General features: G+C 38.4%; 5 protein-coding genes across 10 annotated transcripts; 2 read left to right on the forward strand and 3 right to left on the reverse strand.

Annotated features, from left to right (window-relative positions):
* Nucleotides 1-14,998: 14,998 nt before the first annotated feature.
* On the reverse strand, nucleotides 14,999-19,464 carry ndufa8 (NADH:ubiquinone oxidoreductase subunit A8). Its single transcript, XM_033976183.2, has 4 exons — nucleotides 19,285-19,464; nucleotides 18,498-18,661; nucleotides 17,468-17,633; nucleotides 14,999-17,326 (listed from the first exon to the last, which is right to left on the reverse strand). Exons 1-4 carry the CDS (start codon nucleotides 19,330-19,332, stop codon nucleotides 17,189-17,191), a joined length of 516 nt encoding a protein of 171 aa, XP_033832074.1. The 5' UTR covers nucleotides 19,333-19,464; the 3' UTR covers nucleotides 14,999-17,188.
* A 24-nt stretch (nucleotides 19,465-19,488) lies between these two features.
* On the forward strand, nucleotides 19,489-27,664 carry morn5 (MORN repeat containing 5). Its single transcript, XM_033976393.2, has 5 exons — nucleotides 19,489-19,790; nucleotides 19,994-20,141; nucleotides 20,773-20,884; nucleotides 20,984-21,115; nucleotides 27,385-27,664. Exons 1-5 carry the CDS (start codon nucleotides 19,744-19,746, stop codon nucleotides 27,480-27,482), a joined length of 537 nt encoding a protein of 178 aa, XP_033832284.1. The 5' UTR covers nucleotides 19,489-19,743; the 3' UTR covers nucleotides 27,483-27,664.
* A 221-nt stretch (nucleotides 27,665-27,885) lies between these two features.
* On the reverse strand, nucleotides 27,886-38,607 carry lhx6a (LIM homeobox 6a). 2 transcript variants are annotated; one of them, XM_033976156.2, is made up of 9 exons: nucleotides 38,190-38,607; nucleotides 37,214-37,285; nucleotides 36,491-36,673; nucleotides 35,635-35,756; nucleotides 30,073-30,293; nucleotides 29,669-29,769; nucleotides 29,493-29,588; nucleotides 29,121-29,295; nucleotides 27,886-29,045 (listed from the first exon to the last, which is right to left on the reverse strand). In XM_033976156.2, exons 1-9 carry the CDS (start codon nucleotides 38,265-38,267, stop codon nucleotides 28,966-28,968), a joined length of 1,128 nt encoding a protein of 375 aa, XP_033832047.1. In that variant the 5' UTR covers nucleotides 38,268-38,607; the 3' UTR covers nucleotides 27,886-28,965. The 2 variants fall into 2 exon arrangements, with proteins under 2 accessions (XP_033832047.1, XP_055081713.1); XM_055225738.1 differs by having other exon boundaries at nucleotides 28,365-29,045; nucleotides 30,073-30,290.
* A 966-nt stretch (nucleotides 38,608-39,573) lies between these two features.
* Nucleotides 39,574-48,095, reverse strand: rbm18 (RNA binding motif protein 18). 5 transcript variants are annotated; one of them, XM_033976176.2, is made up of 6 exons: nucleotides 47,888-48,095; nucleotides 47,466-47,579; nucleotides 43,868-43,994; nucleotides 43,153-43,239; nucleotides 40,686-40,780; nucleotides 39,574-40,215 (listed from the first exon to the last, which is right to left on the reverse strand). In XM_033976176.2, exons 2-6 carry the CDS (start codon nucleotides 47,570-47,572, stop codon nucleotides 40,044-40,046), a joined length of 588 nt encoding a protein of 195 aa, XP_033832067.1. In that variant the 5' UTR covers nucleotides 47,573-47,579; nucleotides 47,888-48,095; the 3' UTR covers nucleotides 39,574-40,043. The 5 variants fall into 5 exon arrangements, with proteins under 5 accessions (XP_033832067.1, XP_055081725.1, XP_033832068.1 ...); XM_055225750.1 differs by having other exon boundaries at nucleotides 43,159-43,239; nucleotides 47,466-47,583; XM_033976177.2 differs by having other exon boundaries at nucleotides 47,466-47,583.
* A 181-nt stretch (nucleotides 48,096-48,276) lies between these two features.
* Nucleotides 48,277-60,288, forward strand: mrrf (mitochondrial ribosome recycling factor). Its single transcript, XM_033976172.2, has 7 exons — nucleotides 48,277-48,373; nucleotides 49,606-49,776; nucleotides 49,899-50,051; nucleotides 53,905-54,023; nucleotides 57,107-57,198; nucleotides 59,328-59,487; nucleotides 59,566-60,288. Exons 2-7 carry the CDS (start codon nucleotides 49,608-49,610, stop codon nucleotides 59,641-59,643), a joined length of 771 nt encoding a protein of 256 aa, XP_033832063.1. The 5' UTR covers nucleotides 48,277-48,373; nucleotides 49,606-49,607; the 3' UTR covers nucleotides 59,644-60,288.
* Nucleotides 60,289-64,105: the final 3,817 nt, after the last annotated feature.

The following is a 64,105-nucleotide window of genomic DNA, read 5'->3' on the forward strand; positions in this document are numbered from 1 at the left end:
AATACATGGATTTATCAGAATCAAATGAAAAACATAATTTGAATGAACAGAACATATTAGCAAATCGCAAAGGCTGCAATTTTTGAAGTGCTATCCACAAACAGCAAAATATCTTGTGTTATCCTGCATAAAAACTGCTAAACCTGTAGTTTGGTTCTGTACAAACATGTTCTAAAATGTGATTCTTGTATTAGTTTGTCAGTTCATATTTCAGTCTTCTTGTCAGTTCTCCTGGACACGAAATGTGAACATAAATTGCAAATCTAATCGCAATCGCAATGGTTGTCAGAAAAAATGCAATTAGATATTTTTCTCAAATCATGCAGCTCTAAAATGAATGTACTTTTTCAACATTCTATCCTCCTCATAATTACTATAATGAACAAGCTAACCAATAACAATAAATCAAACCAACCTACAAACACTGGCACTGTAGAAAATGTTCTCCTAAATTATCTGCTCATTTAATCAATCTCTCAAATATATAACATAATACAAATTAATCATTCATATTTTTGAGAAACAAACCTGTGTCTGAAACATGCTTTTCCAAATGAGCCCCTTCAAGACTGCACAGTACATAGTAGTATCTGAACAGCAATAATGTTACCTTATCTATACTAGATGTTTAATGACCAAGCTCTTTAAAACTACATGACTGCTTTCATTTCTCACGCTGCCAACATCAAAAGTTTACATCAGAGGTGGAATTGTGCACATAAATGCAGCCTCGGGCCTGATTGATGTCATTTGGGGCTCAGTCTGGTGTATGAGAGCCTGACTACAGTACCACCGCTTTCTGATGAGGCGATAGTGATCAGCAGTGGAGAAATTACACACATATATATGAACATATGTGAACGGCTGTAGAGGTCAGGCACCTGCACCGCTCTGCTTCTTAAGCCCTTTCCTTCTGGTGTTCCCGGCCCCGGTGCTGTGTCTGTTGTCTTTGTATGAGGGGAAACACGTCAGGCAGCTTGGCATGTACAGTGCGATTGCTATCACCAGGCTTGGTAATATTTAAGATATAGATCTATAAGCATAGTGAGTGGATGAAAAGTTGAAAGGGAATGTGTGTGTGTGGGGTGTGGGGGTGTGTGTGTGTGTGGGTGTGTGTGGTGTGTGTGTGTGTGTGGGGGGGGGGTGTATAGTCAACCTTGTTTTTCGGGGGGGGGGGTTTGTTGTTTTTTTTTAAGAAATCAGTCCAGGAACATGATTTATTTCAATCCTGTTCCGTAGTGTAAAAATTATGGCAAAATTCTCTGCTACTTATAATCATAGGTTTCAGCTTTCTATTTATAGGCACCAGTTTGAGTTCTTTTTATCATTCAAAAGACAGAATATTTTAAGTGTTAATGGCCATGACAACAGTGATCCTAATTTGATCAATAGAGCATTGTTTTACTGATGTTGTAGATAGAGAGAGGGTAGGGTGGCTGATTTTAAAAACATTATAGTTTAAGTACAGTGCCCTGATGAAGAGATGTTCTTATACATGAAGGACTTAGATCTCTCTTTCAACAGTTTAACAAAATGTAGTAAGCCCACATAAAAAAATAGGATTATTGCTATTCCATCTACACATAGTGTAACACAGTCCTGACAATTCCAATTCCCTCAACACAGTTGTGTTTATACAGACATTAGTGAGTAGCTGCAAACTCCCACTGGCCCAATTTGGCTTGATTTAAATATTTTGTCGCAACTTGTAACCCTTTACAATCAAAATAATGTCAAAATAATGTTGTTATCCTTACTATGCATTAATCTCATCAAAACAAAGGTACAATTTTCTTTCTATTTAACAGTATTATCTTAGCTAATAAAGTAATATTTAGGAACAAGGATTTTTGCTTCCATATATCTAAATCTGGAAATCGTTTTAGAGCATGTTTTTTTCAGTATCATTAATTAGTTGGAATAGTTACATGTTTTTTAGCTTTTTATATATATATATATATATAAAGTTCAAAATGTAATTTGAAAAGACATGGATATTGGGGAAAATCTGCTTTGAGCACCAATTTCTTGTTTGAGTGTCTGCCAGGTCCTTAATACTTGGTATGTTAAATATCAAATCCACTGGGCATTACTGGCTGGATCAGTTCTGGCAGATTACTTGGAGCCAAAATCAAAGCTTGACAAATAGTGATGAAAAAGTCCACCCTCTGGAAAGGAAGTATTTATTGTTTCCAAACTTAGTCCAGAAGTGCAAACTCTGCTTCTCCTTAAGCAGACACAGCAGACAATAATGATAGATGTGTGTTATCCACTAATGTGATCATTGTATGTTTGTTTTGGGGGAAGAGATCTCAAAATCCGATGTTGCTCAGCTTTTCTTCATTTGGTCCCATCAGCAGCTGGCAGCACTCTTGTTTTTCCGTTGTTGCTGAAAGCAGCTCTTCCATATTCATATGCCACGGACTGGAGTCGATACTGCAGTGTGTTTGAGTGAGGTCCCGGGATGGCTCCCATAATCAGGCTAATCCTCACAATATGACACAAGTCATACAAGCGAGGTTAGAGCATTCATCTGTCTGCTTGTCCAAATGGCAGCATAAATTACTGCATTTTAAGATTTAGAGTCATCTTTATTATTACTATTATACAAAAAATACCATCAAAAACCATACTACAGACTTTATTGAATAGTTGTCCATTAGTGAAGATGGTAGACTTAACTGTAGAAAAAATGCATAACAAAGTGCATAACAGCTTTTCTATATATTTTTTGAGGGATGACTAAGAATAAGAGTCAACATGAATGAATATTACCTGGGACACTTGTACTTGAGCTGAAACATGATTCCCTGTTGCTTATTTTTATCCTTCCTTATGAATTACTGTTCCTGGCGTTGACTTTTTTTTTATTTTTTTTATTGTGCATTTAAGTAAATGTAGTTGTGCCAGTTGTTCCAAAATGTACTTGATTAAGTAATTAACCTGAAATACCAAATTTGTCTAATGACCTAAAAATAATCTTGGACAATGCTGTGTTTAATATGGCAATTAATGAAAAATCTGTGATCAACTAGTATTAGTGCCAATTAACACACAATAGTAAAATAAAGGTCACTATTGCGTCCAGCAACTTTAATGAACATGGAAATTACAACTCTATGCTGAATGACATGTGTTGTCACTTCCCCTTTAATATGACATAGTAGTAATTAGACTACCTGTACTGCTGATGGTGTAGCAGTGAAAGGACCAGTACTGATATGGCTTGTACTACTGTCACTATGTGTCTAAGCTTAGATATACATGACACATTTAAGCGCTTCTTGCCACAAGTAAGTTGTTGATCAATATGCCCAGCGGGAGCGATGAATATGCACGAGGCGTCCGCCGCACAGGCCCGGTAATTGCCGGTCGTCAGGGGTGGCAGGCGTGTAATTTGCATCTCGGGGATCCTGCAATCAGCCATCTATTCATTAGTGCGCCAGCCGCTTCATCTGCTGGCCACTCAGAGCTGCCAATCTCCCCTCGGCAGCCAAAGCATTCGAAGAAAAAACAGAATGGAAAAGTTTCAATTACAAGCCATGCTGGCGGGTAGTGGTGTAACAAGTCTTCCACCCTATATTTAGGTGGCTTTATGCAGGTGATTGACTGTTAGCTCTTTGTGAAAGGGGTGAGAAAAAAGCTCAATGAAACGTCCATAATCTCATGTATTTTCAATCACCTTTATCCCGAGGGGCCGCGGTGGTGAGCGCAGCAGGGACGAGGACAGACTGCTACATCTTCGGTTGTCTCAAGTGGGACTTAAAGACTTGCTTTGATAGCCGAGGGGAGATTTAAAAAAAAAAAAGTGCATTATGGCTTTAAGTGAACAAATCTTCTACTCAAGCCGATTGTCTCATGGCAATTACCCACACGGTGTTTAAGGGCAGAATTTAGGGTAACGTGAGAGAGCGACAATCACTGAGCAACAATGATGCACTGATTTTGGTATTTACACAATTAAATAACATCTATAAAATACTCTGAAAAAAATCTGAACAAAATCTGCCTCAATTTTAAATACTGCATCCTGTCTTCACTGTCCTCTCTGCTTTATTGTTTTGGATGCACATGCCATCCACTTCACATGTTACACTTAGGTGTGTGTGCACGTGTGTGTGGGGGGGCGTCTGCGTGTGTGTGTGCGTGTGTGCGCGTCGGTGTGTTGGGGTGTGTGCGTGTGTGTGTGTGTGTGTGTGGGGGGGGGGGGGGGGGGGGGGTGTAAGTGTGTGTATGTGTAAGTGCTAGCACAGGAAGGGAGTTCCAGCAGCAGCAGAAGTCTCAGGAGAGAGAACACGTGTGCTGGCTTCAGAGCTGTGAATCTTCTATTGTTCTACAGTGACACAGTTGCTATTTCCTTCATCATAAATCCACCGCTCACTCTCACACACAAAAAATGAAGAGAAAAACAGCTAGATGTAGCTCAAATAACATGCACGCCATGTAAATATATCATCAATTACTCAGCAGTTGTCAATAAAATAAGATGATATTATTTTGGTTTGCACCTAAATGTGTCCAAATGCCTGTGCGTCAGTACAGAGCCTAAACAATGTACTCAGTTCAAGCAATAAATAAATGGATACATGCACATGCATGATTTAATGTTTGTTTTATGTTTTGGTAAGACAGGCAGTAATTGGATCTCCTTTGTGGGGTAATGCATCCCATTGCCTTTATATTCTGGGAGATAAAGAATCCAGAAAATACTTTTTTAGAAGATCTGGCAAATACCTGACCTGATGTTGGGCCTGATTCTCCAGTTCATGACATTGAGTGCTCCATTAACTGATTTGAAAAATGTAACTCCGGCAGACACAGAGGGTCACAGTGGAACATCTACAACTAGAGCAGGAGTGTCAAACACATTTTCACTGAGGGCCACATCAGCAAAATGGCTGCCCTCAAAGAGCCAGATGTAAAATAAATCTTGTTAATTAACTGTTTCTGTATTTATTGCTTATTCAAGTTACAAATATTGCATATGCATTTGCCTAGATGTAAAGATATGGCTGTAACTGCGTATTTCCTGATAAAATGATATTTTAAGACCATCATACCTTTTAACTTACCTTGTCGAGGGCCACATAAAATGATGTGGAGGGCCACATTAGGTCTTGGGTTTGACACATGTGAACTAGAGAGTCAACTTTCTAAAAATAACTAAGCCTACTGTGTTTATTATTTTAGTATTTGTGCAGAGTATAGATTCATAACACTGCTTTGTTAGTAAAGAATAAACAATGAGTCATATACTGAAATGCAATAATCACAAAGTGATGTTATCTCCTTACAGTGTTATGAGAAGAGACTGATACATGCCACAGCGGCAGTATTAAGAAAATGAAAACTGATGTTATTGCTTCAAATAAAGGCCCCTACTGGCTGGGAGCTCAAGGTCACATGTGTATGCACAGTTGATAAATTGTATCTAAACTGTCTTTCTTACCAACTTGAAATGTTAGTTTAAATTAATTGATCAAAAAGTGAAAATGAAAATGAGGCAAAGAGAGGAAACTAAACAAAGTGTGTGTGATGGCTTTATAATGTCCGCTGCTCTGCTACAGTGCTGAGAGCTGATTAAAGCCACCACATCACATGGCTGAGTACATGAGTGTGAGTGATTGATTTATTACTTGTCAGTTCATTGAGAGCTGATAGCTTCCATATTGGTGCAAAGTGAAGATTTGCACACTAAATACAGCAGTGTAACATACACAACACATGTAGGACCACCACAAACACATTTATTTTTTTCTCCATTTGTATCTTACATGCTAATTCCTTTAAATAATAACAGATGATTCAAAATTTGTGTATAAAATAGATTGGAAGAATATTATCTGTATTTATTGCTGGTCTTCATAGTTCATCCTCATATTTTCATTGTGTCTTTAGCAGTGGCATTAATTGAACAACAAATGATTTTAAGTATTATTGCCTGGCATATTTCTGTATGTTAAAGATGAGTAGTGCAATTTGTGGTGACATTTGGCCTTTGAATTGGACATTGCTATAACACAATTTGTACAATGCATGGAACATGTGAACATCTAGCATACACAATACTGCATGTATTATGGATACATAAGTGCTTCTAATTGTGTAATCCACAATTAACATATGACCATTAAGTGTGTCTAAGTAACTCATCCCTGCTATTAACCTGACATTGCCACTTTGCCTCTAGCTGCAGAGGTAACCGGATGAGGCCTGAACATTGCTCCATGATGGGCTCTGAACTTTCTATTTTTATTGCATTGCCGTAATAGCTTCATTCATAATATTACTTTTCACATTCTTTAGACAACTGTAACAACACTATTGATTTGACATAGAACTCTCATACCCTCTGAATACATTCCTAAAATTCACTGTGAATGAATATTTTCCCTGTGCATCCAAATGGCCTTTCTCCCCCTGCACATACCATTCCTCCCGTTTTCCAAATGACTAGAATAACACTATTACCCTCGCCATCATTGTGTCAAAACCCTTTTCAGTGTCAGTATGTCTCACCAGCATGGACTACCTGACCTGCAGCTGTCAAAATCTTTTTAAAAAACAGCAAAGAAACATGAGGCAGTTATGAAAAGATTGAAAGCTAAGGTGGATTCCATGGAAGTTGAGAATTCACGTCTCCCCCTTTTCCCCTTGTAGAACAACAATGTACTTTTCTTTATCTGGCTTCAGAGGTGTGAGCGCTACACTAGCACCGTCGCGGCTCTGTAGACATGAAAAGACTGAACAAACCTTGGTTGGTCTGGTCTGGTGGGTAGAGAGGGAGTGGGGTGTTTGGTAGTGACTCACAGTCCGACTAGACACGCACCTGTCAGGGAGGCTCGTGCTCTAAGTGTGCATGTGAACACGGAGGTAGCAGAAAGGCAGTCAGTCAAGTGTGCGGTATGTGTAGCGCAGCTCGGTGGGTGGCTCTGAGCAGGGATCACTGGATGTGACAGCACCTATTTGACTAATCCAAAACAACAGCTGGAAAAGGTAGATGTGAAGATGCGAAGGCGGGGTGCAAGAGGTAAGCTGTAGGTAGGGAAGAAAAAGAAGCAACTATAAGGAATATGACTTTCAAAGACTATTAAAGGGCCCATATTAGGCTATTTTCTGAACTCTGTTATAACGGCGGAGTTTTATTTCATTCACATATGTTTAACACACAAACCCTGCATATTTGGGCTTAGTTCTTCTCTTAAAACTGGAAACTCTCTTTCACCTTCTGCCTTGTGATGTCATTTGGTAATACATGAAGTGGCGCTCCACTATGTTTTTAAACTCCATACACCTTCACTTGAATCATGTGATTAATTTCAGCCCTGGAATTATCATTATCAATTTCAACCCTCTTTACTGAACAAAAGGTAAAATGTAGCTTTTGACTTGAAAAGTACCACTTCATGACAGCACAAACTGAAACTGAACATTTTAAGCTTTGGAGATGTAGAGAGACTAATAATAAAGGACTACTTGAACGTGTGAGAGTAAAACAAAACACAGTTCCAGTTATGTTTTTGAAGAGGTAACAACATTATAACATGCCTTAAAGCTCACAAGAATCCATCATGTGTAATATAGGACTTTTACCACCCTATAATTGGGATGCGTAATATGGAAAAAGTAATAATACTAATAATTAATTTTTTTTTTTTTTTAATCACAATTGATTTTATTTTATTTTGCCTTTTAAAAACCTTTCAGTAATCATTTCCTGATCATTATCAATATAGAATTTTGAATCTATAGCATTTAAAACAAAAATAGATGTTTTTTACTGACAGAGGATTGGCTATGGACCTCTCAAGGCATACTAATGATTAGAAATGACTGAATTGTGATTTTGATTGTAGTGATACATTTATTGATCAATCTAGCAATACTGTTGTGACCATACTTTGGTGTTTTCTAGAAAGGATCCAGTTCGCCTCTACTTTCCCAAAATTATGTGTACGTGCCTTGTCATTTGAAGCCACTGGGGCAATTACGTGTATGCTCCCTTCCGCAGATCTTATTAGTCTGTACGGACTAGCCTGCATGATTTAACTCCACCATAAGGATCAGACACAGGGAGAACATGTAGCATTGTGACAGACAGATGAGAGTAGAGTTGTTGGGATGTATATTATCAGGCTCCATACAAAGAGTTGTTTCAGCACCCATTGTGCGGCAGGTGAGAATGATTATGCACAAGTTCACTGTCCTGCGCACACTAACCTTCAGTTCACATCTGGTTAAGTTTTGCAGAGGGAAGCTGCATTGGGGTGGTCTATGCTCCTCTAACACGTCTGTCCTGTTAACACAACGGGCTATGGCGAGGCCAGTACCCTGCAGGCTGCACATTAGCATGTTAACTTGGCCCTCACCTTGCTCCGCGCTGAGCCAGACAACACAGGGACCAACCAGATACAATCTGCTACCATTGCAGCAACAAATGAGTTAAATCTGTCAATTTGTCTATCTAGTCAGTCTGCAAACTAAATTCTTCAAAACATGTCTATGAAGAAATCTGTGTAGCGTTTATGCATTTACACCATCAATCTCACATACACCCAAATACATACAGTGTCTGGATACCAATTGGTGGCACACTCATCTGCACCTGCTGAGACTGTTTGCTGGCATGTTCTAAGATACGCTCCATTTACTCATGCTAATAATAATGTTTAGTAACTGTGTTTGCTCCTATACTGCTCCTAGAGGTGGGCAATAAGGCTTTATTGTTTGAACAATGACTAAAATAAAATAAAAAATTAATAAAAAAAAACAATTAATTATTATTTTTTTCATAAAAGGGAGAAACACATGCATAAAGTGATATTTTTGCATATGTATAGTTAGTCTTACAGTCCTCCCATTTATCTAACATTGACAACTAATTAACTTCAAACTAATATCCTTCAACTGTTACATTCAAAGACAAGTTTTAGCTAGTTTATCTTGCATTGCCAAAATACACAATTACCATTATTGGGATACTCTCAGAAATATAGATATATTAGTTTGCCAGTATCACTCATCCCCATATTCACTCAGCCTATAGAGGGTGCATTTCTTCATATAGGGTGAGCACAGACTCTTCTCCAGCAGTAGCTCTTGTAGTGTTCGTGTGTTCTGGGTAACCCTGTGGACTTAAACTTGGCTATAAAGTCCAGTCTTGTGGTTCAGACCAGACATGCAGACATCTGGCTTGTCTCATCTCAGTACATCAGCCCCATGGTCCAAACCCAGAGTCCAGCTCGGGCATCTGCTGCAGCTTCACTGGCTGAATCTTATCCATGTTTGGTCATAAATACGGTTTGGGGTGAGAAGACATGAATGAAAGGCAATGAGAACAGACACAAGATGGACTGATGCAGCAGGCAACTCAAGCCAATTCACTATGACCCATGTTAGTGTGTTTAGCACTTTGTTATTCTAATCGAGAAAAAAGCTGGCCGGACAAAGCCGGTCATAGGACATGTTTAAAGGTCAAGTTAAATGTACTTTTGAGCATTTGCCCTTGCATACCACTGTTCATAAAATAGTTTTAGTATTTTAAGTGGAACTTAAACTTAAATAGAATTTAGTTACACTACTCTGGGTCAGCAAAACAACACCCTATACATTTCTACAATAGTCTTAAAAAAAGTACAATCTGACAAATTTAGATTGCAATTGCCCAGTATTTTGTTGTTGTAAGTTACATTCTCAAACCAATCCGTCTGTGAGTTGGGACATCCCATGTCTAAATTAGCTCTGCTAATTGGCGCTCCATTGGAGTACATCACAGAGGTCTAGCCCCAGTCAGGTTTTTAAAGTCACTTTGGAAACACAGAGTGCGGTCTGATTGGTTCTTTGTTCCTCAGTAACCTATACTAAGTGTGTGTAGGTGCAGGGCATCTCTGCTATAAGCAGCAACAGATGCTCCACTGACCTCATAGGCTTCCTGGAAACACAAATTTGTCAGAACCTAAATGTAACATATCAGTGACACACAGACGGCACAAATGCATGCACTTAGTTGGGCTATTCAGACTTTTTCTAAGCACACAATACATGAGTATAATACAGTATTTATTTATTCATAATATTCATGCTTTATTTACAGATTCAGATTTTATGCACCTGCAGTATACCAGGTGTAATAGCCCAGTTAGGTAGAGTAGAAGTACTCTCACTGTTGTTTAGATATTGCTTTGCGTTAGTGTGACACAGACATATCTGTGACAGTTGTTTCATATTATTCTAGTTGGAAATTGTCACCTATATATATATATATATATATATATATATATATATATATATATATATATATATATATATATATATATATATATATATATATATATATATATATATATATATATATATATATATATATATATATATATATATATATATATATATATATATATATATATATATATATATATATATATAAAATATCTTTTCTGTGCTGTGCTGTGTTAGTTTGTTTAGGGATGATGATGATCTATGATCTATGATAAGTACAGCTGATTATAAGTCATTGAAAGCCACAGAATCACCTATTTGTCTTATCCTTCTCTTTCTTTTCTTTCTTCCGGCACAGGAAATAATCACACCATCATAGGGACAGCCAAGCTGCCTGAGCACATGATATCACCTCTTTAGGAAAACAAGAGGAAACGCGTGCCAGTTGTTCTCACATGTGATCAATTATTTCACTGAGAAGTCGTGTCGGGGCGAAGTTTCAGCCATTAGTCCTTTAGAGCAGGGATCATAGTGAGGCTAATAGTGACTAAACACTGAATAAACATATTTGGCTAATAGGTCGTTCGTGCATGGAGTAGCTCACTGACTATCAGCTTGTTACGCTGGAAGAAAAAAAAAAATTTGCTCACAGCAGTTCACACATGCAGTTCATAATGTGAAATAAAGGTCACGTCACCAGTGTCAAATGATTACAATGTCTAAAGTTTATCAATTTGAGACAAAATAAATGCTACAATTAGAAGCTGTGGTTGTAGAAATAGTTATGTGTGACACAACAAGCTTTTACTTTCAGCCAAAACGTGGTCACTAGTTTACTCAATTTTCTTTCCCAATCACACGCATTGCTTAGGTTTGACAGCTGTGGAAACATCTACATTAGCACAGTCTGTAAGAATAGTTTGAGGCAGTAGTCTAAAGCATATGCACATTCTCCAGCTCCATATAAAGCATTCAGAACCTGGAACACCTGCCCAGGAAGGCTCTTCTGGATGTGGAGCAACAGCTATACTCTGGGCTTGTCACAAAGGAGAGCTGAGCCACCAAGCACCCATGAACAAAAATATATTTTCTGTTTAACAATAAATCAGTCTGTCTTTTGCATCTAGATATGACTTCCTCACCCAGAGTGCTCATAGTGTGAATTTACACATTGAATGAAAGTAAAAACACCTCTCTTGTTGTTGCTAGTTCTCAGTGTTTACTCTACAGCCGTGCAGCAGGCCCCGTGAGCACAGAGGCTGGACTTGTTCTCAGGGAATAGTCCTGTCCCTACAGAGCTGATATCAGAATGGGTTAAAGCATGGATAGTCTGATAGTTCCCAGTGAGTGGAGAGCAGAGCCAAGCATTTCCAGATCGCTGTGGCAGTGCACTGTAAACAAGCAGTAGACAGAGCCACTTCCACACAGTAGTCTCCATGGACTCCACTGCCACACAGTAGTCTCCGTGGATTCCACTGGAGCAGGGCTTCCTAAAAACTAAGTGGAGGTGGAAAAGCCATCCGTGTCTTATTGCTTGGAAAAATATTTTGTCAAAATGTTTAACATGGTCATTGAAGGTGAAGAAATTTGAACCTATGCCATAATTTGGTTACTTGGTCATTGGGCCATTTTCCAAGTCATTACTGTTACTGTATACAATTTTATTATTATAATGAAGACTTTCCATCGGAGTAAACTATGTACTGCTCCATGTCTATATTTCTATAATAAATGGTTGTAGCTTCTGTCAGGAGAAAGAAACACATGTGGATTTTCTGCTTCAATTTAAAATCCCATTCTATTATGACACCAGTATGCAACTGAAAGCTAGCTTTACATTGAGTTTGATTGTATATGCAGTTAACAGTAGTCTTGTCTATGTTCAGATATGAGTTGGACGTATGGCCTCTATGTACACATTGTTTTTGATACTTACACTTGCTCTAGTTCTGAACCACATCCAAGTGTCCCTGTGATTGTGTACTGTGTCTGAGCTTGACATAAAACGACACAAGTTCCAGTCCACATGTCTGCTCTTTGGAGGCTGTGCCTGAATAAGCGCTGGAACTTTCCAGCATTTCTTTTTGGTCCTATTTATTTTTTGTCTGTGTTGTTTTCTCAGTATTGCAATGCATCACTTGACATTACCCAAGCAAGTTTGAGCTGCAGCGCATCAGCTGAAAGCAATTTGGTCCGGAGTGCAGCTGCCAGGCGGATAAGACTTTCCTTCTTTCGTTTACTTTGAAATGTTCCTTTTTTTTTCAACATCCAAAATACACAAGGCAGCCAAATTGCTGACATGTGTGAGAGGGGCAGCAGGACTCCTGCATTCTTTCATGCCCCACTATGCAAAACTCCACATTGTTTATTTAAAGAACACTGAACACTTTAGCACTATTAAGAAACATGTCATATAGTAAACTAAAGGTTTCCTCTCAGGAAAAATCCCTGTCAGTTTATTTTACTCCTGCAAAAAGTTATTTTAGTTTGGACTCACAAACTGACTGCATGCACAACTAAACAACTGTGTTCAGGCACTAACAGGCTAACCAAACCTGGAAGTGTTGAGATTATTTATGTTGAGAGGTGGGAATGGACACAAAGGAGAGCTGGTCTGTCTATGTCACACTCACATTGACCGAACTAGCTCAATAAACTTTGACTTATTGATTTGTCCAGTATTTACTGGTGAAAACAACAATTGTGGGATGACTTCCTAATGGTGTCAAAGAGATACTATTCTACATTGGCTTTGTGTAGCAGCTCATTTTCATTTTGTGGTCAAAAGGACAATAACTGAATTGTAACAGTCAACAAAGAACAGTGGTTTTGGTGGTAGAGAAAGTGCTGGCTCTGCTTTGGAAGTATCTACAGATCTCTCTTTGTGTCATCATAAGCTCCAGCCTCTTACTCTGTGGCCGGGGAAACTGGAGGTGACATGTGAGCAGTGCAGGCTGATGACCCGAGTGGAAAAAGCCCATCACTGCTCAGTGGGATCTGCTCCCAGAGACAGACACAGGGACATCCAGCCAGGGCGCGTCTTGGTCATCAGATCAGGCTGATGGAGTTGTGAGGAACAGATTGAGACTCAAGGGCCTACAGTGAGTGATAGCCCACCAGGACTTCAGAGTAACCCGGCACGCTGAAGACTAACCCACCTTGACATGCGTAGGAAACTCAAAACGCTGCTAGCCCGCTGTGAGATAGAAGCCACCCAGAGCAGCCCACCACAGCGTGTACCCCATAGCCCTGCGTCCTTTTTAACTATCTCTGTTTACATGAACGCATGACAGAGGAATGCTCCAGTATACCTATGGAAACCGCAAACACAACAGCTTCATATGGCCATATCACAATACCATTCACAGTCACCCTGCTGACTAGAGTTCACTATGTCTGTGGAAATGTGCTCACTACTGTTATAACAATAGGGATTATGTTGTCAGAATGTCAGAAAACTACATTAAAATTGGATAAAAACAAGTGACGCAGATGACTTTGAGTCACTTTGAGAACTTAATTGTTAATAAGTAATCGTCAACTTTATGTGTCTTTGTCTCAAAAAATCGCAATCTACTGTCTGTGGTATGGCAGAATTACCATAAGGTAATGGAATCAGTGTTAAAATCATAAACAACTAAAGTTGTTTAAAAAAATGGGTAAACAGTTGTACTTGCTGTCTGAGGTTTTAGGACTAATTTGTTACGTATTGAACTGCTGTCAGATCTACCAGAATACAAGAGCTGATGTAAAGGTAGATGCTGTAGCTGCCCAGTAGTACCCTGTAGAAAGATGGTGGGTTGTTGGCATGCAGAGGAAGCGGTCTGAGGTGAAGTTGTAAATAGCCATGGGACAGAGGGATGCAGAAGTGGAGCCATCAACCAGAAGTGACGAAGGTCTGGGACTGAGCCAAAACAAACAGCGGCTGGTCACAAAAAACTTAACCACACACACACTCCTGGCCACTGTGTAGCTCTGGTTGTGTAGCGGTAAGCACTAAGCATGACATTGCAAATACAAAAATTATTTATGTTGCGTTAATGTTGGCAGTTGTCTGTTTGTACATGTTTTTGGTGTGCATGTTTGTATGTGAGTAGGTTTACCTGTCCATGGTCCACATGAACGTGCTCTGAAGCAGGAGCTTTCCTGCTCTGTCATGTCCCACAGTTTCAGTGAGAGCTAACGTTCACTGTGTGTTGTCTTAGGATGCATTCAGAGGCGTTTGGCAGAGCGGTGCAGTGAAAGACTGTCTGTAGAGCGTGTCCTGAAAGAATGTATAACAGAAGCCGTGGTCATCCCTCTATCACCAAAAACATTTAGGACCTACGTCTGTTTCATTCAATGGTATCTGCCTTGTCTGTCATTGGATAAATTGATTCATGGTGCTTATTAAGAAAAAACTAAATGCAAAACATTATGGTATTTCTTGCCAATAATGGCATAATAAGGTTGCTTGGGATCCTGAATACACACTTACCCATTACTTTTACTTTACCCTCTATATAAAAATACAGAGATATATCATTCTGGACTTGCCAGGCAAATAATAATGTGCAAACCAAGTACACCTTTTGTTGATATTTATTTGGACACTTTGCAGTCTTTCTGAATGTAAGGGTGTGGTAGCCTGGATAGCTAAATTGGTAGAGCTTTTAATCTGACGGTTCAGGGTTTAGGTACCTGTTCAGGCATAGCCCACTATTTTGAGTAAATAAATGCTTGAAAACACAGTATTAATATTGCACTTCCATTAAATAAAAACATTTGCAATTTTGGATTGAAAATTGATACTTCTTTAATCATATTTTGTGGCCAAATCCCTAAATTTGAAATGGGCACAATAATGGAGGATTATAGTTACATAAACTTGAATTTAAATACAAATATTGTAACATGACAAATATTGTTATTGTAACTTGTGTCTTTTAACTCTTGATGTATATGAGTGGTGGATGCAGATGTAATAGTGGTACTTTTAGCTTAGGAGTCTGTCTTTTCTGCGTAACATAACCTGCATGGCAGTTCAAAGCCCTGAGCCAATAGCAGTGACAAGACATGAAAGCTACACTTGATGTGTTCTGTCTAAAGATCAGACACAAATGGCAAAGGAGTACCAACATAAACAAATCAAACACACCTCTATGTTAATGTTTGTCATATCAAGTGCACCCTCATATAAGGGCCTCTTAGCAGCACAGATACAGCTGATGTCCTCTGAAAGCAAAGTGTTACATGTGGATTTCCCTTCTCAATAAGAATCAGTACTTTTTTCTGCATACCATCAAGCAAATTGGAAGATTTATTAATTACGCCCATACATGAAAGATTACGTTTTGGTTGATCAGAGGCATGGACATACATTTTGAAAGGTTTTTAGTGCTCATTACTTTAAAATTAGTGTTATGATGTTGGACCTGACCTGAACAATGTGATTATTGACAGTGGTTTGTTATGAACAAGTGCAGTTGTTTAGTGCACTGGGCTCCTGGGCAGCCTGCCGCTTTGTGAAAGCCCTGTATTGTATTTCTTTCCTGTGCCAGAGCACGTTTCCTGCAGTGCAGCCGTGTCAAACAGCGATGACCCTCAGCTTCCTGCAAGTCGCATGGAGACAGGCTTGCCACGAGCCAGAGGCCTCAGAATCACTTTCAATGCTTAATTCAAGGGAATCATTTGAGAGAATTTTACTTTTTTCTTCCTGCACTCACCTCTAGTCCTGGGTCGTTTTTGTCTGAGTGAGCAGGTAACACAGGCGTTTCCTGTGCATGCTCTAGGTCCAGGCCGCACCTTGAGGGGGGCAGACAGGGAATTTCTACATCTATTGGCAGTGACGCCCAACAGAAACATTAAGACGTGCACACTCATGTCCACAAGCTTCGTAACATGCGTGGCTGCGTATGGCAGCTAATTGTGACTCCCCTGTTTAATGGGCTACCACAGAAATGAGAAGAGACATGGGAATGATGTTGCCAGGACATAAACAGGCATTCTATCAAAGTTAAATCTAGGGAAAGCAAAAAACAAATAAAAGTGTATTTATTTTGCAACCAATGAATTCAGTCAAAGTGAATGCAAGATATTTTAGGCAGTTTGTCAAATCCAGCGTTGACAGTTATAAAAACAGCCAGGAGCAGCACTTGGAGTTAAGTATGGGAAAACTGTCAAATAAATGTATTTCTTTGAGTCCCAAAGTACTCAGGAACATGACTCGGTTTAAAGATAGAAGCTATCTGACATGTGTAAGAGAGCCTAGTTTTTGGACTTGAGATCTTTAATAGTATTTTATGCATTGCCATCTAGTTTGAGCTGCTCCCACTGCTCTGTGAATGTCTGTATGCATTGGCACAAAGAGCCTCCTTCCCAGTGTACTTTAGATACTTTCAGGCCTCTTCCAGGCAAGGTCAAATATGCTTATGTGCAGACACACGTCTACTTGCAGCTATATTCTTTAGTGCACATCACCAGAAAATGAATCCCGTAGTCTTGGCCCAGACAAAGTCAAAGGCAGGATGTCAACTGAAGAACAGGAGGAAGCAGAAGGAACGCTCTTTGGCTGCAGCTAATGACCCTGAACTTTGACCTCTAACCTTAGCCTTCATCCTACCAACAATATATACGCTGACTACACACAGATGTGACGTGTGCCTTTAAATTTGCCAATATGTGGGCAGATTTGGCAAAACTTCAGACAGTAAAAAGAGGAAAAAACATGTACTGTAAATGGGATTAACACAACTCAATACTGCATTTTTATTTTATTTTAAATTAAGTATAAGCCATTGAATTTTATCATTTAATACATACACAGATGCAGACAAGTGTGTATTTAAATGGAAATTGTTGCCAGAAATTCACATTTTCCTTTTAAATAGTCACAGGGTTGAAGATCCATCCAAAAACGCAGCAATGTGTTTTACAAATAATTAAAATATATTTGGACAGAGCCCATAGTACTGTATTTTCTGATGCCGCTTCACCAGGTCCAGAAGAATAACCTGCTGCCATATTTGGAAGGTTCCAGTTTACCCTCAATGGCAGGGTTGGGCTCAGGACGTGGCCTTGAATGGTAGGGATTCTCAGGGAGGGGTCGGGTGGTTGCCACTTTTGTTACCTACGTAAACACAACAGTTCAAATTGACTTAATGCTAATCTAAAATTCCTACCATCTAGCACAATGTACAGTTTAATGACAAAATATGATAGAGAAAACATGCAAATACAAATACAAATACAAATACAATGAAAGACTCACCTTAGACAGGTCTCCCAGTTCAGGCCTCTTCCATCCCAATTTGTCGAGGACACAGTTGTCAAATGCCTCTTGTTGTTTACGACAATAACGCAGCTCAGACAGATTGGTGTAGTCCAGACAAGTCCAGTACTCTGTGAAGGACTCAGCACAGTTCCCCTTAATTTGCCTGTGTTTCAAAATAAGAATAAGATTATAAAATACTGAATGAAAAACATAGTGCAGATAAATCATGATATAAAATACACAAAAAATATACACAGAAGATAATTATATTTAAATCAGTAAGTTAAACATTTGTTACTTAAGTTAATTTGTATTGTACAAAATATAGACTTTAAAAACAGACACCATTTTACCTGAGCCAACTGGTCATACAAGTGTTTACACCTCTGAATAGTTCCTTATATTTTATCCTTCCGTAAATATTTCCATGTAGCTATTTTAAAATCATAATGGGATCAGAGTTCAAATATGGGCACTTTTAAATTTCATACAACCATATTGGATACCATTATTATGAAAGCTCATTTAGCAGCATTAGACATTCAAATACCATTGACCCAAACTCTTGACCAAAACACAAACATCTGGCAGAAATACTCATAATGATATGCATCACTTATGAGAGTTACCTTTAGTCAAATGTTCCAACAGACAAAAAAATGATAGTAAAGAAACTTTACCTAATAAGTAATTAATTAATTAGATTAATGACTACCATGAAAATGAGGGTCTTTTCATTAGTTAATAAATCTATCTTGTGCAAGGAGTTGACAGACTACTGTAGTGTGACTGGTGAAATTGGGCAGTCACTCAGTGGATAATAAAAACTGATCAATTCAACTGATCAGTGGAAGAGGAAAAGTAGTAGCGGTTTGTAGTTATATTTGAGGATAGAGCCTTCTGCATCAGAAAAGCACTGAGTCACAACATAATCTTTCAGAATTGTCAGATTTGTCCCAGTGTTTGAGTCAGTGTAGCCATAGTGCCTCCCTGATTACATGAAAACCATCATATCCCTGTAACTTACCTGAAGAAGTTTAGAGCACACTCGTTGACTCTTCTTCCTTCTTCCAGACATTTTCTTGGGTCCTTCTCTTCCCAGCGGCAGAGCATAAATTCCTTGTTGGGTTTATCACACTGGGAGCCATAATGGTGAGCAGCAGCCTTTAGCACTGCAGATGAAACATTGATCTGTAAAAATAAAATAAAATTGCTTTGAATAAACTTAGTCCCAATTCTTCCATTTAAAATGAAGTCTCAATTTAAATCAGTCTCAAGTCATCAAAATTGTGACTCAAGTCTGATTTTCAAGTAGAAAACTCTGTTGTATAAAAAAACTCATTTAACATGTCCTATTTATTCATTTATTTTGAATTATGAATTGAAATTATTATGAAAATCATTTGGGTGACTGGGTACAATAAATAGGTCATGTTATCCTATTCAAAGTTAGCAAAACAAAAATACAGTCAGTGGTAAAGATACAAATACCAGACGAATGTTAAAACAATACTGGGATACAGTCCCTCTAATACATTAATACAATACATACACTCGATACCTGATATAGGTATGTTTTTCTCAGGGACATAGAGAGGGTGTCTTTATTTACAATAAAAACGCTTCTGACAACTAACTACTGACTACAACGTTTGGACCGGAAAACATAATAATTGAGCCAAACATGATTATTAAAAAAATAAATAAAAAATATGTACATTGGTTTCAACTATAAGCTTCAACATGTAAGATAGCATGCAAGCATTAGCAAGCTAGTTGGCTAATCCTTCCCACAAAGATTCGATTTAACTCACTTCATCCACATTTATCTCCTGTAGAGTCGGGACATCCAACGTAGGCATGGTTGCCCCTTGTTGCAGTAAAATAATCCAGAAACTCAAATTCTATGTTTAAATACCATTCGGTGTCCTCGCTTGACTGCAGGACAAGAGCCGAGACCGTGGAAGGTCAGTTTACTGCGCCTGTCTGTGAGCTCTGAGTCGCATTCTGATGACGAAATAAATGGCGACTTGAGAGCAAAAATGAAACGAATCTCTTAAAACATTAAAATTGCTTTGGTGTTCCTGTAGATATTCGCTTAAGATCTACTCAGGCCCCCATATTTACATTTCCAAAGCATTCATGTTGTCAAGTAGCTTACAGACTCCCACCCTATCTTGCTCCAGTTTTCCCGTTGTCATGGAGACACCACATAACAGCTCTCCCAAGTTGCCAGAAGCACTGTGCTCTAATATCTCGAAAGGAACAAATTAATGGAGTTCATTGGGAGCAGCTATGAAGGGGAACAGAAATATGGAAGGTAAAATATGTTTTTGTCATTTCAATCTTGGCTCGTTTTATGTTAACTTTCCCAGGCCATCTAAATAGGCTTGATGTGTTTTTGTAAGTCAATGAAATTAGTCATCATGATCATAGGTTCATAACTAAGTGTGCCTTCTTGTTTATTGTCTGTGATTTTAGTCTCTAACGCAGGTTGGATTTACTTAGTAATCTTTCTTTCAGAATGGATGGAAAAGGGAGGTATACTTTTCCAAATGAGACCCAGTATGTGGGCGAGATGAAAAATGGGATGTTTCATGGTAAGGGCATGTTGTACTTTTCAAATGGAAGTAAATATGAAGCCACTTGGGAAAACGGCATATCTAAACAGGTGAGTAATCCAGCATGTGTGTCCCCTGCATGGATGTCACAATGTATGTCTCCACATGTACGACTGTGTGTTTCACATTGGTCATAGCTTTCCTTACATCTGGTACTTTTTTACCAATTATCCACCAATATTGTTGTGGTTATTAGATATAGCTCCTTTGTGTGCATGAAGATATTGTTCTCACATGTGTACTTGTGGGTCCGATGCAAGCTTTCATGATTTTTTGCCACAACAGCCATCAATTCAATTACTGTCATCTAGGGGTGGTTCATGTGATTTGATGGCAAGCTTGAACCATGACTAACCTTGTCTTAGAATTCTCTGCACCTGCATCAGTGCCCTCTTACAAAGCATGCTTGATTACAAAGACAATTTAGCTCCTGCACTAAATGCTCTTCTACTTTCAAACAATATTTCTGTCACTCAAAGTCTTGTTTAGTGTTTTATAAAATTGTTTAGACAACTAACAGAACATTTAAATTAAACTGTAAGTGTTATTTTCTTGAGTGGTTAATTTGTAGTGATTGAGATTTGTTGTGGCTGTAAAAGTACACTGTATTGTTTGACTGTAACAAGAAACAGATTTTGCTATATTGAAAGACAGTATCTAATGGTTTCTAATCTCTACAAGGGAGTTTTCACGTTTGCTGATGGGCTACTCTATCAGGAGAAAGAGTGGGACTACTGTGATGGTTATGACCGGCGCTTTTACTCTGAAAGGTGTAATGGGCTCAGACCTGCAGGTTGGCTGTCTTGTCATTTAATCTTTCAATTAAAGTACCTTACATTTGTATGTTTGTTTGTCACCACAAATATTCAATAAGGAATGTCTCTGTGTGTAGGAGAATCCCAACTGACTGATCATCATCCTCCACGTGTCATTCCCGATGGCTGTTATGATTGTGGTGATGGATTCTATGACCCCTCCACCAGAGTGGTCACCTCATACACAAGCAGATTCCTGAGGAATGCAGGTTAGAACACAATAACAACACATCCTTTTATTAATACAACAATAATATATAGTGCTATAGATCCATTTAATATCTTCTTGAGATAATAGAATCAGCAGTGTTCTACACAAAACCTTAAATTCACAAATGTACACCACATACATTCTTTCTCTGATTATTATTGGCTCTTTTTCTTAACTTATACCACATCAAATGTCTTATCAGAGAATGTTAGCTTACTTTTCCAAAATAAATGAAAAAGATACAAGAGGAGGAAGAGAGTACACATGTTCATTCCCAATGAACCCTATAAACATTTTTGTCTGGTGAAGATCATATCAGTGATAATTGGGTTCATATTAAATATATGTAGTTTATAAAACGTTAACATAGTGAACACAGTGAACACAGTGCAGCAGAGAGTTGCGTGTCTGTGGAAGGTGAAGGCACATTTGTCAGAGTGGGTGTGACGACAGGATTTATTGCTCTGTGGCTTCCGTCCAGGATGAGAACTTTGTTGCTCTGATGGGACACAAGGTAGAGCCCTCTCCCATACAGTACATCTCTTTTACTCATACTTCCAAAAGACTGAGGAAGGAGCTCCCTAAGTTGCCCTCACAACTGTTGGGGTCAGACAGACAGGAAACCAAGCAAGACAAGCCCACTATCGCTACATGATCTCACTCATATGGACTTACATTGAAAATGATTGAAGTTGCTAAGAAATAGAAACTGTATGACCCAAAGCTCCTTAGTAACAGTTGCTAATGTAAGCAAACAGCTTTTCCTGGCCCAGGGCCAATTTCCAAAACAATCGAATCTGTTGTTAATATTTCCCAAGAGGTTTTGTTTTATTTTTGGTACTGGAGCAATAGTTGTCTTTGAGAAATTAAGTATACATTCTGTCAATGTTTAATGGTATGGTGAAAGACCATGCATTGGCATCTAAACCTTTAAGTATACTTTATTATACTGGATTTTTATGTCATGACATGCATGTTTTACAAAGCAGTTTTTCCTAATAATAAAAAAAGTGCATTTGCATGATTACAAATGAAGCAGATCATGTCAATGTGTGTGATTGAGCATACAGCTATATACAGGCCCTGATTTACTAACATTTCAGTGAGAAAGGTGTATATTTGGGTGTATATTTGTACATACAACAGAGGGGGCGTTTATTATTATTTATGAACCTGTGCGCAGAGCTCCAATGCTGCCGTAAGCACGAGCAGCTTGTGATAAACAAAGTGGATGAAAACCAGTATAATTTGAATGAAATGCCCCAAAATATTCATACTTGAAGTGGCTTCACTCTCGGGATTTACAACATGAATGTATGGAATAGGGTAAAATGCTGCGTTTGTGTGAAGAGGAAATCATAAAGAATTACATAAAAAAGAAGAAATATGTTGTTTTGCCTCACTGTAAGTGCAGTATGTGATATTGCAGAAATACCGTAAATTTCGGATTATAAGCCGCTACTTTTTTTCCACGCTTTGAACCCTGCGGCTTTTACAGCAGTGCGGCTTATATATGGAATTTTACTGGATAACGGACCCTGGGGGGCGCTCTCTAGCTGTAAACGTAAAAGTGAGACAGACGTGGGGAAAGATTCTGCTCTGAAGAATTCACTAGTTTTGATTTTGAACGATCATTTTGCGCATCATGAAATGGATATGATGCAGTTTTTAAGATAAAGAAACAGAAAGGAAACAGAGCAGGGGTCGGCCTTTAACACGCAAAGAGCCATTTGGACCCACTTTCCACATAAAATAAAACACTGGGAGCCGCAAATACTTTTTGACATCTAAAATGAAGATAACACTGTATAATAACAATAATGTAACGGAATAATGTAGGTTTTACTTTCACGGACAAGCCTTCTACACGTGGCAGATAAATATGGCAAAAACAACTTAAGTGCATTAAAAAAATACAACTCACCAAACCGCTGCATCATGCATCGCGCTGATTATGTGATTATGTCTACTCTACTCCGCAGTTTCTTTAAAAAAACAACAACAAAAAAACTCGTAGCGTATCGTTTAATCCCAGGTGCTTATTCTCCATGTGCCAAAGCAGTTTTGAAGGTTTCATTGCCTTATTTGCTTTTCCCGTATGTTACGCAGAGCGGACTCTGTGCGTGAGAGTCACCTGTAGCGACAAACCCAGATTTTAAGTAGGCATTGTCTGTTAAATTTATCTTTCTTTTTCTTGGAGGTCGTAGTCTCTTCTTCTGGCTCCTCAGTTGTCCTTTTCCCCTTTGTTAAAAAGATCTCCAAAGACTTTTGTTTTGGCTCATTTTCACTCGCTTGTGGCTCTACTTTTGTGCGTCGTGTCTGATGTGTTATACGTGATACGTCACCGCGGAGACAAGAGCAGATAATATACTTGCTACTACATCAAATAGATTTCTGTGGCGATTTCCAGCAGGATTTTCATGATACATCTACGGACGAGCTTATTAGTGTGTCATTAGGGACGGGCCAAAGTTGCTCCTGACCCCTGTGCGCACAACGTCTGAAAATCAGGGCTCTTTACGCAGGACTGTGAGCTGTGTATGTGTCAGTTCCCAAGCCACGCAGAGCCGCAGTATAAGGCTGAAAGAGGCGCATACGGCTCCGGAGCCGCGAGTTGCCGACCCCTGAAATAGAGCCACTGCACGTAAGCTCGACATCAATGAATCCAACTTGGTCAATGTAAAAAGACGACAAAAGTTTTCAGAGGAAATAAAAGCAGATTTTCCGTGTTGGTGCAGCTTTATTTTCTAAACCTGCAGATGTGTTCATCCCGTGTTGTTGTCGTGTTGGTGCCAATTTTCAGGCACAGTTTAAAAAAAAGCGTGTCGGTGCAGCGTCTTTCTGTGTAAATGTCTCATGTTACAATATGAAAACCTGCGGCTTTTATTCAGGTGCGGCTTATATATGTACAAAATTGATTTTCTCTTCAAATTTAGCTGGTGCGGCTTATATCAAGGTGCGCTCTGTAGTCCGAAATTTACGGTAATCATTTATAACTAATAAATATTTAATTTTAGCTTAATTTAATAATCTAACTTCCAAATCAATATAATAGTGTGGCCTACATGTAATAAGTGTAAGAAATGTGCTAGAGTTGGACTAGATCCAAACTCAGATGCCTGAACCAGTGGAGAGCAGTTCTGGTTTAGGTCGCTCAGAACAAGCTATCCGGATCCACATTTCAGTCAGGATCTATGCCCCACCTCAGAACCGGGGAGGATAGGACAGCCATCTCTCCCGGACCTATTCCATTGGGCACTGTTCCAGCTTTCCCCTTACGGAACCAGCACACGGAGGACGCTGTCACTCAGAACAAGATCTGACACCCAGACTGGACTCGTGTTAGGGTCCGGATGCTGTCACCTCAGAACCAAGCACACGTGAGGGCAGGACAGAGCAGCTCAGACCCAGTCCACTGCTTCCCCTGTCTGGAACCAGTGCAGCCTGCCTCGCTTTACCCAGAACCCGTGCATGAGGATGGCACTGCAGGAGTGTCGGAGAACCGTATTCCCTGGTCTGTCCAGACCAAAGAGACAGGGCGCTGTCGTGAGTGCTTCTGTGTCTTTACAGCTGTTTATTGCTGCTGCTACCTGAAGGCATGTGCTGCTGCTGTGGGCTGATGTGCAGCGAGTTATATCCAAAGTTATGCTGCTCTTTATGCTTTAATCCATAGCTCGTGTTGATAACTTGGTATGTGTTGTAAAGTATAAAAGGGTAGCCTCAACAATAGTAGCAAAAAGCTTATGATAGCCAAACTGCAATAATTAAACTACATTTTAGCTTAACTGATCCTAAAAATAAACATATTAACGGGCAATACATAACATGCAGTTAAAAGTTGTTTTCTTTTGCATTTTGCTGTATGTTTGAAATTGGTGCATGTGGTACGCCTGCCACATCCAGACCTGCCATATGATTCGTTTACAGCATGCGCCAATTTTGCTAAATCCCAGAGATCACCTCATTTTGGTCATACACCAAATATATGCACTGATTTCACCGTACAGACATTTCGTAAATGACGGCCACACTGTGTACACGTGGTCCTGATGCAGCAGCAGCTCCAGAAGAGGCCATGTGTTGTGTTCGGTTTGCAGCTCTTTCCTGTTTCTGGAATAACTGCTTCTTTTTGAGAGTCTGCAAACTGTGGGCTCCTGGGAAAACACCTCTGGTGAGTGGGCCATGTACTGTCCCATCAGACTTACCATCCGCACACAGACTTACTCAAAAGTTGAATAAAATCACCATACCTTTATTCTGTGACTGAAACTGTTCCTGTTTCCTACAGACATAAAGCCATCTGATACACACTTCTGTTGTCAGCAAACCCAAATGTCACAGGGGGGTTTATGATTTAAGACAGAGCTTTTATTTTAAATGCATTATTTCACAAAATGCGTTATTTTGGTCTCATATATGGTAGTAATATATATCTCCATAATGTGTATATCTCCATAATGTGTATATGTGCGTGTGTGTGGGTGTGTGTGTGTGTGTGCGTGTAAATCACTGCTATTAGCCTGGAAGGAAACACTTTTCCCTCTGAGTGTATTTTAAGGATTAAGATAAACAGACTTAAACAAGATGCCATTATCACTTCCACACACTCTCAGTGCTGTGTTCACTGCACAAAGGTTGTACACACAGGCTGTTATTCGCCAGACGGATATTGAGCAGAAAGTTTACTAAACAATAGAAATAGTTAATTAAACACAAAGATGGCTTTAATGGGGAAATCTTATCAATTGTGTCCACATGAACCAACCAAAAAGTCGATTTTCACAGGTCCTGAGACAAAACAAATCAAAAGCAACTCATAAATTTTGCTTTGAAATTGATAAGTGAATAAATTATGATTTATTTAGTTATGTATTTATTCATTTCTATATAGGAGCTTTTCAGCTGTAGTAACATTTGTAATTACTTCCCAGTAAAATACATAAGATTATTATGTATGTGTTTGGGGCCATTTATTAACATAATTAAATAAATACATTGTTTTGCTTATTATAGTCATATTCCTCTCCAGTTCTGTTTTGTTAGTGACCCAACCAGGCACCTGTTGCATGTGAGCACACACTTCATTACAGAATATGGCTCTGCAGATAGAGTGAAAGCCATGTGTAGCCTCCAAAAACAACGCTTATTTTATCAACAGAATGACACAGATGAATGTGTCTTATCTGGCATCCAAAAGAGGCTATCTCACTGTATGAAAATGTGTGATCTTCATGTTGGCCTCTGTACAACCTGAGATATTGAATTACTAAAGTCGGGATGCAGAAGACTTCAAGGGGTATACAGTGTAGTGAGAACAAGTCAGAATGTAATGCAAAATGATTATTTGCTGTTATTGTTTCGTTGCTCCAGGAAATTCCCTAAACACAGCAGCCACCTGTACCATAAAAAGACTCAATTAGACATGGAATTAATCCTGACATAAACGCCGCTTTACAAAGTGAAGAGGCTCAAATTACAGCAAATATCAAAATGCCTCAATGTAATTATCATTAAGAGTGAGCTGTGCTGATTGAGGTCAGTGTGCGTTGAGTTTATGCAACACAGAGGCCAGAATAATTACTCTATGTTTAATGTCACAAAGACTCGTCCGGGCCTTGTGTGGCAGCTGTCCTTGGTCCGATACGTTCAATGACCTCCGATCAGGTGGGAGTTAAAGTTGAAGAGGCTGTTAGTTCTGCAGGCCAATTACACACAATCACAGAGCTCTGCAGACCTGCTCGTGTGCACAAAGAGAGCCCACGCGTCCTGCAACCTGGGGGAGAGGCCCGCGCCACTCAAGTGTGTGCAGCTGCATGCATGTGCTCCAGAGAACGCTCACTTCCCCTGCAATTAGCTACTCGTTTCTGCTTAACAATGAAAAACTGGTTTACTATCAGCTCTTCTAGCTGTTACTTGGTTTTTAGGACCATGCCGTTATTGTTTGTAGGTGTCTGAAGTGGCTACAAGAAGTTATTTTCTCCTAATTGTCAGGCTTATCTTGATTTGACAAATTTACCCAAGACTTGAATGCCACTTGAGCGTGTGGCAGCCTGTGACATGCAGAGTGACCTGTGGTTTCATTGTGCTGCCAGTAGTGGTTAGGCATGCTAATAACAATGCTTTAAGTCGCGACAAGAAAAGGCATTGATCTGTGAGTGCCTTTTATAAACCAGTCCATGTCAATCAGAGCGGTTGGCTACAGTCACACATAAGGGCTACAGGTCAAACTCTGACTTATCAATAAAACATTTATTTTTTTGTTAACAGAAGACCGTGAGCATGCGTGGATCGTACGGACATGTAGGACAGCCTGGGAGGAAGAATGCATTGGATCCAATAATGAGGTCAGCAGCCTCGTGAAATAAATAACTCTATGAATATATGCAAGTACACTTTTCTACTAGGTGGATTCATAAGATTGTTTGGTAAATGTTTTGATTGTTTTAAGACATTTGGGTACTGCCCAAATATTATTTTTCCACACATGATTTTCACTTACAGTGACTGAAAAACAACAGTGGTACTTTATCCAGAAATTACACCCCAGCATTTTTGAGATGTCTCTATTCATTGTCTCAGTATTATATACTGCAGGTGTAAAAAAATGTCAACTCAAAATTTACAAAAATTGTCACAACTCAAATAAAATGTTTTAAAAATAGCTAATATCTGGAATTTATTCAAATGTAAAAAATGTCATAATTTAATTCTGCTTATGCTTGTGCATGTGACACATTTTAATGTGAACTTTGAAGTAAATACCTAAGTCTTTGATTCCTTTATGACAGATAACAATAGATCTACACAAGAATTCACATGTGTTATGCTTGTAACTACGCCTGCGACCCCAGAAATGTCCACTGAAATGTCACATTTTAATTTATTGCATTTCATTACACAAAACATTTAAGATGCATGGTCTATCAAATAAGTTTTTTGTTTTCTTATTGTTTTTTTTTAACAAAACCAAACATTTACAGGGGAAAGTGCTTTACAAGAATTTACAGTCTCAATAAATACAATTAGAACATTGAGGTTTGCTGGATCTTATCAAACTGCCACTACATAAAGACTTTTACCTTTGCCAACACAACACTCTCGCTCACATACACACCTAACTATATGTACATGCCTCGTTTGTGTCAATGTACCAATACTAATGCCTCATCTTAAATCAATCTTGAAATAAAACATTCCAAAATAGCATCCTAGGATTAAAATACAAAACAAAAACTAATTTTGGACTAATACTGTAATTACAAGACTGGAACAATGGCATATTATTTTCAGCAATTCCAAAAGCTGTTAATCTGAAACACCTATAAATGTAAGGCACAGATTGTTTTCTCAAAATTTTGAAAATCTGAGCTGTTATTTGGGGAAAAGAAATACATTTTGAGGCAAAATACCAGAGAAGTGGCTACAGTTAACATTAAATTTCCTTCATATTTACCCAAAGAAAAAACAGAGAAGGCCCTTACCTCAACCGTTCTGTCTTTAAAAGTCCACCTCTTTGTTTATCTTCACAATTGAAATAACACAACGCTTCAGTCCTGCTTCCAATGTCATTCCTTCAGGCTCCCACTGTAATAGTCACAGGCCGAATGTGATGCAGTCCTTTACAAGGCTTTCAGTCGCTTGCTGTTTTCAAAGTGTATAGAGCGGCAGCTGATGGGCTCTTCTGGTCCTTACCAGGTCTACAAAATAAGGACTTTTTTATTATTTCCACGCTATGACTGAGTTGAGTGAGACTTCTTCCATGCTGACTCCTCTCTAACACTTCGTTTGCTAATGCTAGGTCAGGGTTAGGATTAGGAGGTCAGGGGTCATTGCTTTCACGGTGGAGTGCTAGCGGCTGAGTGGAAGCTGTGGCAGTGACATGGCTGGGTGGGATAGACTCTGAGAGGTCAACACTGAAAAAGGATGACCTACAAAACACAGAAATGCGTCACCTTATTTATTAATAATATATTTTTAATTATTTTTGATAAAGAAAAACTCACTGTCGATGTACCCGTGAAGAGCTACCATGCGGGCCCGCTCCGAACTCCCAAAGGGCGAGTAGTGCAGTTCATCAGGCAGAGAGGAGGGGATCCTTGACTGGGGGTGGCCTTGGGGTGCTCCACTGTGCTGGGGTGTATGCTTTTTATGTCTTGCTCTGCAGTTTTGAAACCACACCTATGAAGATGTATCACAACCAGAAGTCACTCATGCAGTGTATAGGAAAAGTATAGCTTTTAGACACAATCTGAAGTATGTCTACTGGAAACATAAATTAATAATAATTACAACTACCCAATCCAACAGAACAAAATATACCAATTATCAGCATTAGCGTGCACCATGTTATGTTCTTTTAACTGATCCATACAAACCTGTATGACTCTTCTGCTGAGGCCGGTCATGTCCGCTAGCTTCTGTAGTGTTTGGGCATCAGGATTGTTGTCTTGGGCAAACTGTGCCTGCATAATCTGCATAAAGGTTGCACATCTGAGTCATATACAGTATGTGTAAAACATGCTGTTTTATTGGTTAAACCAAAGAGCCAGACCTGTAGCTGTTCTGCCGTGAACGATGTCCGTGCCCTTTTGGCTGGTTTGGGCTGGCTGTCTTGTTCTGTTGGAACGGCTCCTTCTAATGTTATGCCATTGCCTGAAAATAAGCAGAAAAGTTGTACAAAAAACAGAGTAGTTGTGGACTAATTAAAAACAAATTTTAATGTTGTCCTGGGACACATGTGAACCTGGGTTGACAGTAAATTATTTCATTTAAGACATACTTGAACTGAATTTTTGAAATTGTCCAGGCCTTTGCAGCCTCTAATCAAAACCACAAAAACAAGACATGTAACACTGAATACACTATGTAATATCTGGTCTTGCATTGTGACATGAAGCATATGTTCTGGGCAGTGTGGGAGGTTAAAGTCTGGCCTACTACTACTTTGATACTCACCGCTCTCTGCTGCCCTTTTGAGGTTCTCCACCATAGTGTCATAATGGATCCTGCACAACACCTTCTCCTCCACCAGACCAAACTCTTCTCCTGTGGACAGCTGCCTCTTACACGAGTAACAGGCGAAGCAGGCCAAGTGGTATGCATTACCCCTCGCACGCCGCACCCAATCGCTGGCATAAATCTGACGGCCACAGCGGGCACATTTAGTACCGAACCTACTGTAGAAGAGGGAGAGACAACAACAGAAGAACACAAGGATTAGAGGAATGAAGTTGATGTAAAAGCAACTTATTACATTCCTGATAATTAGTGATGGACAAAGCAACTAGGCTAAAGCAGAGTTCTAACCTGGAACATAGAATGGATTTTTTAACCTAAGCCCTTAGCAGAACGTCAGGTCTTAAGGAAGAGCCCCTTGAGGAGGACTTGGCCTTCAGAAAGCGCCCTGACTGTGGCTGCAAGCTGAGCCTTGAATGCAAACAAACCAACACCTGCAATTTCCTGCTTGATGCATGAAGACCGTGACATGTACACACACACCAACACACAGTAAACTGGAGAGGAAGAAAGCCCTGCATGACATCACTTTAAATCGTCCTGCTGTAACCGATAGCAACAGTGAGGTCAGGCAGCATCTAAACTTAAACCACCTGATGCACCTTAAGACCATGGAGTGGGTGGTGCATGCACTTCAACAGCATCAGAATAGTCAGCATAGACCGGGTTCTCTGTAGCTAATGGGCAGCTTGGTTTTATATTCATGATTTTCTAATCTAATCAGTTCATATATATATATATATATATATATATATATATATATAAAATTATCTGTGGTTGGTATCCTAGATAGACAGATAGATAAATAAATAACTAGATTATTTACTATCTATCTATTTATTTATTTATGAAGTGTATTAAAAATTATGACATATTGTGAACCCTATAGAATACCAAGGGAAAATCAGCTCAATGAAAATAAGAGTGAAAAAATACATCAGGAGCAGAGATTGAGGGAAGTAGATGAGTGTGTGATAGTGGTAGTGTAGTGCTTGGGAAAATAGCATAGTGACAGAGAACATCAATGGCACCACAAGAGCAGTGGAGAGAAGAGAGCGGAGGAGAGCGGAGGAGAGAGAAGGAGAGCGGAGGAGAGCGGAGGAGAGTGGAGGAGAGCGGAGGAGAGCGGAGGAGAGTGGAGGAGAGCAGAGAGCATGAGGGCTGTCGAGAGATGGGGTTTGGCACAGTCTACATGCACTCCATTCCACTCTATCTACAATGAAAGCATATCATCCAGACAGCTCCAAAAGCTTCTACATGCTTGTTTTCCTGCAATAGTAAAGCTGTGCGTATCTGACATCGGTGACCACTTTAAAAACATGTTAATATTTGTATTTTTTTTTTTTTTTTTTTAGTTTTGGCATTGCATTGACTTTAAAATTGAATCATTTTAATAGCATTTACAGGGTATGTTGCTGCGTATGGCCAAGCTAACTAACAAGTTTCCTATAACTCAATATAGCCCTTGCAGAGACAAATGGACTCTGTGGCTTACTTCATGTATATATCGTTTAGATTGTTTTGGAGAATTCCTGTCTGGTCTTACAGTAGAGAGGAAAACATTGTGGAACATTGTGGCTAATCTAGCATGACAGCTTGTCAGTTTCATGTTCTGAGACAGAATCCAGAAAAGCAGAGATTCATCCCTTTTTGTAGCTCCCCTGACCCCTCCCTCGTTCTGCCCTCTTTTTTTCATATCTCGATTTGGGTTTGTCCCAAGAACCTGGTGTTTACTTTGGAGAAATGTCAATCCTCACATCCCCTATCTCACCCCCGGGATGCAAAGCCCACACCACACAAAGCTTCTATTGGCTCTTTTATCGGTCTTTTCTAACAGCAGTTCACCTGCTGCTGAAAGAGGCACTGGAAGAGCTGCATGTCTTGTGGCTTATTTCTGAAACAGTGAGATACTTAATCTTTATTAGATTTCTCTTGGGAGATTTTATGTACTGACCGTGTTGTTCAGAGGCACTAGCTGAACATGAGCTAATGTGACCTTAAGTATAAGGACCATTAACCGACTTAAAAATAATATTACCACATTTGAAACAAAGCAGAAGTATAGTGATGCAAATAAATTATTGTGTAAACAGTTATACAAATTACTATTCAAGCTTCTGACTGAGACACTAAAACACAGTGACAATTTCTGTAACTTCAATTGTAGAAGTAAAAATGATGGTGTGATATATACATCTAAAATAAATAAAATAATAACATAATAAAATAATAATAATAATAATAATAATAATAATAATAATAATAATAATAATAATAATAATAACCTACAATAAATAAATCTACTCATTGGAGTACAATATATTCAAAGTTACTCAAATCAATGTAACTCATTACTGGCCACCTCTCTCTCTCTCTCTCTCTCTCTCTCTCTCTCTCTCTCTCTCTCTCTCTCTCTCTCTCTCTCTATATATATATATATATATATATATATATATATATATATATATATATATATATATATATATATCTTATATTTTACTTTAATATTTACAGACACTGCTAGTTAGTACTTGTTGTTTGCAGAATAATATAAGTTACTATGGAGACAGGAGCAGCCTGTCAGTGGTGGGTTGATTCTAATTACAGTTATACAAACGCACTGGTATTGTAGGAGCTCCACATGGACTCTAGTTACAGTGGCACTACCTCAGCGTGCCCCTGATTAATGCAGCCCTGCACTTCCTGTGTGGGCCGTGCTGTGAGGGAGGGGGTGCTGTGAGAGAAGGGGGCTGTGAGGGAAGGCGGCTGTGAGAGAGGGGGATGTTTCATAGATGCTTCATGTGTATGAATGTGTACGTTGGGCCCCCAAGGCCTGACAGAGGCTCAACTTGCGCTCTGTCCCCTGCCTCGATTTCCTCCTTCCACCTGACCCCTCCCCCACAAATACACATGTATTCAGAGGGAAAGCCGCTCTGATTTCCTGCTATTACACCCCATTAAAGCAGCTGTCAGTCCAGCTCCAGATGAGAGGCTGACACAAAGAAAATATCTCCAGAGGTTTAAGGCAGCCAGATGAACTTAAGTCATTGAACTGGTCCAGTGCAGTCTTATTCTAATGTTATAGAGTTAACGACGATAGTAAATCAGTGCACATATTCATAGTACTATAGTGATGTCACAGCACTGAGTATAATAAAGCTACAATTTCAAACTTAATATTGATACTGAAAAAGCTCAAAATTCAATATGATTTTTCTATTTGAAAATACATCAAAGTAGTCAACTACTGTCTCCATTTCTATTTCCATTTGTGTGTAAGGCCATTTTCAAAACTATATTAAATACTATATATTGCATTTATAAATATAGTAATTTTGATAGTAATGTTGAAGTAGTACATTTTATTAAATTTGTTTTATGTATTGTCTTTATTTAATTATTTCATTTAATTTTGTCCTGAATCAAAAACCTCTTTGTCTACTTTAACATTTGACAGAATGAGATCTTGTTGTAATAAAATGTATTTGTCATGGGAGCTTTTCATGGGCAAAAAAAAAAAACAAGCAAAACACATTTATATACATTTTATTCCATATAAGCCTTTAATTTTACTAAAAATGTACTATGTTGGCTTGAGACACTGTACTGTACTAAAGTCCTTTTACCACACAGTTACATTTAGGCTACTTATCATAGTATTTGCTTGGGTTTAATTGTTTCTGAACTTTTTCTTTGAGGTGTGTATCTTTTCAAGCCTGTGATAAGTAAATAAGTAGGACTACAGTAGATGCTTTACATCTACTCTCAAACTAAGTGTTCAGTGTGCACAGAGAAGGCCCACATGAAGGTAGAATATCACTTAAAGAAGAAACCGACCAAAATGACTGGCAGCTGCTGGCCATGCACAAACAAACAAAAATATCAGTGTGTGTTTGTCACTGCCGAGGGGAGCCGCTCAAAAGAGGCTGTTATCTGCACACTATTCTACGGCTGCTTATGTTGACAATGGCACTTGTATACTGTCTCATTTCTGGTGCAGTCCTTTGGTGCTATGGAAAAGATTAATTGCTGGTCGCATTATAAATGTCTGTCTGACTATAAATGTCGCCTATGGTTGATGGCTGTGTGTTTCTGAAACATTCTACAGCTCTAAATTAAGTTTCAAAACACAGTTTCTGAGTGTACCCAGATTACCCTCAAGTACCACAGCTGCCACACAAACTAATTGCAATAATTCAGAATTTGATCTTCTCTTTCATTCACTTTTTTGTGAATTGTTTTGCTGCTGCTTTTACGTCTGTGATTATTTTCATTTGTGGTCACATTGACAATGTAGAATACATTATTGTTTAAACATAAATCCAAAGTATTGCACCCACAGCTCCTCTTGAGTGCCACAGTGGGTGACACACACTGCATACAAATTCAATTTGCATGTGGTTGTGCAAAGCTAAACATTTAAGTGTTTAAGTAAATTTAGCCCTGGATTACTGTTTAAATCCTCACGTTATTTCTCTGTCTGTGAGAGTTCAATTGAAAACCATCAACATGCCATCTTTAACACGGTCTGTGCTCCACTAAAAACCTTCTAAGCCTAAAGAAAATACTCCAATCCAGACTGATGTGAGGGAGTCATGCACCCATCTACTGACTATTTATTGTTGATGACTAAAATCATTTTATTTAATAATAAATATGTTTTGTTTTGTTTTTGTTTGTTTTTTTGTTTTGTTGTTGTTTTTAAAATAATACTGATAATACTACTACTACTACTACTTACATAATAATAATAATAATAATAATAATAATAATAATAATAATAATAATAATAATAATAATAATAATAATAATAATAAATACAGAAACAAAACCCAACTGTTTTTTTTTCCTGTAGCAATTACGTATAATAGAAGTATAATAGAAGTAAACAATATGATATAAGTAAACTATAAAATAGCCAATAATAGGAATAATGTTGATGAATTTGTAAAATAAATAAATAACCATTAACTTTGCTCCTCTTTCAAAAAAGTTTCAGATAATTCATATAAACATATTTTTGTCAGAAATGTGCGGCCGTGTGCTTTGGTCTATGTCCCATTGCTTATTGCCTGAGCTCGCATCTTCTAGATTTCCGGTAATTTCCACTCGTTGCTCCCGAATCCCACAGATAAAATAGCCTTCTCCAGTCCTTACTAAACAAATGTCAAGTTTGTCATTTGACCAAACTCAGTATGTCACCTAAGCTGTTCTGTAGACTGTAGCCTATTTAAATAGGAAAGTGTTAGTTTCATGTTTACAGTAGGCCTAATGCAGGTGCGGTTAACGAGCTCTCTCCATTGCACCGAACTGTTCGTGCAGTTGGAGACAAAACAATGGTGTATCTTTCAACTACATTTTGTTACAGACCGTTGGGCTCATTGAAAGATCTAAAAGGAGCGCGAGGTCGCCTGCATTCATTTAGAAAAGCGTGCGTAACAGTGTGTGCGTGTAAAGACGTTACTGGTGTTTGTAGAAACATGCGTCAGAGACTTACCCTACCTGAAATAATCCATTTTACAGAAGATCTCCTTGTTCTTGATGTAGCAGCTGCTGTGCTGACGTAGCGACGTCCTGCACACTGAACACTCCAGGCAGCGCACGTGCCATATGAGGTTGTTCACCTGCGCGCACGCACAAGACTGTCAGGCTATCAGCGTCATTATGGCTTTACCACAAACATCAATAACAATAATCCATAGTTATAAGATCTAAATGTGCCTGACACTACCTTGTGCATTTCTGAACATTTCTGAATATTTTTAAGACCGTCGAATAGGCCTACAATAAATGTTGCCCTAAATTAGGCCTATTAACATTTCAACAACAATACGCTGCAATAGCCTAATAAAAAAAATAAAAAAAAAGATTGAATGGCAATAATATTTAATCACCCTTCGAGAAAGAGCTACAAATATACATGCTGTGAAGCAAGAAAACCACGTGCCACATTTTCTTCAAACGATCCCATTGAAAATACAAGATGATTCAACAACATGAAACTAGGACATGTTGGAATATTCACATTTTATAGGTTTTCTTGGTGAAAATTGCAAGCACTGCGTATCGAGATATACACGAGCACACGCGACAACTCCGATACATGAGGCCCCTGAAACCGAAACATCTATGTTGTGTCTGTCAAATAGTGAGTCTGTCTTTTGTGATTTAACGCAGTTATAGAGCTTTGGTTATTATTATTTTTGTATTAATAATTTATTCCCAGACATACGTACCAAAAGGTAAATATTCTAAAGACCATATATTTAAGAACGTATACGTTCAATTTTGTCCGTTATTACTTTGCTACTAATTACTTACTTCTAATTTCATTCCAAATCCATTTATTTGGACTGACCTTGAGCAAGTATCGGTCGAGGATCTCCAGGCCGCAGCTGGCACACACATTCTTCCCCGTGGACGGAACGGAGCTGGCCGTGGACGTGGGCGAGCACGCTGACGGCGTGGACGGTGTGCTGGGAGACGAGCGCGTGTCCTCCCGCTCCATGTTAGACCTCTGGGACTCTGCGTCCGAATGAGACTGCACCAAACAGTCCAGAGGACAACAGGACAAAATCAGGGCAGAGTTACTCATAGTGAAAGCAGAGGCTAAATAGACTGATAACACAGAAATCAAAAGAAAGGCATTTATCATGCGTAAAATAGCTAGGCTATGTGTTCTTAAAAAAGTGTATAACCTTAAGGCCTTTGGCGAATTTTTCCAGCACTATTAGGTCATAAACATTCACTGAAAGTTGGCTGGCCTGTTTAGTTGAGTTTAGCCCATACTGTCGATTTAGAAATCTGTAATAAACAATCAAAATTACCCAATACCTCTTCATAAACAGCGGGCCGTGTAGGCTGTGTTAATCAGGCCAAAACGCAAGCATCTTTGAATGCTGTAAAATATATATATGAATATATATATGCCTAGTGATTTGCCACGTTTTAGTAGCTCAAAATTTGATATGAACTAGTGGATGGCCAATCGTTGCTGTTTTCCAAAATTGCGCTTTATGGGCATGGGCAGTCGGTTTCTGACATTAGCGTTTATATTTGGCAAATTACAAAGAAGCCTCACCATCGGCGCGTGCTGGGGGTCGGTGAAGCGGCGCGTGACTCCCGGTGTGCCCTCGTGCTCGGTGCAGATCACCTAGACAACATCCCGCGGTGAACATTAGAGGCAGTGTTGGATCTGCGTAAATGGCTATAACAAGTTGTGGTACCCACAAAAGACACGTTTTAAATAATTCGTCCACAATATGGCCTGCTCACAAACGGATCACAACTGTTCTCTTTGGGAGACACATAGAGTGGTGGGGGTGGGGGCTGTGGGTTACCTGCAATTACAAATAGCTCCAAACGCGGAGCAGGCATATAAGAGGGAACCAGAGTGTCAATTTCAACTGTCAATCACCGGAAGCCAACGGGTCACCGAAGAATTGCAAATTTGATTTTTAATGGTTATAATTACAACGTAATTCTTCCCGGGAGAAATCGCAGCGCTCACAAACAACGCAAAACCGGCTATTTAGAGATGGCCCAGTCGCACTAAAGTAAAAAAACAAAAAACAAAAAACATGCTGTGACATTTCAGGGATAAGGATCAACTGAAAGTTGCACGGAGCTGTGTTGTTCAATACATATATAGACTAATGCAAGGCCACAAGTCCGCGCCAAGCTTCAAACAGGCCTGAGACTTTAGCTTCATTAAGACAAATTGGAATCATATATATATATATATATATATATATATATATATATATATATATATATATATATATATATATATATATATATATATATATATATATATATATATATATATATATATATATATATATATATATATATATATATATATATATATATATATATATATATATATATATATATATATATATATATATATATTACCCCATAAAGTAAGTGGAACTAGGCTATAAGAACAAGTGAGCAATGAAAATATCGGTAAAGGAAATAACAGCAAGGTCTGCTGCATTAAATGTTGTCTTAACCATTTTAAAATCAAGTTCAGTGTGATCCATAGTAATTACCTGCTTTGTGGGAATCCCCTCGGACAAAATCTTATTTCCCTCGGAGAGAGGGGATAACGCTTCATTTTTCCAGTACATGTACCCTCGGAGCCTCGCACCGAGTCCAAAGTCGGGAGTGCGATGACGAGTCGACGAACGGCGTCAAAACTGGTACATCCAAAGCTCGCATGGACCCAGGGCGCATTGGGCTGTGTTCAATCAGACTCTTACTTGCTGACCCACTACTGATAATGTGTGAAGTGTGCAGAGCCTAGGCGTAGTGTTCTCCACTCTCTGTTCCTCCTCTCCACTTTGGACCAAAGGAAGTGAATCACTTTGAGAGGCTGGCAGCTTGTGTGTTACTGAGGCTGCAGACGCACTGCTGCGGACAGTCCGCACACAAGTCAGGGAATGCCTCTGTGCGGGGCTGCGCAGTGAAAGTTTGTGGGTTGACTGTTTTCAGAAGAAGGGGAGGGTGAACCCAATACAATCCAAATCCACGCAGATGATGATGTGCGTGAGAAGGGCGGACACTGGGGTATGTCATAAACCTTTCTGTGTGGTTTGATATTTAGGTACTATTTGTAGCTACTGCCAAACAAAAGTAAAGTATAACAAAAAAATAACCTTTAGACAGTTTTTATTTTTATATATTTATTTTTTTTTATTTTTTTGTAAAAGAAAAAAAAAAAAAAACAAAACCGTTGGTGAGAACAAGCTCTGATGGAGCATACACGCATGATGCATATACAGTTTTATGACTGTTTTGGTAAAAACAAATTCAACAGTTTTATAAATGGGACACTTTGTCGAGCATATACATTAATCATATAAACTCAAAGATCTCATAGAAAGTTAAAGCTACATTTTAAACAGTTAAAAATAGATTTCTACTACATAAAATAGATTGAAATGACTGCATAGGCTGTGCAGCGAAAGCGGAGTCTGTTAATTACAGGATCCGTTCGAGGCCACACACCACTTTCAGATCACGGCGTCAATCATTAGTCTGTCCTGACGAACCCACAATTATCAGTCAATGTGTGGCGCGCCAGTGATCCCGTGTAAATAAGGCGCCAATGTGTCCAATGACTATTTGTTTAGACGGGACAGAAATGTGAAAATAACTCAAACCCAGAGGATATCAGCGATTGAATTTTTATGGACACAATTCGTATTTTTTTCAAGGTTTTATTTTAGAGATATTATATAATCCTGGAGCAGGGTTTTACGCACGACTCTTTTATCAATAATAATAATAATAATAATATCAATAATAATAATAATAATAATAATTATTATTATTATTATTATTATATAAATATATATCACAATTAATTTTGTGCTAAAAAAGACATGCTTCACTTACATGTTTAAACCCTTTAAAACACACTCAACAAGAAGATGTGTATGTACTACATTTAATTAAATGTAACAGTAAAAAGAAAAACACACACACACACAAATACTTTCTATATCAAACCACAAAGTAAATTAAAGACAATTTTTGCATATCCATCCACTGAGGTCTGATGTGAACACTGTTTGGAAAAGCCCTATAAGGGGTCAAAACAAAAACATTTGAATTATCTTAAGAAAACAAATTCCATCATAAAATATGACATAAAAAATATAACCTGATTGAATAAGCTCTATATCACAACTATAACACATTCTACCTGCATCACATGGTTGTATTATTCCAGAAGTAAAGAGATAGTAGGACAATCCAGTACTTAAAATGATAGAAACCAACTGATAAAAGGTATTCCCAGGCCCAGGCCTAGAAGCATCTGCGTAGAGTCTGTAAAGCAGTCCACTTATGTTTATTGTTTAGTGAGAGGAGGTATCATATTATAGGAGCAGGAGAAAGGGTCATCTCCTAAAGCGTCGGAAGGGCCTGCTCTGCGATTTACCATAGGGCTCCCAGCGTTTCCTCTCGACAGGCTTGTTGTAAATGTAGGGAGACGGGCCCCCACAGTCACTATCTGGGTTCTCCTCCATCATCTGCAGTTTGGCCTCAATGGCTCGTATCTTAGCGCTTGTACTGCAAGAGTAAAATGAGAAGAAGGATATGTTAAAGGAGAGCGAAGGCTAATGCAGGGGTGAGGTAGATAGCTGGGCATGTATTAGCCCTCTTGCTCAAAAACACCAAAATGATTACACTGGAGAAAATAGTGACATTTAAATGGGAGGCAAATTACAGTGCATCTAAGAGTAGCGGATGAACAGTGGTGGCCCAATATGGGTGAGTGTTTATACTTGTCTTTGGTCTAGGAAGAAGTCATTCCAATTTACACTACTGCCCAAGTGTGCCCCCTTTTTGGTAAAGATGTCCATGATAGACTTATGCACACTGCGTATTTGAGGAAAAAAAAGTGATTACAACTGCCTGTAATGAATCGATGAATTAAAATCTTTGCAGTAGTGTGTTTTCAGGGGTGGCAACACAACTCTTTAAATAGTCAACTGCGATTTATGTTGACAAAAAGGAAGAGAGGGTAAGTAGACACAGACCTGAGGTGATTTGATGTTAAAGACTCGGCTCCACCGCTGGATGATGGCTCCAGACTGGAAGGCATTGACTTCTCGTTTCGGAAAGTTTCAAACCTCTGCAGAATAGAAGCACAGATCCACCCAAACCAACACAGTTGTAGATTTCACAAGACAAGTGTGATGGAAACAGTAAGAGAGATGAGCAACAAAGACAGGTCAAAGAGTGAAGAAAGAGAGAAGAATAGAAAAACATCAATATATGTTTACTTGATAAGTAAATCCTAAAATACATCTACTTTCTGCAAAAAAGTCTAGTCAACTATGTGCAAAGTGTGGGGTGGGACACGATGGTACATCAGACATTAGAAATTCAAATATATAATTCCTAATCATGGTTTAAGGTGTAATTTTCAAGTATTCAGTCACACTTAGTTTGACAGTATGTTTTACTACCTAACAACATGTAATAACATACACAGTAGTATGGGTTAGGGTTAGAGGGGTTGGGATGTCGGTTATTATATGTTATTTTCTCCTTATTGAGGTCGGTACATTTTTTTAGGGGTAGTGGCGCCAAACAATCAACCGTAAGTTTAATGCATTCATCAACTGTTTGTTTGATTATATCTATATATTAATTCAGTCATATATTGAATCCACCTGATAATACACAATTCTAAACTAGAAGGAAAATAAATCATACGCAAACCATGTCCAAACCTCAAAGCCCATAATAACTACTGACAACATCTCTCATCACACAAACATCAGAATTATTAAATTAAATTATTGATTTTGTTTGTGTCTGCCTCAAAACACAAGAGTAACCAAGCAAAATTGTGCTTCCACCTCGCAATCACACCCTAAAGGATGAGTGAGGATCAAGTAGAAGAAGTTGAGGAGCAAAAACAAATGTCCACACTCATTCCTTTCAAAACCACCTTCCAAACATCTCCACCCGCCAACACATTCTTCCAACCTGTGGAGAAAAACAGAGACAGCAGTCATGCACCAGCTTCTGTGTTTGAGTGTACTATACCAGATATGTGAGGCTGTCAAATATCTTGGAGGAGAACAGGTCACAAGAAGGAACACAAAACATCTCACATGTCAATAACATGTATGGCCAAGAATAGGTCCTAAACAATGACTGTTACAACAGCCAAGACCCTACCCTTCCAGCTATTAGAGCATAGGGCAGGATCGTATAGGCTGTAAATATAGTGCAGTGTACAATTAATCAATCTTCAGTGCTTGCAAATCAGGATTTAACAATGCAAAATTAATCTTAAAGAACTCACAAACTGGAGAAATATTTGTCACAATTTTTGGAGTCAATTATTTCTTTTAATTAAGACTGGACATTGAAAACCATATTTATATTGAAACTCACTTCTTCCTACAGGACTGTAAATTAAATGGGCACCTATTAAAACCATGCTTGGGATATTCTGTAATTTTTATTTTCAACAGAAAAAAAAAATCGTACTTCAAAAATATGTCCAAACCTGAAATTTGAAAATAAATTTTTAAAAATGCTTGTAACCACTAGATGGTGTATTGAGATACATAATTATGACATACTACTACCTTGAATGATTCACAATAATTCATGTTGAAGAGAAAAGAAAAGTGAGAAAAAGGCCAGGCTTATTTAGTGCTCCAAAGGACTATTTAGTAAAAAAGTAACGATCCAAAGAATTTAGTAACAATTTTGTGGTGGTGTGTTGAAAAAAGTTTAAAACCTTACTCAAAAACAGCATAATCTTCTGTGCTATACATCTATTTCATGACAGCTTTTTCATGCTATTCTTTTTATATTTTGTCACAGTAACTTCTTTTTGAGAGCAAAAAAAAAGGAGTAAAAACATTGCAATGGCAGATTTCTCACAATAAAGACTGTGTGAATAAAGAATATGAGTGCAGAAAATTTCACAGTAGCCAGTTGTGTTGTCTGCCGCACCAGTATTGACCTTGACCCTCTCCACTAGCTCTCTGTCTCTCTCAGTGTGTGTGTGTGTGTGTGTGTGCATGCGTGTGGGTGTGTGTGTGCATGCGTGTGTGTGTGTGTGAAGGGTGTGATTGGTCTCTATACAGGATATCCCTTCACCCATTGCCAAGAGGTTGTCTATTGTTAAAACACAGGCATATGCTGTGCTGGAACCACACAGCTCCTTCTGCATGGACAACAGCAGAAATCCCAAAACAAACTGAGGTTCATAATCTCTGATATCCCAAAATATTTTTAAAGAGACAGGCTGATTTTAGAAAAGTTAATAGTGACTTTTTTTTTTTTGTTTACAACCATGTACATTTTCTGTAAATAATCCCCTTCTGAATACTTTGGGAAATTGGAAACAGATACTTTTTTATTGGGATGCTGTTGGCATTACTGAACAGATGTGTGCTTAATTTAAGTTCATATGAGGTGTCTCAAGAATGGGTATTATATATGTATTACATATATCCAGTGTGTAATGATACTTACCCTCACCTGTGCATGTGCCCATCGCACAACTAGCTTCTTGGATAATGCCAGTTTCCCATTTAAACGCTGGATAGCTCTCTCTGCCTCCTACAAACAATTATACAAAGACTGGGAATCAAAAGAGGAATAGGACGGAAGAGCTTTGTACAGCGACGATTGAGAATCAGCCTTGATTACTGCAAGTGAGTCATTAAATCATTACTATTTATGTAGAGATGGGGGAAACAATAATAGGTGATGATATGCTCTGATGTGGGCAACCACTGAGTGTGTCTTTGTGTTTAGGAAGCAGAATGAAAAAATGTGGTCTGCCTCACCAAACGTCTAAGTGGCTTTGATGCTAAATGTTTCTAATGAAGTGCTGTATCGGCACGTGTGAGAGTGTAAGATAAACAGCCACTTCCTCTGTTGAATCCTTTTGGGAGGGATTCATATCCCACTGATGCTCACTAGCTGTGAAACAAGATGCTTATCATCGTCCCCAGGCTCACTCCGCAAAACATAACTGCCCACTGCGCTGAGTTGTGCCTGTCTCAAGAGTTTTTATGAAAGATGCTGCACTTTACTCATTTGGATGTAAACATTTTAAAAGTATGAATGAAAGAAAGACAGTGGGAAGGCTATACTTCATTCTTTTTTATGTGTCATACATAAATGTGAGAATATAAGAATAGAAATAAGAAAGAATTTACATGTTTTGGGAAAGAGAACATACCTCTCTGGTGCTGAAGTTGACAAAGCAGTATCCTCGTGGCTGCCCCTCCAAAGGCCCAGACTTGTGAAAGAGGAAGTCAAACTGCTTGACCTTACCAAACTTCTCCAACAACTTCACAAGGTGGTACCTGGACAGAGCGATCAGAGGAAATAATGGAGAACGTGAACAGAGCATTAAAATATGTATGAACTTTTTTTTTTTTTTTTTTCGGAATAACTTAAATTGTAGTATCTTTATTGTAGCATTTGGTCACAACAACGGACTAATGAGAATGACAGCTTAGTTTCCACAGCAGCTCATTAGCTTGAGCCCAGCTGTGGTGGCATGCCACTGACAGTAAATCTTTTATTGAGACAATACGGAGGATACGGTAGCAGGACAATGAGGGAATAAAACAGAGGAAACCTCAAAGCCCCCCTGAGCACAGGGCCTAGCACAAACAATCTGCACCATTCACAGCAGTCTGGGACTGTCAGTGTACTGTGCAGCGAAAAAAGGTGTGGAGGTGTGCGTGTCTGACAGCCTGATGCTATGGGAAAGCCTCTTGTGTGACAATAATGTGGAAATGCACCAGACAGGCACAAAGTTCAGGGTCGGTGTTCTCTTTTGTCACTGCTCTATGCTGCTTAAATGGCAGGATGACTCTATATAACTCGCTATATTCATAAATTATTCTTTGGGTTTAAGCAGTGACTGTGATGTTTACTGCAAGCGCATCAAAGGTTTGATTGTCAGGCAGAGACACAATATGGTATCTGTGAGTGTTTTATATACTGAATTATTCCCAAATAAATGTCACTAAATGTGAGCTCTGTCTCCGTGTGTGTGTAAGTAATGTAAATGCCAACGCTGGAAACCTTTGTCATGGATGGACATGTGAACAGAAAAAACTTATAGAAAAGAAAATAACAAATGTCTTCCCATTGTCTTAAGTAACATATTTTAAAGGACTGACCTCTTTGACTTCAGGTTAGGAACAAATGCATTTATGTGTCATAACAAATATGACTGATAGATAATCATTTTCTTGTGTTTACAATTGTGACGGATTTGGCTTTTAGGTACAGGTTGTTGTAATGTCTCCCTGGAGCCTTCAGACAGAGAGGACTTCTGCTTTTCCCAGACAACACCCTGGAAGCCTCTGTAGACTCTACCTAATGTTATTCCTACAATTTAAATATAGATTTATTTTTATTAATTGCAAAAACAACTACTTGCCTCACAGAAAATCTTGTCATGTGTGTTATGTACTAATGCTCTGTATGTCAATCTGTGCAAAGCCAAAGATAGCTGAGATTTACATAAACATAAATGGCTTCCATGTCCCAGAACATGTTTGGATCTATGAGCCAAGCCACAATGGAACATTCCTCCTGGGGGCTGTTAAATCCTCCGGAGGAAGAGGAGGAGAGGGCTGGAGAAAAGGAGACTAGGGTTCACTGCAGCGATGTTGGTTGAGGCACAGGTCAAAGGTGGAGGAAGACAGGGCTCAGTCCAGAGAAGCGTTGAGGTGAGGAGTCAAGGGACAGTGAGAGTCAGGTAGAACTTGTAAAAGCACTTAGGATGTACAGATGAGGAAGGAAGGAAGAGGAGACACAAGCACAAGAGAGATAGAAAAGACAAATAGTTGATCAGAGAAAAGTGCCAGGAATCAGGATGGGATGACAAATGTTTAAACTTGGAAGCCACCTGTTGAGTGAAAAACTCCTGAGGAACAACACTGTGTGTGATGAGATAAGTCACTTACTTTAACTGACAAAATAACTTCAACTAAAGCTTAGGGAAATGTAAAAAAGAATGCCCTTAGAGTGGACTAAATAAAAAGTGATGGATTACTGCTCATAGGAAGGTGACATAATGAACTGAACCAAAGAACATGTGATGAAACCTCTAGTACACCTGTGCTTGCTTTACTGAGAGGGCAAAAAGTGATTAGAGTAGGACAAGAAACATCTGAGGGTTTTCTGCTGGTTTCTTCTATTATTATACTGTAGAAGTTAAATGCTGCTTAATTTGAAACATATGCAGGTAGAAGAAATATATTTAAGTTTTAATGGTCAGTAACATGGCACATGCAAACAATCAGCTACATTCCTTGGATTACTAATATTTACAATAAAGTTAAAAAAAATGCTAAAAACTAATTGTATATGCTTTTATATCTGACAAAACTTGTGGGTGAATGGAACATGCAAAGGTTGTGGAAAGTGCTTTACAGGACCTAATTAATCTTCCCAATCAGGAACAGAGGCCATGGGCATTTCTCTTGTTTTTTCTCTATACTGTGAGGTACTCGCCTATTTAGGCAGAAGTTGAGCAGAGCAGCAGAAAGGGAAGGAAACGCCTGTCTAGACGCCCACTAGAGGTGCACCCCAAGCATTCCCAAACAGCCCCCACAAGGGCAAAAAACAAACCCATTACTCTTAAATGAAGGACTTTTCTCAAGCCTGTTGTGCCACAATTACACACAACACACATGCGGGTTACAGAAGCGACAATGTTTTAAGAGGGAAAGATGTAGCATAAAATTACATGTTCAAAGTATGTATATCGACACCTCAGTTTTCCCCTCACAAACAGTGCACATTGCCACAGCCAGACGTGCTCAGGTCACAGCTGACATGGGGAAAGTAAACAGGGCAGGTGAGTGAGGAATGATGCCTGGTCCTTAGCTGAGCAGGTCTCCACGCCTCACTGCCTGTCTTTCACACGCCTAGTGCTGCCTGCTCAGTGTCACCCTGTGACACACACACATAGCCTATACACACACTTCATCAATCATAGATGTGGACACAATGCTTCATCTCACCTCAGAGCAGAGCCAGGCAAGTCATAGAGCAAAACCAATGATTTATACCATGGACAAAAGGTAGTTTAATATTAACATCTCAATGTATTTGCTGCATTGATAATTGACTGAAGTGTTTGCAGTAAACCTTATGCAGTAAAGTTTCCCTATCAAGTTCATGGTTAAGAAAAAATAAATATTTTTTGGCACAGAAGCCAAAACATGTTTTTAGGGTCCTCAGATGCTCAAACTACATATTATTTATTAATAGTAGATTATCTAATATATTTTCTTTTTTTCCCCTTTTTTACATGGGGAACATGAGAGTGGGATGCTATGTTGGAATTGTGAGGTATTACAGTCTCTACATCTGCTTGTGCATTACTCCTCCCCATTTTAATTGCATGTCTGTTCAATGCAAGACACTTCACCCACCTTGGCTCTGTATTAATGTTGCGTGATACTTGAACGAGTGGGGGTTAGGAGGCCAATGACGCAGAATGGCAGCATTAAAGAAAGGCTCCAGAAAGAAATCTGCTCCATCAACCCCTCCAATCAAGACCAGCACTCACGAACACAACACTTCATACAAAGCAATGTGAATTAAGTGCCTTGCCTAAGGACACAACGACAGTTTTTGGCACTGGTGCCTCAATGTGGCATTTATATTCCCAGAGGTCTATATTCCAAGTACTAACCAGGCCCAGCCCTGCTACTGAGATCTGATGAGATCAAGCTTTGATGAGAAGTCTTGACTACAAGCTTTTTGCCTTTTTTGATTGTTTTGAAATGTAACATCTTTGTACTCACTCTGTAATTTTGGGATCAATGTTACCAATCCATAAGCGGTTTCCATCATGGGCACCACTTTCGGAAAGGATGGAGGCATTTTCGACAGTCTCTGATGCAGACGACATGTGTCCCCTGTCTGATAAATAGAGGGTGAAGAAAGAAGAAACAGACGTGTTACATGTGATGTGAAAACACTTTCACATCACATGTGATCTTAACTAAATTATTACAAGTAGGCTATATCTTTTCTCTATTTACACACTAATTGCACAGCTTGGTATGGTTTTACACAACTTTTAAGAGTGAAGGTACTATGGCCTTTATGTACTGGGCTACAGGCAGACAAATATAATATATTCCTCCAGCCTTTGCCAAATTTGGGATTTATAAGTCCCAGTTTGTCGTTGCGTGCTAAATGCTAACGCTTTGATCCTGTTTACCTTGGATCACTTTCTGTTGCTTGTTGTTGTCTTTGTTCCTGTGATTTGAGGTTGAAATTTAAGATCCCAGTTCAGGACATAAAACGTGTCAAAATCATGTTGTGATTTCAAAGTAATCTTTCTTCAAAATATTCGATGATGGTTAGCTCGAAATGCTACTACTGAATATTCGTTTGCCTTTCTAATAACAAAGGCGCAGGGTGATGTTGTAGTTTTGTTTTCGGAGCAGTCCTCAGAGTGTGTTCGATTTAGTTGACGGGGTATACCGTTTCGGATTAGGGCTACAAAACAGAAAGTAGGTCCGTGACGATCCGTCGACACCGCCCCGCTGGTATGCTGCTTTAACCTGATCACCGCACACTAGGTCTTGTTTCAAGTCGACGCAGAATTATGACGCAGAAAAAGCTGGTCAAGCGTGCATTTTCTCTTTTTCTGTCAGCTACAACCAAAGACTTGTATGCCAATCAGTAGATTTCAAAACTGAGGGTAAGTACACGCTTCGAAAGACATGAGGAAATGTGGCATCTTCGATGTGTTACAGGCATATGAGTTGTTACCTAAATGCTCACTACACTGTGTTGTCGACCTTCAAACATGTTTTATTTGTTATAAAACATACTCAAATTCTGTTCAGTCATTTATAACTTATGTATGACAGTGTCTCACTTAGCATTTTCATTAAATCTAAAATTTATTTTATATTACACGTAATACAAACTATCAATGTGTAATGATATAATTATTATTAGATTAGTATGCATGTATTAAGTATTGCCTTGACTTAAAAATATTAACATATTAATCGAGATATTACACTTTACACATTAACTTTTTTTTTTTTAGATTTAGATGTTAAATTGTTTGTGATGTTACTATTGTGTTGTGCATTAAGTATCATATTTGCAAGTTAAAAACATAAATCAATAAAAAAAAAAAAATGAAATAAAAAATGCATATAATATACGCCTAACATAACATTATTTGGTACTTTTGATACTATAAATGGAGCAGATGTAAACTGCTGATGTAAATGGTAACAGCCGCTGCCTAGAACAAAGAAAGTTTTGAATGTGATATTTTCAGGATATCTAGCTGGACATCTGCACCCTTTTCTGCTTGACTCAACCTTTAAAAAGATCTTTCATCATCCCATATTCTGAAGCAGTCTGGTCCACCTGGCCATCTGTATATCCAAGCTTTATTTATAAGATACTAATCTCATGCATAGCCTAAATATTTACTTGTAACTGTTTGGGTGTAGGATAACGTGCACACTAAATACTAAACCAGTAAATGTGGAGTAGTTTGTAAGTAAATGCAATTTTCTAATTTTTTGACATGGCACAAACATTTATCAACACTTTCATTCATTTTGTCTAATGATGCCTTGGCAGGAGACAGGAGCACAGAAAGAAAATCGAAAAGAGTTTACAATATCACAAAGAATATTCCATATCTTTGCTTACATGGAGTATAATGATTCATTAGCATATCTTAAAAAACAAAATTAATCTCTCACCTCAAATTATAATGTTTTGGGCTGTCATTTCGAAAGTCGTGATGTCTAAAATCTTTACTGCAAAATCTCTACAAGATGTCTACCTCCTTCTGGCTGAGATGTGCCCATTACATTATATCTTCCTTACAACAGACAAAACCTGTTATAATGCTGCTTCTCGTTATTTATAGATTTAAGACTTGCCTCTTTGTCCTTTTAGTCATGGCAGTGAGCATGGGCCTGCTACGTGCTTTGCTGTGCCGGCCCTCGTTGCTACAGCTCCGATCTCCTGCAGTGGCTCTCAGCAGAGGCAGGACACCAGTACTCTGTCCTGGGCCATCCCATTTCAACACTGCATGTAGCCGTCATTTTGCTACTAAAAAGGCCAAAGGTTTGTCTTGAAACTTAATAATAACTGGCATGCAGCTTCTGGAACTCAGAAACTTTGGAGTACAGTCTTATGATCAGATTTGATTCGTTTTACATATCATATTGGTGTCTTTTCATGTCTAGCCAAGGTAAAGGGCCAAGCTGTTAAGGTGAATATTAGTTCAGCCCTGGTGGAAGACATCATCAATCTGGATGAAGTGAAGATGGACATGAATGCAGTGCTAGATGCTCTCAAAAATGACTTTACACGCAACCTCAGCATCAGGACCTCCCCAGGTATTCAAGTCATCACTTTTACTCAGGTTCCTCTGTTTTCCTCAATGTGTTTCTTATGTTTAAAATTGACTTAATTCCTTAAGTTATGCTGTTGAACCTATATTTGTGGTTTTCCAGTATTGGCAAATATTAACAATCGAACCAATTATAGATTAAAGAAATCAACATGTACCCTGCTGCACTCCCTATTTTGGACATTATTTGTACAATTTATATAATGTATATAATAACTTATATTCTTATGCTTTTCTGTTTTAATTAAACTGATATCCAAAAACATCCACCAAAATTCCTAAAATATATTCAGGATGCAGGAGGATGCAAATGTACTACAAAGAACATTTTACATTCAAAGCTTCTAATCTATTTGTTCTTGTTTTTTTTTTTTTTATTTTGAAACCATTCCAAGTGATCAAGTACCCCAAGGGGTCCCTGTACTGCTGGTTGGGGTTCTATAATAACATGAACAGATTAAACAGACTAGAACTCCATCAGTTTTCTCAACTTACCTCATTTCAGGAGGCCAAAATAAATGGACACAGTAACCATAGTTACTATATGCTATAAATACATGTTTTAATCAACTGAAAACCTTTGTGGGCAAGGTTTGTCTGACATCTGAAGCCCATGACCAGGCCTCAGTGCTCTCCAAGGCCAGTACTTCAACTCTCTGGTTTCTTTCTTGTTCCTCAGTCTATATCCAGTTAATAATATTAATCTAAATATTAATGAAAAAGAGGTGGCTTATTATAAAACAACTGGTGAGTAAGTTTTGGTAAACAGATAAAATAACAAAGCTTGGGACACAGTCCAAATGTTTCTGGATCTAACTAACTATAGCTGGGCTTGAGAGACGAAAAGCGGTGTAAGATTCCAGTGAGGGAGAGCAGGGACATTTATCCTTAGAATATTGTGATGCTGTTTGTTCGCGCTATAATTTTCCTTAGCAAAGGCATGAATCATTGTCCATGTCATTCATCTCTAGTGAGATATCACCTTTCACTGTTTTCTATAGATCTCTATTTTTCATCTTTCCGTTCATCATTTTTCCCATGTTCTCCTGCCCAGTGACCTCAGCTACTCCCTGAATCAGTTGCAAGCCCTCGCTTTAACCCTTCATTGCATGTCGAAGGTTTAGCTAGGGCACAATGAAAAACATCTTTTATAATACAGTCTAATATTTAGATACAGAAAATATGCTTTCTTTTTAATAAATTTGAAATGTATGAGTAGTTACATGCTTGAGGCTAAATATGTTGAAAATAATAACCAAAATAATAATTGTAGATACAGACCACTAAGTAGTCTCTATGGTGTAAGAGACAATTATTTACTTTCCTTAATCCTTGAGATCTCTTCTCATATAGTTTGCAATATTGTGAGTTCTCCTTTGCATAATGTCCTCTGTTGGTTGATCAAACATTTGCAGTTGTTTTATTCTTAAACACAGTTTTAAAGCCTCTAAAATGTAATTATATATATATGCTTGTGCTTAACTAATATATTTCTGTCCAGTTGCATTTGCAGACATTCACAGTTAGTATAGGTTTAAAATGAATATATGGAACAACAAAAAAATTAATCAAGGAGCAATGGAAGGACAAACAAGTCATTTTCTGGAAGAGTTTGTATATCTTGTCTTTCCTGTTTTGTTCTTAATCCTAAACCACTGTCCCTCTATTTTGAGCAGCTGTACTATAATCCGTGGAGGCAGCCGGACTTAGAGTTGACGGCAGAGATGAGTTGGTGGAATGAAATGACGTCTGTTTTAGTCTCGTATGACAATGTGTGTGTTTGTTCCACAAGCTACTCATCTGGCTCTAATTAACTTTTACTGTACTTTGGTGCAGGGAGATATCTCTTGTGTGTCTTTGACAGACATGCTTCTATATATGTATGCTTGTTGTGTGAGGCAAATGTGTGGTAGAAAGATATACTTGGACCTGCAGTGAAAAGATCAAACTCTGAGAGTAAATTATGATGGACAGAATTTGTTTCTGTGGTAACTTGGAGTAGACTAAACAATTCCCAAACAAGTCATCATGTCATTATCTGAAAAAAGTTATCTAGCCTAAGAATGATTGCTGTTGAGAACGTCATGATTGTCTGGGAATTTTTAGGTGTGGACATCTAAATTTGAAAGCACTGGGTTATGGGAATGGCACCTGATTTGAAATAGATATGGCTAAATACTGGCATTTGGCTTTAATGGTTGGCGAATTACATATTTTATATTATGCACTCAACCGATAAAACTGAAATAATTCATTTCAGTAATGCTGCAAAAAAGTACTTGAAGTTCAGAGAAAAAAGTGATTGTTGTGGCTGATGTTAGTAGTGTACTGTAATAATATGAGACACATACACAGCAAAGCTAAGCAAAAAAGAAAAGTATTTATTTTTATATATATATATTTAATTTTTTAATGTATTTAAATTTTTTTCATATATATATATATTTCATAACATGATAACATAATAAAGGTTCCATACATTCCCTTTTACCGTATATATATATATATATATATATATATATATATATATATATATATATATATATATATATATATATATATATTGTGGTATGTTTCTTGAATTTTTACATTTTGATACATTTACTGACTTCTTGGAATAGCTGCACAACTCTAACCCTTATGATTAGGATCTATGAATTAACTGATTATCCCTACTGATATCAGTTTATTTTAGCTATAAATGGAGTGATCAACAAATCAACACAGATATTTGCAGAATGTAAAAAGTCTTTATTATTCAGAAACATTTCTCATACTTCTTCTCATGTTAGAGGGTATGCATATTATATGGAATGTGCAGTAGTATAATGATGGTGAACTTTATCTTCTACAAAAAGGATTATGAATCCTAAAATATATGTTTTGGCTTTTTCTTTGAAAATATATTATAGCCTCGACATATAGTGGCATTACCTTTGGCTCACCTCGCCTGTTCCCCCTCACCAGCAGTGGTGTTGTCTGCACTGGTGCGTAGGGAGCCGTGATGTAAGGCAGAGGTGCAGAAGAAGGAAACAACAGCGTCTGAGCTTAGCCAGATGGACGAGCAGGACAGAGAGAGAGAGACTAAGCCAGGGAGGGACACACACAGATCTACTGCTGCAGCAACGCACCACTGCATCTCACCATGGTGCTCATGGAAGCTAAACAGCCTCACAAAGCTACCATTTCAACTGTACCACTCACTTTTTATGTTAAGTTTATGACTGCATTTGTTGTTGTTGAAAAGTTGATTGGTTTGCAAGAGGCTCAAAAGCAGCCCAGTGTTGTTGTTTTTTTCATAGTCAACTGTGTCATACTATTACACATATCTGTGTATCAGTTTGTGTTTCAATTGGGGCATCATTTTGTACATGCATTTCAAAGGGACTTAACTCAAGTTTTCCTATATATCTGCAGTGTTACCTTACTGTATTCTAGTTAACACACTGGGATTAACAATAAAATTGAATTAATTGCAATAATTTTATTGCCTGAATTTTCAAGTATGATTTGTCTTTAATTACCATGATTTGTACAGAAAGTGCCATGACAAATTTACATTTTAAAAGCAATATAATTTTTGCGTGATAATAGGTTTCAAAACTCCTTATGCACAATTTACCATGTATTGGCTATGTAATTATTATAATTATTGCACAGAAGACTCTTTGCAGTATCTAAATTAACTGTCCTCTTTGTACAAAAGAATTTGGAGGAATTCATTCTATCATTTCCCACATTACTACACATTTCTAAATGCTTATATGAATTTTGTGTAACCTGAATATTCATTGATAATCTTCCCCAAACCAGTGAGTAAATGCCAATGTCCTGTTTAGGAGCTCTGGATCACATTGTGGTGACGACTCAAGATGGGAAGTTCCCTCTGAACCAGCTGGGCCAGATCTCCATGAAGTCCCCTCAGCTCATTGTGGTCAATATGAGCAGCTTCCCCGAGGTAAGCGGACCCTCTGCCCACTCTGCGTTTGTCTCCCACGGACAAACAGGCAGTAATCGTAAGCTTTATCAAAATAATCCTCTGTGAAGGAAGAGTGAGCCAGCACAGAACCGGCACAGCAAGTAACCTGATCCGCATCTCTCTTGGACTTTGTCTCGTATGTTAATTGATTGATCTCTGGCGCAGCCCTTTGTTCTGAGTGAAAGATAGCAGCATGTGTGTGTATAACTGCTGAGATGTGGGCACTTGAGCTTGTGAGTTGTCACAGAAAGGGAAATGACCTCATTTTACCCTTAGGTTAGGAAGGAATGGATTATTTTTTTTTCGCTCCCACTTTTCTTTTCTAGATGGTCTGTCTCTGGAGCAATCACAGCTTCGCACACCACTGTGTGGTGGTCTCATGAATCAAATCAAGTTTTATTATGAAACAATTTTTTTTTTTTTTTTTATTAAAAGATTGCAGTGATAACTGCTTTTCCAACGACATACTGTGGTTGAATGGTTTATGTTCATAAGGGGCCAACTTTAGACACATTTTCATTTAAATATTGATTTACATACAAAAATATGTTTGAAAAATGTCTCAAGAAAAAATTGAGGGTTTAGGCTACAGCACCTATGCTAAAAAGCTCCGTGCCAACATCAGCACTATACTATTGATTCCCAACTCTGATAATACCCTTGTAGGCTGTATGAAATAAAATTGTTAGTTGCCAGTAGTATGAAAACAAAACAAAAAACTAAAACATATATATCCTAGCATTAGTCACTACAGCTTCAGCCTAAATGATCTCTCCTACCAAAAAGTGCACCTTAGACCACACACACAGGGCATTGTGATGTTCCTTTCCTTACACTGAAGTCCTCTGTACCCAGTGGTAATCAGCTTTTAATGATGACTATCCATTACCAAGTATGGCAGCAGTGTTTCTGTTGTTTTCCATTCATTAATTTGTTGTCTAGGAACCACGACACAACTTCAGAGCATATGCAGATCTCGAGGCCGTCGTCATTTAGCATAAGAAAAGTGTCTGCTTAAAGTAATTTGTTAATAAAATATATTTCTCGTAAAATATGCATGCATCCAACCCAAGTCAGACTCTGTGCTTTGAACCAGGCCAGGGTGTTTGATGTTGCATTTCAATGTAATTCCTCTTCCTCGCCAACATATTAACCAGATCTTGCCTGGTTTGGCTTCCCAGAGAATTCCACACTGCTTTCTGTAACCACTAGAGCACTCTTTGGAGGCAGGAAACAGTGATGAATATGATGCTGAGAACAATCAAACATAGGTATGAACTGAATCTATCACCCCACACTCAAAGAGAACGTCTGGAGAGCACCACCGGATGAATTTAACAAAAGAAAAGAAATGAGATCTGCTGAATTAATCTAATACATACAAATAAATTCCTTTAATCTCGCTGCCATAGAGGAAGAGGCCAGGAGGAGCTGTCGAGAAAGAAGGGGGGAAAGAGGAGACGGGATATCGGAAATGAAATGCCGTGTTGCTCGTGTTGCACATTTGCAGCCTTTGCAAAGTCTAGCTTGGGGAGTTGTCATGCGGTTTGCTGACACAATTTGAAGAGTGTGACTGTTAAGAATCTGGCCTCCTTCCCTTTGTCTGCATGGACCTGTGTTTACTAGAGCTGTTAGTGATTTGGGAAAAGGGGATTGTATTTTACATGAAACATGATGGAGAAGATGTGTTGCATATAGAAGTGTGATTTTAATATATAAAGAGTGTCTGTGTTTTTTATCAGGTTATGTCGGGATTTCGTTGAGCATAGAGAACAGTCACTGCCCTCTAATTGGCACTAGCAATGGGATATGTTGTTGGGGAAAGTTATTGTAGACATGTCCAGAATTGTGCTAACCAGTGAGCGCAAAATAGAAGTCATTTTTTACTTCTTATAATACTCGAAATCATATATGTCAAACTCAGGCCTGGGGGCCAAATCTGACCCATGGTGTAACTATAATTGGCCCATGAGAGCATAAGAAAAAATGTGCATTAGAGCTGGCCCGCTGGTATATAGCACATACACCACTAATACTAGAAATCCCAGAATGCTTTGCTAGTACACTAGTGCGCAGACGTGGCCAGTGCACAAAGAGTGTAACAAATTAAGCTTGAATATATGTTCTCTCTAATCACTTTTTCTACTCCTAGGTATGGACTGTTAATAGTTTGAAAATCAAATTTTCAGTGAACAAAATTATTATTATTTTTTTTGGCTTGTAAAAATAATATTTACTTTTTAAAAAAATGCTACAGAGAGAGACATATTTTATTTTATTTATTTAAATAAGAAATTAATACTACTGATATTCAGTTTGGCCTGTGAATTTTGGCCCCCTGTAAATTTGAGTTTGACACCTCTGCCCTAAATGAATAAACCTTTGATCAGTATAGCACATATATTTCAGAAGTAAATCTGCATGGGTAAACAATATTGCTATATTTACTTACTCCTATTAGGACTTAAAATAGTGGTGATTTTGTGTTTAAATACTATAGTGTATTAGAATAATTAATAAAACAAAAATTTACTAATGAATATACCTTTTGGAATCATTTGTTGGACAAGTACATGACATCACATCTTTATGATGTGTTTGGCTAAATTTGAATATACAATAAAATATGCAATGTAATAAAGCGGACAGTAGATTGCAATATTGCAGAGATAATTTTCCATTCTAATGGACTCGAAGAAAAAGTTAACTGGACTCAGTAGTTTAAATGAGCCTATTAGAACTTACAAACCCCACAGCACATCTGTGTTTGTGCTGGTAACCATGTATATATACAGCACTAGCAGACTCTGGATGGGGGTGAGCAGGGGTCAGCGCCCTGCCCTGCAACCTCTCAGTCCTGTCCCAGTGGGCCCAGGCTGACAGTGGCCCAAGGCATTTCCACACACTGCTGCCTGTGCTGCATGCAGACTGTGAGTGTGGAGCACCTTAATGACTGCCAGCTGGGATCGGAGCACTACCTGCATCTCTCCACTCTGTACATTGGTTAAAGCTAAGCACTTACTTATATATCTTTCTGTTGTGTGTGTCTCGTGTTACTCTAGGTGACTGCAGCGGCCACTCGCGCCCTGAGAGAGAGCAGCATGAACCTGAACCCTGAGGCGGACGGGACCATCATCAAAGTGCCCGTTCCCAAGTGAGAGACTTCCAAACTTTCCCTTCACTTTTCCCCTGTCGGACTTTTGTACATTTCCTCTGCTTTACAGAAGCATTAGGACTTCAAATACTCTGGGAAGTTTCTTCAGGCCATTAGTGGCTGATAAATTGAAAGTGGTACCCTAATGACCTTGAAATTAGACAGGTCCACAGTGATCCTGTACCAAATCAAACATTTTATTTACTACAGTGAAGTCAATCTTACTCAAACAATAAGTGAGGTTTGGAAATGTCATGTTACCAAAAGGATAGTGTTGTCTTTTTGTCACATGAAATTGTTTTCTTAATTAAGATTTTATTTAAGAAATTATTTGTCGAAATTTTTTATTTTATATAAAAGTCAGCCAACTCTAAAATTTCAAAGATAGCATCATGTTTATGTATTAAATTAAACACTAACAACTGTACCTGTTGTTTATGTAAAAATGATCCAAAATGATAAAATATATATATAGTTTGACTCTTGAGTTAATCTTGTATCAAATTTTCCCCATTTTCCACCTTAGTTAATAAGTCATTTTTCATTCAAAAAGATCTCTATTCTGGCTTTGGTAATAATTTTAATATGTCTCTTAGGGCCTTTTGTCCAAATAAATTTCCCATGTCTGTGTTTCTGCAAATTCATAAATTCATCAATCACTCTGAGAACTATAGTGTAGCATTTCAACTTTTCATAAACCCCAATGTCTCCCTGCTCTAAACTGTTAGTGACAGAATTATTGGCTTGTGCTTGTAGCCTTATAAGGCCCCCCATACATGTGTGGGGTGGGGTCACACTGTCGCCTCTTTTTGACTGTGCCAAATCAAATAAGTTGGCACAAAACTATCTATCATTCACTCACTACATCTCTCCACGTGTGTATATCAGACCTGTATTACATGTATAGGGTTGTGTGTGTAGCAGCAGGTGTTTGTCTGGCAGAGGAGGGACACAAGAGTCAGACCGTTCTCCCCCTGCAATCAGTCTTGGCATGCTCTACTCCGAACTCCATTTGCATTTCCAAAGAGAAGGCGCTCCTTGATTGGGTCTGGAATCGGTAATTAGGCCGTATTGTTTGTGGTAAATACACGCCACACTTGGATTGTTTGCAAATAATCCACGAGGCAAAAACAACGAAGAAATGCCAATTAAAGACAAAAGTGAGGGAGTGAAATGGCGAAATGGGATTTGTGGAGTGATTACAAAGTGCAAAAGCAAAAACTTGTTGGAATGACTGACGTTTGGGCACCAGCTTAAACCTGTAGCGAGTTGCTGATTAGTGGTTTGATACAAAGTTGTTTACAGTCAGAGTAAATGGTATAAATAGTGTGTTTTGGACAGTATACCATGCATTCTTGCTTTTGTCCTTACATTATGTATTGTTGTGCTGTAAGTACATTTAAAAGGTTGTATTTTTCAGTAAAAGAAAAGAAGAATTAAGTAGTATAGGTAATACTTGGGTTTGGTACAAAATACAGTAATAGATTTTGGCCAGTTTGTCAGCTGTTCTAATCCCTTTATCTATTAATGGATGTATTACATACTTTATTTATATTAAGCGTTTATATTTTATATTGCAAAAATGTGATAAAACATACAAAATTACATTGAAATAAAAATTTGAAAATTTCAGTTTTAATTTAAAATCACTAGTTATTTTATATTATTGGAAAAGTTTAAATAATTTAGCATGAAAACTACTTAACATTCCTATACAGTCAGACATCGAAAATTGCACTCATGTAAGTGTATTACTATAGTATTAGTATTATAAAATTACTCAAATAGAAGTACAAAGTAGGTGACCAAGAAATGACTCAAGTAAAGTAAATATATATATATATTTGGGCAAACAACTACTCAAGTAAGATAACTGTAAGAGTAAATGTCAAAATTGAACAACTAACTTCTAATTTGAAGTTCATTTAATTGGAAAGACAAAATATTAAGTAATCAAATTAAGAAGCAGTAGAAGAAACAGTCAATAAAATAATTCAATTTTATTTTTCTATTTTTCTATAGTTCAAAATCACAACAGCAGCTCCTTTGCAGGGACTCACTCACAGCAGAAAGACTAGAGGAATTATTGTTGCACTCAGCCTTTAATATCCTTTTATTTTATTTTGCAGGGTAACGCGTGAACATAGAGAAAACTTGTCTAAACTGGCTAAACAGTTCAGCAACAAGGCTAAAGACTCAGTGAGGCGAGTGCGCACTAATGCTGTCACACAGGTCAAAAAGGCCAAAGAAGGCCAATCTGAAGACATAATACGACTTGTGGAGAAACAGGTTTGAAACTCTCTTTGTTTTACTTCTCATTCTTTATGTAATTATAGAAAATTACACAATTTGTCTTTTTCTTTGCAGATTCAGCAGATGGCGGACAGCATTACAGTGGACATTGACAAGCTCCTTGCAACCAAAACCAAGGAGCTGCTGGGCTAACTTCGACAGTAACTGAGGACATAATACTTTTCCATAATGGATCGAAATGGACATGTAGACACTTTGGATTTTTTTTTTTTTTTTTTTTTTTTGGTGACTACATACAGATTTGGCCTTTTCCTTGTAGACACCATTTTTTAATTCCTGCCCACATCCCTGGCATCTCTCCTTTCCTCTTATGGGGCAAATCTATGTTTAACAGTTGAAGCATAAACAGACACTGGCACAGACATGCATCAGGGACACAGCAGTAGTCACCTACCTCCTGCCTTGTTACTCTTCTGTCTTCAAACAAACACCAAAGGAGGGACGAATGGACTTTTAATGGGATTTGTGGGCTCCTCCTAATCAAACCCTGTGCCACAAGGGCTGTCTGTTTATATAAAACCAGTGCTCCCGTCTGTGTGTAAGATGTGTTTTTTTCTTGGTGAGGGTGAGAGGCAGATTCTAGAATTCACATGGAACAGTGTGATTAGCTTGTTGCCAAACATTTGTTTCACATTGATGCTAAGTCTGTTGAAAATGCACTTAGGGAAATGGGCTGCCTTTTGTTCCTGTTCAGGATTGATAACATGGTAACTCCTTCTACAAAGAACTCCACAACAAAACAATATTAATGAAATCCATTAAAGAAACCCAACATGCTTAATTTTTCTGTTCTCTCCTTTTTCTGTAGGATTAAAAAATTTCCTTTGGCCTGAGTCTGAGTGATCCTTTACACGTTTCTGTTGGCCAGGGCACCAGATAATGTCATGTAGGAAATTAATTTAATTCTAGCTTTATGCTTCTATATAGATTACCTTTGAATATCCTGCACAGAATGTGCATGCATGTTTAATGGTGGATCATATAATACATGTTCTTTCATCTACTATTGTTTATACCACTGGGAACAACCATATTATTATGTGGTGAGTGTCTTCATCTCTATCATAGTTTGTTTTTCAGTACTTCCTGTGCTACTACGTGCAAGAGGCCCACATCGCAGTAGGCCTAACTCACACGTTTTGCCCACACACTTGCTCAACTCTCATTTATAGTTTACACCACTATAATGTTGTAGAACTAATCATTAGGTTAAGAATTAAATTTGAAAAGGATTACTTTTCAGATGATCTGCTTTGCAAGGTAGAAGTATTGCTACAGATTGTGGCTTTATTACATTTTCCTTGGCTCCTTCTCTTTCTAAATGGTTTGGCCTTAATGGCCTAAACAGACTGGAGTCATTGGATAAACAAGAGTTTAGCTAAGGAGTGGCTGGGTCTGGACAGGGGCGGGCCGCGGTGCAAATGGCAGGTTTTTGTGGTGATTCTTGGTCCATATGTCAGCAATTTGAGGGCATTGTGTACCTTGGCTTAAAACAGAGGCTTCATGATCGATGGAGGGGTGAAAATCTCCCAAGTCTCTGGCGCAGAACACAGGCAAGCACAAGGAAATTGCTTTCAGCTGATAGCTTCATTTCAGTTGACATTTATCAAGTGAATTACCCCTGTTCCTTTCAGATGTTTACTACAAGCACCACTGGTTGACATATCCTATAGTGTGTGTGTGTGTGGGTGTGTGTGTGTATCGGGGTGTGTGTGTGTGCGTGGGGGTGGGGGTGTGTGTGCGTGTGCGCCAGCTACACTGGAGGCTTCAATTGTGTGAAAGTTCTGATGTGTCCCCTGGCTCTTCCTCACAAAAATATACAAATTCAAATTCGTTCAGTAAAGTTTGGATTTGATAAGTGTATTGTAGTTCTCCATGTATTGCTGATTCAATGAAGTAACAGTATACACTGCACAGTACAGACACTTTAGATTTAAAAACATTTTAAAATGAATATTATAATATAAACTGCAATTCCTCTTGACCCTTCCTAATAGTTAGAGGTGGCTCATATGCCCCTTGGTCTTGTTTCTCTCAGCCCCATCAGCATAACTCTATATTCTCTCCTCCATCTCCTCTTATGCTGTCCCATTAAAGAACCTATGTTTACAGACCAAAATATATATATATATATATTTGTATGAAGTGAATTTTATATTAATATTACTATTTATTTAGCTTCTACATTTTGACCCATGATTTCTTTTAGTAATTAATTAGTAATTATTGAACATAACTAGCCAGCTTAAAAAAAAATAAAAAATAAATACCAAGAGTAGGGTAGGCACCACAACCATTGTGTTAGATTTTGATGGAGCTCAGTGGAGTTCAGTGCTGTTAAAGTGCAAAAAACATTCTATGCGATAACTATTTACCTCAAGAGAAAGTATCAAAGTGAAAAACTCTATGAAAAAGATTGTGTTTCATTCTGTTATGGCCATGTACAAGTTAAGATACAGAACTGGGATGGCAAATACAATGATAGAGAAACGCGTTGCATCTATATTGAGAGAGGAGCTTGTCTGAAGTGTTGCTCTCAGCTCACTTCCTCCGACCTCTCGTCTCTATTCTGGACAATTTGCCTCTTAGCATTTTCTGCTTCTCAATTTCTCTTTACTTTTGATGCAGATTTTCTAGCATTGTATTATTCATGAGACTTTCAAGTAGTTTGAGAGCAGCAATGGTCGAAAAGTAGTTTGGCAAAAAGACCTGTATTACACTGTAAATCCATAGTGTGAAGAAAGCGCATGCATCTCTATCACTGTATGTATATGTATAGGAAATGGAGAAAACTCGACTGACTTGCTGTCTCTCCCGTGATTACAGCTTGAAGTCTCTGGGCTCCGGTCTGTGCTGCAAAACAACAGTACAGCATGTAACACACACACACATTTTCCACATACACTTGCTCTCCTCATCACCTCTAAAGTGTTCAGTGTGTAAGAAGCCATGCTGAAGATCTCATCAAGCATCCAATCAGTGGGTGAATACCAAATGCACTCTCCTCTTGTGATGTGATGATGGTAGGGGGGAAGAAAAGATATATCGAGGGGAGAAAAATCTCTGCATATGCAAATTGGACTTAAAATTTAAATGGATTGGATGTTCATAAGCGCATCTTTGACCCTTCAGGGGTTAGCGGTAATGGTGACAGGGTAAAAAGAATATGTGCAGATTAGCCTATTAATATTTATAGATGTAATTGGTGGCTGTGCTTGTTGTTTAGATGTGGTGGTGAAGCCTAATCCAGGTGGGTGCTCTTACAGGCTCTAACAGGGAAATAGGCTGCCATTTTAGGAAGAAGCTGGCTATCCTAATAATCATGTAAACGAATACCGTTTGCAAAGAGTATTTCCTTCCTGAGCTCTTGGCCTGTCAGTCATTCAACAGAATTGCCCCTGTCTGGTCTATGAGCCATTCCAACTCAATGACACGTACCCTCTTCCTCCCCTCAATTTGTATAGAGGACCACACGGGCCCCTCTGGATAGCCCCCTGTACCTACAAGGAGTCTCCACAAGCATCATATGGACCAACCAGACGCTCCGGCACGTGTTCAAATGCACCCTCACCTCCCGCTACTCAAATACGAACAAAGCGCCCCACAGTCTAAAGTGGTTAAACTGTCATTTCAAATTGTCTGGACATTGTGATTACCGGCATGAGAGGAATTATATATTTAGCTTTATGTCTGTGGCTATTTCCTCGCCCACACCCTGATCTGTGGGGACTAGTGCCCTCTATATGATCTGAAGTGACTGGTACCCTGGATGCTACTATCTGTGAAGAGTTAAAGAATCCCCAGGAGACACGAGCAATCAAGGGCTGCCAGCTGGAGGAGGGACAGCTCTGCAAGCCGCCGGACCTGCAGTGACAACAAAGGGTATCTCTAAAGCCACAAAGGGAAGGTCAAGAGGAATTGCAGAGGTAAAATAGTACAGAAATGTTCTTCTTTCATTTCAGCTTTCATAATCAATAATATTAAAAGAAGAGAAGCTAAGACAGGAGTTTGGAGAAATCACATGATTTTGGATATGAACGGGAGGCCTTTATTGACTGATCTGGACACAATACATGTCTGAATCTTTTGCCTCCAAAATTACAAAGGTTATTCCAGTGTCTGCCTAAATAGACAAATAATTTCAAATAGCATAAGGAAACAAATGGAAGCTTCCAACTGGAACAACAATCTAGATCATAAAAAAAAAAAAAAATTGAGAACATTTTTTTCTGCTCCCTTTATTGTTAGGAGTCACTAGCAAACCATTTTCAAAGTTAAATTTGAAGAACTTTACACTCACAACCAACTGCATTACTGTGACATGAGTGGGTAATTGTAGTTTATTGTTTGTTGACAGTGCCACTCTGACCCCCACATTGTTGTTAAAGGTGTTCTATTAAAATCAAGCACCAATAAGACTGGATACACACAAGTTCTAATGAATTTCCTAAAATCAATGCCTTGCCGAAATAGATGAACACCTTTCTGCAGTTTGACGTGAACCCTGTTAATCTGCAACCCAATAATCTGAGGCTGGTCTGGTGAAACGCCGCTGAGCTGGAGCTGCCCAGTCCGAGAGGAAGGAAGTGAAGGA

Source organism: Periophthalmus magnuspinnatus, chromosome 12 (assembly GCF_009829125.3).
Source record: "Periophthalmus magnuspinnatus isolate fPerMag1 chromosome 12, fPerMag1.2.pri, whole genome shotgun sequence".
Lineage (NCBI taxonomy): Eukaryota > Metazoa > Chordata > Actinopteri > Gobiiformes > Gobiidae > Periophthalmus > Periophthalmus magnuspinnatus.

Bases quoted from the DNA above. Each gene is read 5' to 3' on its own strand.
- mrrf (XM_033976172.2), top strand. From the start codon at position 49,608: ATGGCAGTGAGCATGGGCCTGCTACGTGCTTTGCTGTGCCGGCCCTCG. The intron at 49,777-49,898 runs GTTTGTCTTGAA...TTTCATGTCTAG, and splicing joins TGCTACTAAAAAGGCCAAAG to CCAAGGTAAAGGGCCAAGCT. The intron at 59,488-59,565 runs GTTTGAAACTCT...TTTTCTTTGCAG, and splicing joins TACGACTTGTGGAGAAACAG to ATTCAGCAGATGGCGGACAG.
- ndufa8 (XM_033976183.2), bottom strand. From the start codon at position 19,332: ATGCCTACGTTGGATGTCCCGACTCTACAGGAGATAAATGTGGATGAA. The intron at 17,634-18,497 runs GTAAGTTACAGG...TTTGAAACACAG, and splicing joins TGTGCTCTAAACTTCTTCAG to GCAAATTAAGGGGAACTGTG. The intron at 17,327-17,467 runs GTGAGTCTTTCA...GTGTTTACGTAG, and splicing joins AACTGGGAGACCTGTCTAAG to GTAACAAAAGTGGCAACCAC.
- rbm18 (XM_033976176.2), bottom strand. From the start codon at position 47,572: ATGTCGTCTGCATCAGAGACTGTCGAAAATGCCTCCATCCTTTCCGAA. The intron at 43,995-47,465 runs GTGAGTACAAAG...CGCTCTGTCCAG, and splicing joins ATTGATCCCAAAATTACAGA to GTACCACCTTGTGAAGTTGT. The intron at 40,781-43,152 runs GTAAGTATCATT...TCTATTCTGCAG, and splicing joins GGGCACATGCACAGGTGAGG to AGGTTTGAAACTTTCCGAAA.
- morn5 (XM_033976393.2), top strand. From the start codon at position 19,744: ATGGAGTTCATTGGGAGCAGCTATGAAGGGGAACAGAAATATGGAAG. The intron at 19,791-19,993 runs GTAAAATATGTT...TCTTTCTTTCAG, and splicing joins GGGGAACAGAAATATGGAAG to AATGGATGGAAAAGGGAGGT. The intron at 20,142-20,772 runs GTGAGTAATCCA...AATCTCTACAAG, and splicing joins AAAACGGCATATCTAAACAG to GGAGTTTTCACGTTTGCTGA.
- lhx6a (XM_033976156.2), bottom strand. From the start codon at position 38,267: ATGTACTGGAAAAATGAAGCGTTATCCCCTCTCTCCGAGGGAAATAAG. The intron at 36,674-37,213 runs GTGAGGCTTCTT...TGTTTGGTGCAG, and splicing joins ACCCCCAGCACGCGCCGATG to TCTCATTCGGACGCAGAGTC. The intron at 29,296-29,492 runs GTTTGTATGGAT...ACATCTTCATAG, and splicing joins TCAGCAGAAGAGTCATACAG to GTGTGGTTTCAAAACTGCAG.